Below are 72,089 nucleotides of genomic sequence, written 5' to 3' on the forward strand. Positions count from 1 at the left end.
AATTGAATTCAAGCTCAAGGTTCAACTGTAGCATCTATTTACTTTAGTTCTAGCATGCATAATTAGTGGGTTAAATGGTAGACCACATCAAACCAAATGGTCAAATACCAGCAGTAATTGCAACTTTCAATGCAAACTCAGCAACACTACAAAATATGTTGTTATCATTCACACTGACATACACAGATAAGCACAATTTTCAATTGTACATATCTACCAGACTGCAAAACAATGGTTGTTATACCATAAATTGACATCTCTAGGGGGTCGCAATGGGTCGGGTTTGCGATGGGGTGCCTTTGTGTCAACCAGCCCTAAGATAAAGCCCTCTCCCCAAACCAACTCGCACTTGTGTTAGGACAGGGGTTCTAAACCAAATGTAATTGTGGCAGGGTAGATATTCCACCAAGTTTAGAAAGTCTGAAAATGATTTCAAAATGAATGAAATCATACATTTCTCAAAGTGTCAAAATTGTAATGTTTCAACTCTCTTGCCTTAATTAAATAAAAATTTAACTACTAGGCCAGTTAAAGCAAAATTTTGAGAAAGCCTTTCTTCTATAAAATGTGGGGATGTAATTTTTAAGCAGGACCAAGTGGGTTAGCATGACCTCTGATAGAGATACCACGTGGCGAAACACGAACCGCACAGGTGAGGACAATGGTCAAAGTGTAGTCAAAATATGATACCAAGGATGTGCAATCTTAGTGTGAGAAGGAACCAACTAATTGGATAAGGAAATGTTACCTTAAGAAGTAGAACCTAATCTACTTAGGAAGGTGTCCTTGCTAGGCAAGTGTGTTCCTAGATGGAAAAGAAAATTTGTAAAAGTGGAATGACACTCCTATATAAAGGCTACACCCCCAAGCGTTGAGGTATGAGTTTCTAGTTAAGAGCATTAGAGCATTCTTAAGCATTTTGGTGTTCTTCGAGGAGTTGTTGACTTGAACATCGAAGTGTCCTCTGGCCGACAAAAAGCAAAATTTTGAGAAAGCCTTTTTTCTATAAAATGTGGTGATGTATTTTTTAAGCAGGACCAAGTGGGTTCAAGGTCGAATGATGCAGCATGACCTCTGATAGAGATACCACGTGGCGAAACATGAACCGCACAAGTGAGGGTAGTGGTCAAAGCCTAGTCAAAATATGATACCAAGGATGTGTAATCTTAGTGTGAGAAGGAACCAACTAATTGGATAAGGAAATGTTACCTTAAGAAGTAGAACCTAATCTACTTAGGAAGGTGTCCTTGCTAGGCAAGTGTATTCCTAGATGGAAAAGAAAATTTGTAAAAGTGGAATGACACTCCTATATAAAGGCTACACCCCCAAGCGTTGAGGTTTGAGTTTCTAGTTAAGAGCATTAGAGCATTCTTGAGCATTTTGGTGTTCTTCGAGCAGTTGTTGACTTGAGCATCGAAGTGTCCTCTGGCCGACGAAAAGCAAAATTTTGAGAAAGCCTTTCTTCTATAAAATGTGGGGATGTATTTTTTAAGCAGGACCAAGTGGGTTCAAGGTTGGATGATGCAGCATGACCTCTAATAGAGATACCACGTGGCGAAACACGAACCGCACAGGTGAGGGCAGTTGTCAAAGCCTAGTCAAAATATGATACCAAGAATGTGTAATCTTAGTGTGAGAAGGAACCAACTAATTGGATAAGGAAATGTTACCTTGAGAAGTAGAACCTAATCTACGTAGGAAGGTGTCCTTGCTAGGCAAGTGTATTCCTAGATGGAAAAGAAAATTTGTAAAAGCGGAATGACACTCCTATATAAAGGCTACACCCCCGAGCGTTGAGGTTTGAGTTTCTAGTTAAGAGCATTAGAGCATTCTTGAGCATTTTGGTGTTCTTCGAGGAGTTATTGACTTGAGCATCGAAGTGTCCTCTGGCCGACGAAAAGATTGAACGAGTGCTTACCTCAATTTTGCAGATGTAGAGTTCAGGAGTATTAATTCACACCATCAACCATGTGGTCCAATTTTTACCCACAATTTGGCACTATTTGTGAGAAACGAGGACAAGATGTACCAAAGCTCAACACGAAGGCATAGGCGAAGAGGACGCGAAGGACAATAGAATCGGTCACAACGTGGAACAAATTCACAAGTGAAGGCCAATGGGGCTAAGAATGGAAAGTAGCTATCACAGATGCAAGAAGTGCCACACCACAACCATGCCCTCGAAGCCCTCACTGGATAGGTGGTGAAGCTCGAGAAGATAAGTCTCCACGCTCAAGAAAAGCAAAGCTCATCCGAGCAAAACTCACCCGAAGAATACCCAAGATTGCCATATCTAAGGTCAAGTTCACTGAAACCCATTGTAAAAAGAGAAAAGTCGCAGCATGAGAGCAATGAGAATATATTGTAATGACGATTAACGAAGTTCGAGCATATAGGCTCAATAATTTAGAAGGCAATTGTTTGTGTAAATTGTTGTCTTGGGGCAAGGCCCCGAAGTAATGGCATTCTCAGTCGAGAAAGGTGAGGAGAAAAAGCCCAGTTCGGGAAAGAACACATGTTTGGGTGCACTTCCAAGGCTCAATTGGTGTGAGTGCAGGTTGTGGTCAACTTGAATGTATTAAAGCAATGTCCCTTGCAAAGGCAAGAAGCTGATAAAAAGCTTAGTCGAGGTTAGTAGGACCACAAACAAGGTTCGCTCAAGGTATCCATAATAGCTTTTAGAGTGAAGTACTAAGTAACTTGAGGTCTGGGACACAGCCGACAACAATGCTCACAGTGGTGGGCATAAAGTAATCCAGCGGAGGTGATATGCTCTCACATTAGTGGGCTAAGTTGAAGTTAGTATACGAAAAAGGGGAAGGAAAAAAAAGAAACCACAGCGGTGTCCTCATGGTTGATGGCAACCTCTGAGTCGCCACAATCTAATTAGAAAAGTATCTCGGATAGGGAATACTTGCTGGGCAAGTGTATTCCTAAATGGAAAAGGAAACATTTAGAAGTAGGATAGCATTCCTATATAAAGGCTACACCTCCAAGGGTCAGAGGTATGAGATTTTTGGTTTTGATCATTAGAGCATTGCTGACCATTTTGGTTGAGCAACAGAGTGCCCTCTGGTCAACAACACAATCAGGCAGGAACTAACCTCGATTTACAGGTGCAGAACTTAGGAGTACTCATTCACGTTAGCAAGCTCATTTCTCAAACCTCAGGAAGCAATTTTTCCTTCATCAACCATGTGGTCTATTTTTTTACCCACACATCAAGGATTCCCTCAACTTCATTCCAATTTCAATTTGGGACTTCATGTCCCCTACTGTAGTCTTCTCCCTACAAGAACATGGTACATAGCATTTGCTCCAATTTACATGAACATAACACATAAAACACAATCTCAAATCAGAGGTGCATCACACCAACTAATTTATAATACTCAATATTGTGCATTTGACGAAATCTTCATGGCGTGACATACACCTAAGGGTATAGGCGACTCAAACTTATTTGAGACCCCCAAGGTGAAAAATCTAATTGGGGCCCTTCATAAATTTTTGTACAATTTTTTTATTTTTTAATACTAGTTTTTATTTTCTAATACAATAATTTTTTATTTAAAAATCATGGCAATATCTCTAACCTTCATAATCAAAATAATTTTTAGAAGCAAGTCTTTTTGTCTTGAATGAGATGACGAAAAAAGTGTAAATGTGAAGATGAGACTCTTTTTGAATCCAATGAGAGGTTTTGGTCAATATGCAATATGCAACCCCCATATTGTCTCCATTAAATATACGAACAAAATACAATGACAATACTAATTTTGTTGTTTAAATGCCAAAAGTGCCCTTGATATCATTGTAACCAAACACACCCATCTCATAACTTCAAACCACAATCAAACACCCAATACCCCCTCTGGCCCGACTGCCTCTTCCCTCTCCATTACTCTTCTCCTCTAAACTACGACTACCCAACCTCATAAATCTCTTCTTCCTTTTTTTCCCCGCTAACATGCATTGAATCTTTCTCCTCTCTCTCAAATGCATTTTCTCTCTCTCAAATTGATCTCACGTATTCAACATCAAATTACTTATATATACATGTATATTGCTACTATATATATAAATATATTTACACTTACATTTACATATAGATAGATTAGCACAGATGCATAGAACTGTTGCTTTTGATTCAATTAACAGAAAAGTTTCTTTGCGAAATTCACAATAGCTCTGGTGCAAAGTTACAATCACCGCAACCATTGCAATTCCCGGTTCCCGCAACCTTCTCTGCGAAATCCTAGCATCGCCACCACCCCAACGCTTACCTATCACTATATCACCATCACAAATGCCACTGTAACAACAAATAAACCACACACTCACCAAACCCAATATCCATTCTTCTTCACCGATCACTCATGCCTCAATAATAAAAGGCCTATCATGGTTTTAGTAAATAGAACAATAATCCATAAGGAGAGATATAGAGAGAGGGAAAAGAGGGTTTATATATGTACATGTGTGGTGGTCACAACGGTGGGAGGCTAGAGCTTGCAGTGTATAAATGTAATAACCCGACCCTCGTACATGTTCTTTGTTATATTTTCAGATCCTATTTTGTGATTTTGGATGCTTACTGTGTAATTCCATGAGAAATTAGGGATAAGAAAGTGAACTCCATGTTTAAAGCATATGTTTAAGGATGTCTATCTGTTCAACAAGAAAAGTATCTGTTACACTAGAAGGTTTGAATCAGAAATTGGAGGCCGAAAAGGCTTAATTATCTGAAATTGATTTTATACATGTGATTAGCATAATTTTTAGGTAATATTAAGCATTTTTGGAAAATTTCAATTTCGGATGTTTAAACGATTGACTTTTGTCTTATTAGCTCTTATAGCTCTTATAGATATATATGTGTTCTTTGAGCTTTGGACTTAGTTCAACACATTTTATGGAAAAGGATAGTGAGAGTAAGAGTAGAGAGAAATGAGAAGGGAGTTTCAATAAAGGCTAGAGATTTGATAACCTAAAGAGACTTTGGGAGATCTCAACTCAAGGTAAGTTTGTCTAACTTTTATAATTCCTCTCTTGAATTTGAGGGTGATACAACCATGATAATTGAACCCAAGGTATAATTGGATCATGTTTTATCCATTGGATGAGTTTGAACTAAGTTGCTTATGTATGTATATGGAGAAATTAGCTTTGATTTCTTACTTTCTCATGAAAGATCATGAAGAACTTACCTTATATATATGTGTGTTGGTATATGTGATGTTGATGCAAAAAGGAAATTTGATTATAGTTAAGAATTCAAGAACTAGTGTTTATCTAGTTTAATGCATGTATTTGAAGCCTTTGTAACATGAATTTTAGACTATGTTTTGTCAACTAAAAATGTTAAAATGAGCCTTGTGAGGATGCACCAAAAGATTGGGATTTTGTAAGAATTTTCGGACAATTTTGGGCAGAATCGCCGCACGTGCGGGGGTCATGGCCGCACGTGCGGGAAATGGTGAAAAACAGGGGCTTGGCCACTGTCTAAAAGGCACGTGCGGGGCATTTTGCCGCACGTGCGGGAGAGCTTGCCGCACGTGCGGGGCTCACAGCCGCACGTGCGGCCCATGCTGAAAAACGTGGATCGCTCCGTTTTGCGTGTAGAACCCTCTAATGTTGTCGGAATATGTATTTGATGCCTTTTAATATATATAAATTCCTTCGAAGTAAAACGAAACAGAAAGTAATTTGATATGAAAAGGAAACTAAATTGTAAAGGTTGAATGTGTGCAGGGCACACTCCGGGAGGAACAAGCACATCATTACAACACTGTGAGTAGTAGTATCATTATCTGCTTTACATATGGCTAATGACTTTCCTTAGCATTTCGTTTACGCAACTAGTTAATGTTTCAAGTACGCAACTATGTTAATGTTTCAAGTATGTATGTTAATGTTCAAGTATGTTCCAAGTATGTAAGAAAGAAAGGGGAAAGATAAAATACCTTCATTCTATAAGACTCTGGGCCTACGGCCATTCAATATAAGTTATTATGATACGAAACAAAGTGCTACACGGAACTAAGTGCTACGACGTGAGCCACCTCTAGAATCCGTGTGAGACACCTCTTGAGTTCGTATAAGTATATTCACGGGCTTAGTGCCAAATTATTTAAGGGCATCATGCCACCATGTTTAAGGGCCTTGTGCCACCATGTTTAAGGGCTTTGTGCCACTATGTTTAAGGGCATCATGCCACCATGTTCAAGGGCATTATGCCACCATGTTCAAGGGCTTCAAGCCATTATGATTTAAGAATGTGATATGTCAAGCTGTTACGTTCAAGATTGGGCCTAAGGCCATTATAAGATGAATACAGAATCAGGCTAACTTTGTGATCTCTGCTTTTCCATATGTATTGATATATGTCATGTTTCAAGTTGAGCATTGTTTCATTCATGTATTACTATTCACTGAGCCCGACTCACTATTTGTTATGTCTGTTTCTGTAGGCAACCAACCAGGTGGTCAATCCTAACCCATGACGCCCGGTCTCTTTTGTCAATCTTCATGTATCCAGGCACTTACGAGGCCACTTATTTTGTGAAGTTTATTAAGATAATTAGCTTACTTCTTGGCTATCCTTCCAAGGTTGAATGCATATAACTTCAACAGTTTTTTTTGTTACATGCCCGACTATAGGGCTGGGTCTGTATATGTGTTTGGATATATATACTGCTAAGGAATATTTTTAGACCCTATCAACCTTTTATGGTGCATGTAATGTAGGAGATCCTGGCATGTTAGAAATAGCTCAATGGAGTTTGTTTGATTTGGTATTCTTCTAATATTTTGTGCTTCCGTCAAGGCCCCATATGCTATATATATATACCAGGTTTTATGTCTGTTTCTGAATAGGTCATGCCCAAACTTTTAGGGGCGAGTTTGGAGTGTGACAATAAAATCCAATTCACACATCAACCGTGGCTTGCGGTGGTGGTGCACCGCATCCAATTTTCGCCAACTATAGGAAGTGGTAGTGGTGGGTTATCGATAGCAGTTGTAAATGTCCCCGAACGTTCCGGGGGGAGATCCCCCCGTTTTGTTCATTTGGGATCACCACAGTTCGGACTCAAAGTCACGGTCCTGTATCTAATCTCGCGGAGTGCAATGCAAGACCGATGAATCATCAAAGAGTCCAAATCCGATAAATCATTTTTGAAAACAGATTTTTTGAAAGAAGTGCCAAACATGGACTGCTTTGCCAGATACAGAGTCGCCACCTAAATATTTTATTTTAGAAAATTTAGGAAACCCTGACTCGTTGCCTAAGGCCACGTGTCCGTCATCACCAAAGTTGCCTCGGCTCGGGAACTTGGGTACGATTGGGGAAGGTCACTTCGTGAGCACCCCCGCTCGCCCGATCAAAGATCGGCCTTTACTAACCATGATATCGAGTTTTGAAAACATTATGTGCTCTTATTCTGGTTCTTAGCCTAGATTTACTACGTGATACGCACAGTATGCAAATATAGACCGGATCGCTTGAATTGGGACAAAGCATCTCATGTTTGTTTTTTAAAGCGGTTTGCTACTCGTAAGTAGGCTAAAATGTGGATTTGCCACCCTTAGGTGGGCTTAGAAAACATGATTTTGCCACTCTCAAGTGGGCTTAAAACTCGCAGTTGATGCATTATTCCAATTCAGATAATCCAACCTTCACCCACAGGCATTCAGGCAGATATATCACATAAGCAGTTAGCCTCATGGTAAGTATGCTATCATGGAAGACACTCACACACATGCAAGGATGCTAAAACATAAACACCCACTGAGTACTCCGAGCCAAAGAAAGAAGCTAATTAGAAATCATGCATGAATCCTAACTATGCTAAAATGCCTAATGCAACACATACAGGAATGCAACTAAGATAGGCTCAGCTATTCTAAGATGACATATGATGATGCTACAGCTAACACGTATTCAATTTGGAATTGAAATACAAATGCAGTTAGTATGATGCGCCGAGCCCGGTACATGCAATACAAATGAATGATGCAAACATGCTATCATAAGTATGCTAATTGAAACATGCCCTAATCTAACCATCATAAGCTGGTAAATAAAAGGGAGAAAGACGTGGGGTTGGAAGACATACATCACACACACGCACACTTATTACAATTGTGCCCTCGCTCGGAGGGTCCGAATAAATAATACAGTTCGAATAAATAATTACAGTCCAAATAAATACAAAATCCTAATTAATTAACAAATTAACTAGGAAAGCGGATAAATTAGCATGCAAATCCATGGACTGCCTCAGCTCTGTTCCAAATGATGAAAGATGCATGCTCGAGTTGCCTTGCGCGGAAATCCATTGCGATGCCCCGATTCGCCTCTGTTTGCAATTAATCCCGGAATGTTGTGCAAGGCTTTAGAAAGTTGCTGATTTTTGGTTTGCTGCAACAAAGAGCAAGAAAGGGGCATGGCAAAGTATTTTCACATATGTATACATGACTACTCTTCAAGGAGTGTAGTCCTCGATCCTTGTGCCACCAATCACGCATCTCGATGCATGATGGCCGAGGAGTCGATTTGCACGACTCGATGTGAAATGAATGCACATGAAAACACAACAAGACCTAGACTCCATCATGGTTAATCCGAAGTGTCGGCGACCGAGAATTGAGACACGTTCCGTCACTTGGAGTACGAAACGTCCCTCGTTTCCCGTGCTTGGGCTAACTCTTATCCCAAACACAATACAAATGAGATGGCGTACACAACGCGACTCACATGTAACCTAGCATACGCAATGCTATGGGCTAAAATGGCATACACAATGCACGTGATGTAACATGGCATACACAATGCTCTAACATGCAACCTAGCATACGCAATGCTATGGACTAAAATGGTATATGGACTTACACCAATATGAGTGGACCTCAGCCACACCCACATCAGTGGCCATGTGATGGAAATAAGACAACCGAAACACATGCAAACATGCACGATGCAAGGGACCGGTCCTAAGGCATCAAGTGCCACTCTACCAAAGCATGGCAAGAGATGAAAGATGGCATACAAACATGCAATTTCCAACTCTGAAATAATATGCTCAATGGTCCCGAATCATGGAAACATGTCACCCAATGCATGAAATAGGCCTTGAAACTCAAAACTAGGCAAATGCATTGAACCACAAGTATGCAAAGCAAGCATTATTTGATCATGAGGCATGAAAATAGAGCCAAGGCAGTTCTAAACATGCACCAAATCAGTTTTAAGCATGGCCAAAAAGTGCTAACATGAAGGGCTAAAACAACATGCGACATAGGCTAGTAAGCATGGTTTACATGGCATGTATGTGAAGCACAAGAGAGGTCACCAAACCAGCCACAAATAGGAACATGGTATGTTAAAATATGCCCAGATAACCACTGAAATGTATCCAATGCATGCAAAAATGATGGGCTTCTTTGGAGGGCCATGAGGTGGATTACTCAACACATACAAGATAGACATGTAAAAATGGAAAAACCAACTCTGGAAATTAGTTATGACAGCCCTAAAACTTACAAAAAAAGCCCTGAAATGGGTCAATGAAACATGCAATGAAAAGTCCCCTTGAAAGGCCTTGAGGAGGATTGCTCCACACATGTATGAGGGACACAAAATATGGCCAAAAGGGCTCCGGACAGAGCTAAGGCAGACCTCAAAAGTCACATAATAGGGCCTGAAACAAGACTTCAAAGCATGCAAGATGGAGCCCCTTTGGAAGGCCAAAAGGGCCAACAAACATGACAAGGAGAGAGGGGGTCACCCCCCTTTGATTTTGGCTCTCAAAATAGTGTGTGAGCCACTGAAAATCTGCTGGATTTCAGTGGCTAGAAGGCCAAACAAAGCATGCAACAAAGGCCTAGATGCATGGCTCAAAACAAGAGGCAAACAAGCATAAAAGGAAGTAAATGGCCTCAAACATAAAAGGAAGTAAATGACCTCAAACAGAAAAATGTCCTTAATCAAACATCAAGAGGGGCTCAAAATAAGACTCTTTTCAGTTTATGAAAAATCTCGAAAATGCTCATAAGTGGGGCTAATATATGAAGCAAAATAAGCCTACAAAGAGGGATAGAGCAAACAAGGAGGTATATGACCTCAAACAGAAAAGTGTCCTTAATAAAACTTCAAGAGGAGCTCAAAATAAGATACTTTTCAGTTTATAACAAAACCCAGAAATTCTTGCAAATAGGGCTAAGTTATGAAGCAAAATAATGCAACAAAAAGGGGGAAATGAGGACTTACCCTTGTAGCAAAGCAATGCAGCAAGTTCTGGACCAAGAAGGTGAGTCTTCAACCTCTGAAAAACAGCTCCAAGATGATTGAATGGATGGTGGAGGTGGTAGGCTATGAGGTGTGGTGTAATGGCCAAGAACAATTGGGTATTTGAGCTTGGATGAGAGAGATATAGAGGGTGGAGTGTATATGCCTTGGCTGGTTTTTCTAACCCTTGCAAATAGAGGGGGAGTGTTGGTTTTATAGAGGAGAAGAGCCAAGACTTCTTGGAGAAGCCTTAAGAGAGGGTCAAAGCTTCTCAAAGAAGCTTAACCAAAAGGGTCAAGCTTCTCTAAGAAGCTAAGCAAAAGGGTCAAAACCAACTTAAAAAGACCAACAAAAGGCTCAAAATCTCGGAGGAAGGGTTAAGTGCTTCACAGCTGGCACAGTTGTGTTGCACTTGAGAAGGCCAAAAAGGAGGTGGTTGGCCAACCAGTTCAAGTGGTCGGCTGACCACATGCCTTGGTCGGCCGACTAGGGTTCAAAAGGGTCAAGCTGAAATTCTGGTCGGCCATACCAGAAAGGTGGCCTCCCAGATGAGGAGAATACAGTTGTATGGTGGGAGAATAGAAAATGTGGTCCAGGAGTGAGAAAAACCAGCTTTCTAGCAAGGTTCAAAAGGGTCAGGAAGAAAAGCTGGTCGGCCTACCCATATTGGTGGCCTCCCAGGTGAGTACAACACAATGGTGGTATGGGAGACCAGAAATTGTGATCCAAAAGTAGGAAAAAACCAGCTTTCTGTCAAGAAAATCGGCTGGAGGAGAGAGAAAATGGTTTTCAAAATAATTTCTGGTCTCCCACTATACTACCACCTTCCTAACAATGAAAATAGGGTCCATGCCAAAAATGAACCCTAATCGATGCAAAACGAGGGTTCGGGGGCCAAAACGAGCGGCCTGGGGCCCCGAAAATAGGCTGTTAGGCACCAGAGGTGGCGTATGACCACAAAGGTGGTCTCTCGGGCCACAGTGTCCCTCTAGGGAGAGGAAACAAGGTGTGTGCCAAAAATCGGAGCAAACAGACGTAGTTAAGCGGTCCCGAACCGAGGCGCACGCTCGACGGCTCCGAAAACCAGTAACTGGTCTCCAAACGGGAAAAATAGCCTACGACCACAAAACGTAGCCTACGGCCACTGAGAGATGGTCTACGAGACCTCTCCCTCCCTTCGGAAAAAGAAAATGGAGAAAACAGGACCTGGTTCGCAAATCGAGACAAAGCACAAAAAACCCCGAAGTCTGGAGGCAAGGCTCGCAGCCGAGACTCTGAAACCTCAGAACGAGCACAATATGCACCATCATCTAGCGCTCAATCGATGACGTCTGAGTCTTAAGGTCGGTCAAAAATGGGGTGTCTATAGCAGTGGGTTGTGATTTTGTGGCGAAATAACTTGATTATGGCAGTGAAGATAGGTGTTAGGGTGCTCGCTGTGCTGGGTGTGGTGGTGGAGATGGAACAAACAAGAAGAGGAAGGGATTGGTAGAGAGACAGTGATTATGGTTGTCGATAGACAATGGTTGTGATAATGAAGGGAGATGAAGAGGGGTTGTGTTGGAGAGGTGGTTGCAACTATGAGAGCGAGAAAAGAGAAAAGGAAACACAGAGACGAAGGAAGAAGAAGACGATGATGTTTGGATGTGTGGGTAGGATGTTTAAGTTAGGTTAACTAACAGGGGTAAATGTGTAAAATCACAACCATTGTCAATAATTGCTTCTTGACAGCTTTGACAATGAGGCCGTGTAATTTCAAAAACTACAAGAGAGGTCATGTAATTGTTAGAAACCTTAAGAGAGGTCTGTGTAATTAGCCCAAAAAAGAAATTGACATTGGCTTCAAAACCAAAATTTTCATGTAGCAAACATTTTCTAGAATTTCTGTTAGACTCGAACCCATAACTTATAATAGAACTAGAATCAATATTTTGTTTCTTACATTTATGCCCAGTAGACAAGGAGTTGGTAAGTCCATTAGCCCTGAATACATAATGAATGGTATAACAGTGGCTGACTCTATCCACCCAAGCCGCACTCGAATGTATGTCCAGTGGACAAGGAGTTGGATTGTTTATTGGCCTTACATGACTGTTTGGAGATTAAGATGGATTTATCCTACAAACCTATCAGTTCTCATTGCTACCTTTTTCCTATACCTACTTTTTTTGACAAAAACCAACAGAAAGTAAAACTCTCAAACAAGTGCCTGCTCTTAGCTCTCTCTCTTTTTTTTTTTTACTAGTTTCAATTTATTATCAGCATATCTCATTCCTTAATGTATTTTCTCACCTTTAGGCACAAGTAAGTGGATCCCATGTGCATTTATTAACGTGGGTCTCATTGCATTCTGTCTAAGAGTGAGAAAATATGATAAGAAATGGGATTGTGTACAGCATTACTCTTAAAAAACACCTGAGCAATTGTAAAAGTGAATACAAGCTCCTACTTGGGTGATGTTTCTTACCAAGACACGCGATTCTGCGCTCCTAAGTAAAAAACCTATAAGAAGCTCACTCCCATCGAGGAAAAAAATCTCTGCTATCTAAAGATAGAACCTCTCAAGCATACAAATCTTTAAAAAAAAAAAAAAAAAGAAAAACCCTAAATCTTATTCTAGCACTTCCTATTTACATAATATTTATTTATACTTAATAAAGACAATTTATAGTAGACATCAATCAATAATTCATATTTTAACAAATATATTACAACTAAACAAAAAACATAATTATTAGAATATATTTATATGTTTAATATATACACACTCCCATAGGCGTTCCCAATCTCAGAAACTTTTATATGCCCTTGCTCCCACTCCTGTCCCCACCACCCCTTCTTGCAACTATAAGATGCACACACATGCACAAATGCACACCAAGAGGGAAGTGAGTTGTTTGAAGTGATACGTAGATATGAAAAATTAAATGGCTAATAAAGACCTACAAGGAACAAAATGGATTTCCAAAGTGAAGACTAACAAAAAAATCTAAAATAAGAACAAAAAAATTGATATATTGATGCAAATGCCTACAAAATCAGTTTTTCCCTTTCCTATTTGAAGTACAATCTTTGAATTCACTATGCAAAAACACATATATAGCACCACTGTGTTAAATCATCACCAGAGACAGATACGCAAGACCCCTAAGGTATTATTTGTCCTTGACCTCGGACTACATGTAATTTGGATGTCAAATTTGCATTGTTTTTTAAAATAATACATTGGTAATAAGGATATATTTTCTATACTTGCATGATTGTACATGTCATTTTAAACATGAAAGTGTTCTCTAACTCTCTTAATAAGATGTTCTCACTGCTACCTAATAAGATGTTTTTAGCATTATATTACCGAACAGACTCAACACAAATTAAACAAACATTGTTTTGGAGAAAATGACTCTGTAAATGTGTAACAATAAAATACTGGAGGGATCTATTGTTTCTGGCAACTGAACACCGGAAAAGTATGGGTGTAAAGAGATGGGTTTTAAGATTTTTTTACCTTAGGGTTTGTTTTGGTAATATATTGGGTGTAATGAGAATCTAATATTTTTTTTAGTGGTGTGATGAGATGGAGGGTGTAAAGAGGTAAAAGAGTGGTGTAAGTAAAATCATCCTTTGACTTTTACTTCAAACCCAAAAAAATGACTAAAAGTAAGTTCCCAAAACACTTCTAAATTGTAACCCATTCAGACGGTATAGAAATAATTTATATAAAAATGCTTGAGATCACTAATTAGTGGTATCACTAATACCCACTGCCACAGTGTTTTTGTACTTTGTTTGTTTTGTTTTGTTTTTTTTTATATATAAGTGGATGCCAACTCATTAGTGGTACTTTATATTAGAGCACCACTTTTAATGGGATATAGCATTGTTGTAATTTACATTTGAACAATGATTCATCCCACTAATTTGAGAGCACTAATAGACCATTAATGAAGTAGAAATTCAAAAAAAATAAAAAAATAAAAAAATATAAGAACAAAATATCCCATCATATAAGACCCACACAACTTTAAAGTTATTAGTATTTTTTTTTTTTAATGATCTCACTAATTTTTTTTTAATGGTCTCACTAATTTTTCTTTACATTTATGCTATGTACCCTCCCACGTAATATGATTTATTGTTTCCCATAAAAGCTAAAGTCTAACCCTAATTCATTCACGCCACTCTGTCTCTAACACTCTCATCTCTCTCGGTGCTCGCTCTCTCTTCTCTTTCTCATCTCAGACTGAGTTATCTCTCTCGGTACTGCCTCTCACACTCTCATCCGTCTCAGATCAGATCGGTGAGCTTCTTCTCTCTCTCTCTCTCTCTCTCTCTCTCTCGGTGACACTGTTTTTCTGTTTCTGAAATGGCTGTGGGTGTGTAAGAGTTTTTATTTATTTATTTTTTTTCTGTTTTTATCTTAAATGGGTGTGTGTATATATATATATATATATATATATATTTTTCTGTTTTTATTTTTTTCTGAAACAGTGATTTCTGTATACAAGGAGAGAACAGTGTATCTTAAATGGGTGTGTGTATATTATATGATTTCTGTTTTTATTTTTTTCTTTGGTTTCTGTGGTGTGGATAATTTTTTTTTCTTTGATTTCTGGTATGATTTCCGTGGTATGGAGAGAAACAGTGCATATTTTTTTGTTTGATTTCTGGTATGATTTCTGTTCTCTAATAATATTAATCCTATTTTGTTTTGATGTGTTTTTTTTTCTTGTTTGATAGATGTCAAGTACTGGAGAGACAAATGGTGTCATCGACCTCTCTCAGTCTGAGCCAGAGTATGACTCTCAGCCTGAAACTCCTTCTGGTTCAAAGGTATATGGTCGCCCCCCCCACCCCCCCCCCCAAAAAAAAAACCAGTTTATCTCTGTTTGTTTGCTTAGAATTTGTGGAAAGGGAAATGTCTACTACTGCTGAATTTGTTTGTTGTTGTCTACTACTGTCGCTGTTTGTTTGCTTGGAATTTTGTTACATAAGATGCATTTTGGAGAATTGGTGATACTGTTTTAATGGGTTTTTGTTATTTTATATGTTGTGTTTTTGTTGATCAGTTCACACATGATGCTGTTTGCTTTTGTTTCCTTTAAATGTTCTATATATTTTTTTGTTATTTAATTATGTGGACCATTTTGTTATTTAATTATGTGAACTCGTGGTCCTAAATCGATCCAAGCTATGTTTAAACGGATTGGTTCCATGATTTAAACGGATTGGATTGGTTCTAATTTCTCAAGAATTGTAGATAACGGATTGGTCCTAGTTTTACCCAATCCGGACCAAACAGAAGCCAAAGTGGCATAGATTGGTCTTTTTCCCAGCAGAATTATTGAGGGATTATGTTCCTAGGAGATAACCGAGACAAAAGTAGCATTAGCAGAGTTAGCATATCTATACTTATATTCATGTATGGTCATCTTATAACGTATAGTATCTCTATTTAGTATAGCCATTAAAGCGTTTACTTTCTAACAATGGTGAAATATCTTGTTATCTGTTGTTGTATTAGGCAAGTTTCATTGCCAAGGAATGAACCACCTCCCTTTGGGCCAATTTTGATGACCCGAATCATTCAATTTTTAGGATACATTTAGGGCTGGTTTGGCAAGTTTTAAAAAAGTCAAAAAATCACATCAACTTATTTAAGTCACATCACCTCTCTAACACATCACTTCAAATCCAACCCAACTCAAATCCAACCCATATTTCATAAAAAGTAAAAAAGTGCACTTATTTAGATTATCCCAAACAACCCCTTAGTATAATATGCCTGTAAAAGAAATCAAGTTGATTGGACATCGATAGTCCTTTCATCAAATTACATTCGTATCTAAAAAAATAAATGGTAAATGTGAATTAAAGTGTAAAATTGAATACAAATGTCATTCCATAAAAGGGTTAATGATGTCTGATCAACTTGATTTTTTATAGATATATTCCACATGATGTACTCTAAAAATTGAACGGTTCGGATCATCAAAATAGGTCCCAAATTGGGCCCAAACGGTTGCATAACAGTGGTTGCTATGCCTTTCGAAAAATATCTCCATTATGTATAAATACTACAGTTTTAGGAGCCCAAATGCGTAAATAATTATTTTAATCTCCAAAATATTGACAAAATAATTAAACTCAATATTTTAACATAAAAGAAATTATCTACCGGGCGTATCTCTCAAATCTCAAATTGAAATGGAAGACCATTCTTGCAAACCGATAAACTAATTCGTGTAGAAAAATTAAACAATTAGCATTATAATTATGCATAAATAAAATTATCTAGGCCTTGATTATATTAAATTAAAATTTGAATTGGCTTGATCCTTACAATTGAAAACCTCAATCAACTGTTCCGATTGCTACAACTCAGCCCATTCATCTCAGCAAAAATCTAAATGGTATCTCATTGCTTTGAATATATATATATATATATATAATTAGAAGTATTTGACACACTATTTATGTGAAACAGCTGCTCGAGGCAGTTACCGATACCCGGTTTCATCTACATTAATTATCCTGTTATCTTTAAAATATGGAATAGAGAATAGATAGATAATGTTCCTAGCTTTATTTGGGCCCAAAAATACCATCACAAAGTAGAAGCCCAGAAGCCCCACTGTCATGTATCATTCACAAAAAATAATGGGCCACCAACGGAAAAGCATAAGCACCCAAAAACTTGTCCCTTTGACCCCTACTGGGCCTAGCAAGCAACTGCCCAGTCCATTGACCAAAAATAAAATAAATAAAAATAAAAAATAAAAATTCCCTACATGATCAAGTTGAACACAATTGTGAAAGGCGCGCACACTTCTCTGTCCCTCGCCTACACATGCGATGAAATTGAAAACAGAGCATAGAAAAAGGTTTGTAATCTCAATGGATGGGTCATCCACGTATTAGTTGGACAAGAAATTGAGAAAATAATTACATGTCTGCTAGTACTATAGTAGTAAATACTTTTAAGATTACAATATGTGGATGACCCATGTTTCTAATAATTTTCTCACTTCCTTGTCCAACCAATACACCCATCCATTGAGATTACAAACCTTTTTCTACCGCACTTAGAAACCTTGTTCCAGCCCCTGCAGGCTGTTTAGCAGCACAAAACTAAACTTCTTAATAAGTGTTCCCTCTCTTATTTTGTTTGTTCTTTTTTTAGAATTGTCTTTTTTCGAATCAAGAAAAAACTGTTCTTTTGATTGTGCAAAATATATATATATTCACAAAAATGCCCTTTTTTCTTGATCTGAATAAAGGCACAATTTCCAAAAAAGGACAAACAAAATGCAACAGAGAGTGTATTTATTATTATTTTTAATTTAATAATAATATAATTATTTTTCTAATTAGGTTAGATTTTAAGATTTCTTTTTATTATAAATACACATAGACTTATTATTTAGGTTATTCATTTAAACATAATTTTCTTCTGTCTTCTATAGTTGATGTCAAGCACACAATTTCAATGGTCAAGCCAAAAGGCTTGGCAAAGCTAAAAAATGAATAGACCTCACAAAAATCCTTCCAATGCCAATATTATTGCCAAAAAATTGGTTTTAAACTACAAGTTTGGCAAAGTTATTTTATGCAACATCAGAACTCAAATCTAAAAATTCTAAAATTAGAAAATTCTACAAATTGAAAAAACTCAAAAATATTAAAAATTATAATTATTAAAGTTTAATAACACCAAATCACAATTTATTCAAACAATAAGAAATCACAAAATCAAAAACTTGATATTCATCTAGATCAACGAGATAATAGGATAATTGATAGGATAATGGTGATGTGAACCTAATTGTGCCAAAATGATAAATCACCATTATTTATAGAAGGTGGGATAACTAATGCTTCGTTGCCTTCACGATGTGGGATAATGTTATATAGTAATAGAGTGCGTTAATTTCACTTTTATTCCCCAAACTATCACCATTTATTCCATTTCATCCCTAAACTATTAATTTTGTCTATTTAGTCCAAAAGTTTTTAATTTTTGTTCATGTAGTCCAATTGGAGATGATTCTACAAATCATTAATCGTTGAAGTTTAATTTAATTGAAAAAAAATAAATGCTGGGAAAATTACAAAAAAAAACCCCAAGGTTTGACTCTAGTAACAGAGCAAACCCCGAGGTTTTATTTTTTTCAATTTCAACCTTGAGTTTTTTATTTGATCCCAATTTCATACATCAGTCCATCTTCGTTAAGTAAAATAAATAGAAAATGGTCTTTTAGTCATTTACTTTCATTGTTTCTTTCCACATCCACTCTTTCCTCTCTCTCACCCACCCTCAACATTCAACAATGCTTTTCTTCCCTTAGATGCAACCACCATTGCCTTGATCCACCACTCTCACTCTTCCTTCTATTGTTCTTTGACAACAACCCAATTTATTCTTTCTCCTTCCCCAACACTACATTCATCATCTACCGTTCTCGATCGAGATCTAAACAAAATCAAGCAGCAAAATTGCAGGCATTTATGGGGATTGACATATGAAAATCTTTAAAATTTGTAGTCTAAATTCTGCATTTGTCTCACATCTTTAATATGGGTATGAATTTGGCGAGGGAGGCACTGGTTGTATATGAAAAGGGAAAGAGGGAATGGGGATCAATAGGCATGGGGAATGTAGATCAAGAAGTATAATAATAGTGATCGATGAGAATGAGTGATGGGAACGAACGGAGAAGGGGAGACGGTGGTGGTAGTCATTGGTGGAGAAGAAAAAGCAAGTGGCGGTTGTTGTGGAAAAGGAAGAAGTGGTAATTGTTGGTGGAAAAAGGGAAGTGCGTGGCGTTCGTAGGTGGAAAGTAAGAGGAGGTGGTGTCGCCATTGGGAAAAAAAAGAAGTGGTAGTCGCCAGTGGAAGGGAATGAAGGATGTGGTTGTCGTTGATGGAAAGGGAGGGAAGTGGTGGTGATTAAAGATGAATGAGAGGAAGATATAGCAAAAACAATGGCAATTGAGGTAGGGGCACTGGCAGTGGGAGGAGTGGAAGGAGGTAGTGAATTGGGGGATAGTGATAGATGGTTGCGGGCAAAGGCAAAGGCAAAGGGAGACTGGCGATGGCTATGGCGGAATGTGAAGTTGAACAGGAAGGGTTGGATCACGATAGGGTATGGGCAAGGAGAAGGAGTGGAAGAGGATAATCAAGTATAGTGGGATGTATAATAAGGTTGTGATGGAAGGTTATGATGATTGGTAAAGATGGTTATGATGATTGGTAAAGATGGTTGTGATTATGTGTCGTTTAGGTGAAATTGTAATTGACTTAAAGTTGGAAGAGTGAATAATATAATGCTACGTGTTTCAAAATAATTTTTTTTGTTAATGGTTTTAAATAGATATGGACGGATGGTTCAAATTGAATTTATTGCAAAAACTTACGGTTGGAATTGAAGAATTAAAAATCTCAGGGTTTGATATTTCCCTAAGGGCAAACCTTGGGTTTTATTTATTTATAATTTCTTCAAATTTTATATCAAATTTTAAACAACTTAAATCATTTAACAAAATACTTATTTTTCTTATTATTTTGAACAAACGACACCTCAACCAATTTAATGAGTGTTTGGTTGTATAATTTAAGTTGTTTCAAATAAAAACAATACCTCGTTGCCCATTAATTAGGGTTCAACGATTAATAAGTTGTAGAATCGTCTCCAATGAAATCGCATGAACATAAATAAAAAAAAGTAGACTAAATTAATAATTTGGGTATGAAATAGGGAAATTGGTGATAATTTATATCTCTCACACACGCACTCGAACGAAGCTTCTGTCATGCAGATCTCGATGTCTCTCTAATGTTGTTCACCCCCTCAGACTCATCCAACCACTGGCGTCCGCTACATCAACCGGTCACTCCAGTGTTGCCTCCCCACATGCCCACACTTTTGCAAGTCTGCAACCCTTGCTTTCAAGCACCCTTTGGACCTCATTTACAGAAAACCCCCCACTTTTGTGTTTTTTTTCCAATTAAAAATAAAGATTTGCTTTTTCTTTTCTTCTCTATATAGACTCTGTTTTTTGTTTCAATTTTTTCTTGTATTGATGTATACGATGTTCATTTATTTTTTAACTAATATGTTTTTTTGATAATTTTTATATTTCTATTTTTGTTGTTTGTATTTTGTTTACAATTATGATTATTGAAAGTTGCTTGCATTCTGAGGATGTATATGAAGCTTTTGTTTTTTAATTTTCTTTTCCTTGGTCGGCGTTGAGGATTTTAATAATGTCAAAAAGAAAAAAAAAGTCCAGATTTTGGATTCCAGATTTAATCACACTCAACCTGCCTAATCCGCCAAATTCAAATCGCTTAAAGAATTCAACTCACTGGTCAGTCTGATTTGGATGTGGGTGATGAAAATTTCAAACTACCAAGGCCGGTTAAGTCGAAAAAAATTACTGTTGAACGCTGCATTGAATAAAAATTTATGGAGACGGCACTGGTTGCCCCCCCTCAGTGTAAAATCCTGTCTCCGTTCGTGGTCCTACCATCGGATCTTTTGGACTGGACTAGACTCATAGGTCTTTAGTAAAAAAATTTATGTGTTTGCCTTTCGTTTTGATAATGAGAATTTTTTTAGACTTTATAGATGTATATTTTATATTTTACGTTTGTGGAATAATCATTTGGTACTGGTAATGATAGTGAAAAATTTATAAAAGTGATAAATGATTGGGACATTTTGGTCTTGGTTTTTGTTTGTCAGTTTTGATTTATTTTTAATCGTTGAAAGTTTGAGCAGGCTTTATTGGTAAATAAGTCCGGTTCATAGGATTGGTCCGTAACTGCCCCCATAGTATAAGCATGACCCTACTTTGCAGATTTCTATACGGGATAAGTGTTAACTGCTGCCTTATTATAGGAGAAAATGCAAGTTATTATGTCCTAATTTTTGGACAATATATTGAAGTCTTGATATTGAAAATGATCCAACCAAATTACCGTTGAGAGTTAGAAATTTTATATGAGAAATACTATCTTCGACTTTATTCTATTTCCATTAAAATAATAACAAATAGTTTATCTCTGTCTGTAAATGGTCAGACAATTTGAACAAGTTAATGAGACCAATTTACAATACATTCCCTATCTGTCTCATGGAAGAGCATTACTAGGTCAAACTACAACCCCAACAGTGTGTATTGTCAATGCTTCATGAGAAAAACACATATGATTTACACTACAATGCCAATTAGTTTCGCAAATCAAGCAGTTTTTGTTAGAGCTTGCACTGCATATTGGTTGAAAGTTGAAACCGTCAACAACGACGTAGATAAGTGTTAAAATGTTTATATTGATGTTGCAAAGAGATCCAAAGGGAGGTGGTTAATGATCTTTCATTCCTTGGCAATGAAACTTGCCTAATACAACAATAGATAACAGTATATTTCACCATTGTTGGAAAGTAAACGCTTTAATGACTATACTGTATAGAGATGCTATACGTTATAAGATGACCATGCATGAATATAAGTGTAGATATGCTAACACTGCTAATGCTACTTTTGTCTCAGCTTTCGCCTAGGACTGTAATCCCTTAATAATTCTTCTGGGAAAAAGACCAATCTATGCCACTTTGGCTTTTGTATGGTGGTTAGAAATTGTGAAAATACTTGTGCCCATTAAAGTAATTTATTATTTGCTAATATACATGTTCTTTGGTTGAAATATGTTAGGGCAATGACCTCAAACCCATTGATCGTCTTACTGAAATGCCAGATGACATTCTCTCTTGCATTCTCTCGTTTTTGAGTATTAGAGATTCTGTCAAGGCAAGGATACTGTCTAGAAGATGGAGATATATCTGTCCATTCATGTTGAATCTTGATTTTGATCTTCATACCGTGCTCGGAATCAACTACAAAGCAAGGTACTCAAATGGAGATTCAGATATCTCATGGGAGGATAAGAGTAAGTTTGTAAGTGGAGTTGATCAATTTTTGGAGCTATACAATGGTCAAAAGCTAGACTCTCTCAGGATCTGTTTTTGTCTTGGTAACGAGTACACTGGTTATGTTGATAGGTGGATTAGATTTGCAATTATAATGAAAACTGAAAAGCTTGATCTTGACTTTTCCGCTAGTCCTGAAAGTCAAAGTAATAACTTATATGATTTTCCCTGTCAGCTTCTTCCTCAAGGTGATTCATCTCAATTAAAGTATTTGTGCCTAAAATCATGCAACCTAGGGCCAACCCCTAATCTCGTAAGCAGGCTCAACTCCCTAAAATCCCTTGATTTAGAACACGTGCCTCTAAATCAAAGTTGTGCTAACAGTATCCTTTCTAGTTGTTTAAACCTTGAATGGTTGAGGCTAAAGAACAGTATTCTACCTGAAACTTTATGCATTCATGGTCCATCCCTCCATTTGAAGATTTTGATTGTGCATGAATGCTATGGAGTAGAGAAGTTTGAGATTTCTTCTATTGGTCTTACCACATTTGAATATATTGGTAAAGTGAAAAACTTCTCTTTTCTTGACGTTCCTCGGCTGGAAAAAGTGCATATCAGGTTCATGGTTGCATATGAGAGGGGCACACAATATATGTTCAATGGAATTGCAAATGATCTTCCTCGGCTTCAAACCCTATCACTAGTTTTGACAACAGATGAGGTGAGGAAAAAAAGAGAGAATTATTACTCTTTATTGTGTACTTTTTCATTTTGTGTATGAAGATGGGATATTTTTCTATGTAAAACTTTTTTCTGCTTTTCTCTTCAGGTCCTCCCAATACCTGCAAGGATAACTAGATTCAACTCTCTCAAACAATTGGAGTTGTTTGTTATGGTATCATCAGACTTTAACCTTCTCTCTCTTACTTCGCTCTTAAATGCTTCTCCTCTTCTGCAGAAGCTCCATTTGTCGGTGAGTCACCAGAATCATTCTTATGAGGATAAAATTTGATATTGTTATGGTGTAGTGAATTGAATGCAAAAATTCCTACAATTGCAATGCTAGTTTCACATTTTTTTTAGCAATTTCCTATAAATCATGTTACCTTTTATATACTGTTCATTTCCTTATTGGTTCATTTATCCTAGTAAAATGCAACATATTTACTTGTTTTTTTACTGTAACTTGTGCTCCGTTTGTTTTAAACAAAAAACATTTTTCAATGGAAAAATTTTCTACGAAAACATTTTTAGAAAAAATGTCTCCCTATGTTTGGTTGGGTTCTTGAAACTAATGTACTAATGATTGCATTAGTGGTTGTGGGGTGGTGATAGTGGAGGCGGAGGTGGAGTGGTGGTGGTGGGGTGGAGGTAGTGGTGGTGTTGGTGTTGAGGGGAGGGTGGTGGTGGTAGTGTGGTTGCATTGGTAATACTTAAGTCCGGAAAACGTTTTCCTCCTTTTAAAAGTGGAAATCATCTTCCTCTCATATAGGCTTGTTTTCTGTTGATCACGGAAAAAGTGTTTGTTGACTTTTGTTTTTCATTGTACCAAACACTAGAAAACGCAGAAAACAATTTTCCGACCAAACAAATGGAGCATTAGTTTTATTGATTAGGGTGGTGGTTGGTTGGTTTATCTACATACTGTTCTTGTTGACATAGTTATTTTGGTTTTGTTGATCATTATGCTGCCATTAGTTGAATTTGGTAATTTGTTGAGGGTTCCATAATTTCTTTGTTTATTATTTCTCTTAGGCAAAACACAGATTTAAAAGCATTGGCATGCTTCTGTTCAACATAATTGAGAGCATCTCCATCAATCTAGCTATTTTTATTTTTTAGCTAAAATAAAATAGTGAGTAAATCCCCAAAATTTAAAATTAACAATCAAATTAGCTATTTTAGTTTTGGTGATTTTGGTTAGTCAAACATTAAAAAAATATTATTTGTGATATTTTGGAGTTAGTTGTGTTGAGTTTATCAAAAATATTTTTACATTAAAATTGTTGGAGTTTTTTATATTGTTTCATTATTGAAATCCTAGCCTCGTCTTTCCATCTCTTTGTTCTCTCATTCTTTGTTTTTTGGATCAACAACAAAAGGAAAATTTTATAGATTAATAAGTACATAATGAGGACAAGGAGTCCTCTCAAAATGAATATACACAATAAGAAGCTTAACCAAAGATAAACAGACTATACATCACAAATAGGTGTGCAATCCCTTGATATCAATAAACGTGGAATCCCTTTAAACACTAGTGAAATGGAGGGCCCATAATGAAGCCGAGTAACACACTCTATCCCACAATGACTCCGTGTCTTCAAACTTGTCCTCAAAGATCCTTGTGTTCCTTTCCAACCAAATGACCCAAAAGATTGACAATGCCATAAAATCACGATACTTTTGCTCTTTTTTTACTTTGAAATCCACAAAAATCAGTTAAAATCAATTGAACACAAGTGCATGGCTCAACCCAAAGTATCAACCAAACAAAAGAGTTGGTGCCAAAGATCAAAGGCCATGTGACAGTGCAAGAACAAATGCTCAAAGAATTCCCCACTTTGCCTACACATGATACACCATTGAGGACAAAGATAGCGATTAAGCCTCTTTTTTTGAAAGGTATCATTAGTCATGATTCTACCATGAGCCAAAGACTACATAAAAATCCTCACTTTAAGAGGCACTGCTGCTTTCTAGATTCTTTTGTGAGGAGGAACCTTAGGTTTATCACTGATTTTGTCAAAGAAAGATTTGCTTAAAAAGTCACCAGAGTGAATTGACCAAACCCTTATCAGACACATTTGGAGACAATGAGACTTCATGAGGTAAGGACAATAATGATGCCAACTCAACAATTTCTCGATCATTAAGATTTCTTATGAAATTGAAATTCCACGAAATCGATGCCAAACTAGAGCAAACTAAAGAAGCGATGGAAGCATTATGAGGACGAGCCACACGAAATAAATGTGGAAATGTCCCATCAAAAGAGGAATTACCCACCCAAACATCCTCCCTGAATCTGAAACTCTCTCCATTACCCACTTTTAGAGAAAAAAAATCTGGATACAAGTGGAAGCAACTGGGAGATAGATTTCTGATGGATCGTTTTGCACACCAAAAATAAATAATAAAATATTGAACCGAGCTTAAACCCCAATACAAATAGAATAACGGTTCGATTTCGAATGTTGATCCTCAGGGACAAAAGGCTGAGTTGTTTTAAATCTTGGAAATCTCTTTTTAAATTAATTCGAGAGAATGAGGTTTTATGAAGTGATAGATGAAAACTAATTAAAAATAAAAGTTAAATGGGTGATTCAATATAAGAAGACTCGGGGGTTTGAATCCACCTCTAGCTTCACAACGATAATCATTTTATCAATTTCGGGAATTGATTGCTTAATACAACAGTGACCTGTCGTGGCTGCCAGCCGTAACGGTATGAATTTAAGAATCAGGTATAACTCATCTTAGATTGGCAAGAAACGTCTACACTAAACTAGGGTGTAGCACGTCTCGTCTTCTCTAGGCATGAATTATCTCAACTCTTAAATACATGCACAAAGATTACTATTGTATTAACTATGTATTTAAAATCACAGAAATTAAATATATCAAACAAGATTGGAAGAATAAATTCAATTGAGTAGAAAATTGTCTCAAAATTATACAATCATTGTATTAATAATCAATCCCAAAAAAAGTGTTAGAATTTACCAATTTACTCCTCCACCTACCATCTCCACTAGCACCCACTTCACCTACCACCTCCACTATCTCCACTAGCACCCACTTCACCTACCACCTCCACTACACTACACCTACTACCACCTTCTCTTCTATATATAGGAGTTGTAATACATAACACAATATCAATCAATCTTGTAATACATCAATATATCAATCAATAATAATACATACAATTTATTCTCTCTCTTTCTCTATACATTATTTCTTACATGGTATCAGAGCTGGTTTAAAACCTAGTATTTTCGCTTCCCCGGCGGGCGGCAACCTCACCTTAGCCGCCCGCCGGACCTCAACCTATTCCGCTGATAAAATCAACAAAGATTTGTGCAACTGTAGTCATGTGTGAGGCTGATGGAGAAGAATTCTTCACCTCATATGACGAGACAGTCTGGAACTGGAAACACTGCAACATTCTGCTCTGGAATTCTGCAGCAGCTAGATTATAGCTTGGTTGAGTGCCAAGCTTTGGTTCTTCCACCCACTCTTGAACTTGCCCAGCAAAGTGTGAAGGTTCATGCTTGTGTTGGAGGGACTAGTGTGCGCGAAGATCAGCGCATTCTCTCCAGTGGGGTTCATGTTGTTGTTGGTACTCCTGGTCGTGTGTTTGACATGTTGCGGAGACAATCACTTCGCCCTGTTTACATCAAAATGTTTGTCTTGGATGAAGCTGATGAAATGCTGTCACAAGGTTTTTAAAAATCAGATCTATGATATTTTCCAGTTGCTGCCACCCAAAATCCAGGTTGGGGTGTTCTCAGTTGCTGCCACCCAAAATCCAGGTTGGGGTGTTCTCTGCCACAATGCCACCAGAGGCTCTTGAAATCACCAGGAAATTCATGAATAAGCCTGGAAAGAGAAAAAGCTCATGCTAGGATTTGCGAAGTGATTCGCTGCAGGAATTTTGGCTTTGGATGAAACCCTTACCATACTCCACTCATTCTCTCCAACTGTTCTAACTTTTTATTTTTATTATTATTATTATTATATCAAATAATCAATGCACTCATGTTCCCCACTAACAGTGTCCACTTTTGACCCAAACCATTTTCAATCCATCATTTCTCCTTCACCTTTTGCACCCCACTCACCGACTCTCTCTCCACTTTATCACATGGGTTTGTCCCTCTCTCTCCTCCATTTGATTTCAAAAATCACTTATTTTTATTTATTTTTTCCAAGTCACTTTTCCTCTTTTTTAAATACCCCACTTTATTTTGAAACAATCGCACTGATATTTTTCATATAATCCATCTATAAATATTTTTTATCTATTTTCTTTCTCCCTTGTTTTCTTTCATTTTATTTTTATTTTTTCAACAAAACACTCCCAAAAAAAAAAAAAAAAAAAAAAAAAAAAAAAAAACAACAACAACAACATTTTACAAACTTGTCATTTCTTCATGCCAGGGATCAACCCCGATCAGCATTTTACACCATAAAAAAATAAAAAAAATAAAAAAAATAAAAATAAAAAAACACAAAACAAAACAAAACACAACCAACACAAATCGGAACAGTGGGATTTTTCTTCTCGCCTATTCTGCCGGTCTTTTCTTCTTGCCACCGTCTTGGGCGGCCCTTGCCGGTGTTACCTCCGTGTTTCCCACTCCACTGGGCATGATCACTCCCCCATACTCCTCCACTGCCGCATATGGCGGCCCTCCAAATCGGAACATCACGGTGGCCTTCCGCTTCAGCTCCTTGTTTTCTGCCCTTAGCACGCTTATCTCTGCTCGCGCATCCTTATACATGCGTTGGAGCAGAGCCAGCTGGGAGTTTACATGCTGCACCTCATTTGTCCTACTCTGCAGCCGGTTCGACAAATTTGTGACCGCCGTCATGCTTTCCACACATGCCTTCAGAGTATACTGATTGGCCTCCACATCTGACAGCACCGCCATTTTTTGCTCCACCGACCGCATCGGAAAATTCAACGGAGCAAACTCCGGGGCACTTGGTTGCGGTTCACTGGCCACCGCACCAGTTATTTCTCTTGTGGGCTCGTTCAGTTCTGGAAAGAGCGTGAGCAGGTTCTGGGTAGCTGGACGGGAAGAAGAGGCCATGTTTTTGGGTTGCTAAGTGTTTCGGAAGGGTTGGTGACAGAATGGCAACAAAGTGTTCCACAGTTTCTCTCTCCGCAGAGGCAGAGTTTTTTTCAGCGAAGGGTTGGTTTCAGAGGTTTCAGAATGGTATGCCTCAGCCTCAGCCTTCGTCTTGGATAAATAGCCGAGGCAGCCACGCGTATCGCGCGCCTCTTGCCGCCCGACAAACTGGCACGCCTTTTCATGGCACATCTTTTGACAAAGTGGACACGCCTTTTGATGGCACGCCTTTTGACAAAATTGGGCACACCTTTTGAGGGTGCAACTTTTCAAGGGTCCGATAAGACTCTGTAAACTGTCCCGACATTGATTCCGGTTAGCTCCTTTATGGGTCCGACAAGACTCTGTAAACTGTCCCGACATAGATTCCGGTTAGTTTCTACAAGGGTCCGACAAGACTCTGTAAACTGTCCCGACATTGATTCCGGTTAGTTTCTACAAGGGTCCAGCAAGACCCCATAAAACTGTCTTCTACAACGGTCCGACATGACCCCATAAACTGTCTTCTACAAACGGTCCGACATGACCCCATAAACTGTCTTCTACAACGGTCCGACATGACCCCATAAACTGTCTTCTACAACGGTCCGACATGACCCCATAAACTGTCTTCTACATCGGTCTGACACCCCCATACAGTGTCTTCACCAACGGTCTGACACGACCATACAGTGTCTCCTATCCTTTTTTCTTTTTATGTATTTTCTTGTTTTGTTCCTCTCTTCAAACTCAAGTTGGTTAGTTTCTATCCTCCTTGAGTTTGCGGGGGGCTGTTAGAATTTACCAATTTACTCCTCCACCTACCATCTCCACTAGCACCCACTTCACCTACCACCTCCACTATCTCCACTAGCACCCACTTCACCTACCACCTCCACTACACTACACCTACTACCACCTTCTCTTCTATATATAGGAGTTGTAATACATAACACAATATCAATCAATCTTGTAATACATCAATATATCAATCAATAATAATACATACAATTTATTCTCTCTCTTTCTCTATACCACCTCCACTATCTCCACTAGCACCCACTTCACCTACCACCTCCACTACACTACACCTACTACCACCTTCTCTTCTATATATAGGAGTTGTAATACATAACACAATATCAATCAATCTTGTAATACATCAATATATCAATCAATAATAATACATACAATTTATTCTCTCTCTTTCTCTATACATTATTTCTTACAAAAAGCAAACACACAAAATAAGGTTACTTGGCTAGGGTTTCATCTACACCCTATGGAAGAAGATTAGTTGCCCATGGAGAAGGTGAAGAACGCCATGGATGTGGAGAACTCCATCCTTGGAACCTTGGGTTGCCTCCCTCTTGCCTATTGTGCCGTCTTTCAATATGTGAAGAACTCCATTTTTTTAACCCTAAGTCATCCTTCTATAGTTCCCTCTTAATTAGGGTTGGATTGGGCTCAAAACAAGCATGAGAATTATATTTTTTGGACTTCCTACGCGTCGTGCGACAGGCTCACCGCAACCTACACTCAGGCTCACTTGGACAGTAGCTTCACTCATGTGCGCCCGAGCTCACCACGACTTGCGCTCGGGCTCACTCGGATAGTACTCAGCTTCTTGTGTGCCTGGGCTCAAGGCACATTACAACTTGAGCGTGGGCTCACCTCAACATTGAGCTCTTTCCATCTTGCTTTGCTTGGCCTCACCTTGTGGTCCTTTAATATTACCATTTCTTCTCATTTCATCAAAAGAGCCCAATTAACCTACACAACACACAAATCCATTAGAATAAGGAAAAAATAACAATTATGGTCATAACAAGCGTAGTTTAGGGGGTCTAAATTACCCCTACTAACTATAGGAGTGTCTTTACCGTATTTTGGTGATACACTATTTGCTGTTATTCTTTTTTAGTGGGAATAGGGGGTCCATGCTAATGCTTCTCAGATAACATACCTAGTCTTTGCCATAATTTTAGTTGGGTCATCTGGGAACTCTTTCATTATCAAGACTGATATATTGTCATAAAAACCACAAAAATAACTCGCATGTTTAATAGGTAGCAGCAAGAACATCTTATTAAGAGAGTTTGAGAACACTTTCATGTTTAAAATGACCTGTACAATCATGCAAGTATAGAAAATATCCTTATTACCAATGTATTATTTTTTAAAAAAATGGAAATTTGACCTCCAAATTAAATGCAGTCCGAGTTCAAGGACAAATAATACCTTAGGGGTCTTGCGTATCTGTCTCTGGTGGTGATTTAACACAGTGGTACTATATGTGTTTTGCATAGTGAATTCAAAGATTATACTTCAAATAGGAAAGGGGAAAATTGATTTTGTAGGCATTTTCATCAATATATCAAATTTTTCGTTCTTATTTTAGATTTTTTTTGTTCTTATTTTAGATTTTTTTGCTAGCCCTCACTCTGGAAATCCATTTTGTTCCTTTTAGGTTTTTATTAGCCATTCAATTTTTCATATCTATGTATCTGTTCAAACAATTCACTTCCCTCCCTTGTGTGCATTTGTGCATATGTGTGCATCTTAGTTGTAAGAAGCAGGGGTGGGGACAGGAGTGGGAGCATGGGTATATAGAAGTTTCCAAGGTTGGGAGCGCCTATGGGAGCGTGTATATATTAAATATATAAATATATTCTTGTACTTATGTTTATTGTTATATTTGTTAAAATATGAAATATTATTGAAGATTGATGTCTACTATAAATTGTCTTTGTTAAGTATAAATAAATATTATGTAAATAGGAAGTATTAGAATAAGTTTTATTATTATTATTATTATTATTATTATTTTATTTTATTTTTTAAGATTTGTATGCTTGAGAGGTTCTATCTTAGATGGGAGCAATTTTTTTCCTTGATGGGTGAGAGTTCTTATAGGTTTCTTAATTGGGAGCGCAGAATCGTGTGTCTTAGTAAGAAACGTCACCCAAGTAGGAGTTTCCTGCAATTAAGGTGTGCATTCACTTTTACAATTGCTATGGTGTTTTTTAAGAGTAATGCTGTACATAATCCCATTTCTTATCCTATTGTCTCACTCTTAGACACAATGCAATGGCACCCACGTTAATAAATGTACATGGGATCTACTCACCTGTGCCTAAAGGTGAGAAAATACATTAAGAAATGAGATATGCTGATAATAAATTGAAACTAGTCAAAAAAAAAAAAAGCTGAGAGCAGGCACTTGTTTGAGAGTTTTACTTTCTATTGGTTTTTGTCAAAGAAAGTAGGTTTGGGAAAAGGGTAGGAATGAGAACTGATAGGTTTGTAGGATAAATCTATCTAAAGCACCAAACAGTCATGTAAGGCCAATAAACAATCCAACTCCTTGTCCACTAGGCATACATTCGAGTGCGGCTTGGGTGGATGGAGTCGGCCACTATTATACCATCCGTTATGTATCTAGGTCCAATGGACTCACCAACTCCTTGTTTATTGGGCATAAATGTAAGAAACAAAATATTGATTGTAGTTCTACCATAAGCTATGGGTTAGAATCTAACAGAAATTCTAGAGAATGTTTGTTACATGAAAATTTTGTTTTTGAAGCCAACTTTAATTTCTTTTTTGGGTTAATTACACAAACCTCCCTTAAGGTTTCTAACAATTACATGGACCTCTCTTGTAGTTTTTGAAATTACACTGCCTCCCTTGTCAGAGTTGTCAAGAAACAATTATTGACAATGGTTGTGATTTTATACATTTACCCTTGTTAGTTAACCTATTTTTTAATCCTTATAACCAACACTTCTAACTTAAACATCCTACCCACACATCCAAACATCATCCACACATCCAAACATCATCATCTTCTTCTTCCTTCGTCTCTGTGTTTCCTTTTCTCTTTTCTTGCTCTCACAGTTGCAGTCACCCCTCCAACGCAACCCCTCTTCATCTCCGTCCATCGTCACAACCATTGTCTATCGACAACCATAGTCACTGTCTCTCTACCAATCCCTTCCTCTTCTTGTCTATCCCCTCCCCTCCACACCCAGCACAGCGGGCACCCTAACACCTCTTTACACTGCCATAATCAAGTTATTTTGCCACAAAATCACAACCCACTGCTATCAAGAACCCACCACTACCATTTCCTATAGTTGGCGAAAATTGGATGTGGTGCACCACCACCGCAAGCCCAAAACTAGCCCCACCATCACGGTTGATGTGTGAATTGGATTTTATACACCGCGAGCTATAGCCTCTCACCGTTGTGACCACCACACATGTACGTATACAAACCCTCTTTTCCCTCGCTCTATATCTCTCCTTATGGATTATTGGTCTATTTATTAAAACCATGATAGGCCTTTTATTATTGAGGCATGAGTGATCGGTGGAGAGGTTTGGTGAATGGGTGGTTTATTTGTTTTTACAGTGGCATCTGTGATGCGGATTTAGTGATAGGTAAGCCTTGGGGTGGTGGTGGTGTTAGGATTTCGCGGAGAAGGTTGTGGGAACTGGGAATTGCAATGGTTGCAGTGATTGAAACTTGCATCTGTGCTAATCTATCTATATACAAATGTAAGTAGGTAAGCCTTGGGGTGGTGGTGGTGTTAGGATTTCGCGGAGAAGGTTGTGGGAACTGGGAATTGCAATGGTTGCGGTGATTGAAACTTGCATCTGTGCTAATCTATCTATATACAAATGTAAGTGTAAATATATTTATATATATAGTAGCAATATACATGTATATATAAGTAATTTGATGTTGAATCTGTGAGAACAATTTGAGAGATGGAAAATGCATTTGAGAGAGAGGAGAAAGATTCAATGCATTTTAGAGGAAAAAAATAAAGAAGAGTTTACGAGGTTGGGTGGTTGCAGTTTAGAGGGGAAGAGTAATGGAGAGGGAAGAGGCAGTGGGGCCAGAGGGGGTATTGGGTGTTTGATTGTGGTGTGAAGTTATGAGATGGGTCTGTTTGGTTACAATGATATCAAGGGCACTTTTGGCATTTAAACAACAAAATTACTTTCGTCATTGTATTTTGTTCGTATATTTAGTGGAGACAATATGGGGGTTGCATATTGCATATTGACCAAAACCTTTCATTGGATTCAAAAAGAGTCTCACATTACATTTACACTTTTTTCGTCATCTCATTCAAGACAAAAAGACTTCCTTCTAAAAATTATTTTGATTATGAAGGTTAGAGATATTGGTATGACTTTTAGATAAAAAATTATTGTATTAGAAAATAAAAACTGGTATTAAAAAATAAAAAAACTGTACAAAAATTTATGTAGGGCCCCAATTAGATTTTTCGCCTTGGGGGTCTCAAATAAGTTTGAGTCGCCTTTGCCCTCAGGTATATGTCACACCATGAATATTCCCTTAGATGCAAACTATTTGAGTATTATAAATTAGTTGGTGTGATGTACCTCTGATTTGAGATTGTGTTTTATGTGTTAAGTTCATGTAAATTGGAGCAAATACTATGTACCATGTTCTTGTAGGGAGAAGACTACAGTAGCGGACCTGAAGTCCCAAATTGAAATTGGAATGAAGTTGAGGGAATCCTTGATGAGTGCGTAAAAGAATAGATCACATGGTTGATGAAGGAAAAATTGCTTCTTGAGGTTTGAGAAACGAGCTTGCTAATGTGAATGAGTACTCCTAAGTTCTGCACCTGCAACTCGAGGTACCTGCCTGATTGTGTTGTTGACCAGAGGGCACTCTGTTGCTCAACCAAAATGGTCAACAATGCTCTAATGATCATAACCAAAAACCTCATGTCTTGATCCTTGGATGTGTAGCCTTTATATAGGAATGCCATCCTGCTTCTAAATGTTTCCGTTTCCATTTAGGAATACACTTGCCCAGCAAGTATTCCCTATCCAAGATACTTTTCTAATTAGATTGTGGCGACTCAGAGGTTGCTATCAACCACGAGGACACCACTGTGGTTTTTTTTTTCCTTCCCCTTTTTCATAAACTAACTTCAACTTAGTCCACTAATGTGAGAGCATATCACCTCGGCTGGATTACTTTATGCCCACCACTGTGAGCATTGTTCTCGGCTGTGTCCCAGACCTCAAGTCACTTAGCTTATGTGAGTACTTCACTCTAAAAGCTATTATGAATACCTTGAGCGAACCTTGTTTGTGGTCCTTCTAATCTCTGCTAGACTTTTTATCAGCTTCTTGCCTTTGCAAGGGACATTTCTTTAATACATTCAAGTTGACAACAACCTGCCCTCACACCACTTGAGCCCTGGAAGTGCACCCAAACATGTGTTCTTTCCCGAACTGGGCTTTTTCTTCTCACCTATCTCGACTGAGAATACCATTACTTTGGGGCCTTGCCCCAAGACAACAATTTACACAAACAATTGCCTTCCAAATTATTGAGCCTATATGCTCCAACTTCTGTAATCGTCGTTACTCTATTCTCATTGCTCTCGTGCTGCAGCTTTTCTCTTTTTACAATAGATTTCAGTGAACTTGACCTTAGATATGGCAATCTTGGGTATTCTTCTAGTGAGTATTGCTCGGATGAGCTTTGCTCTTCTTGAGCATGGAGACTTATCTTCTCGAGCTTCACCACCTATCCAGTGAGGACCTTGAGGGCACGGTCATGGTGCGGCACTTCTTGCATCTGTGATAGCTACTTTCCATTCTTAGCCCCATTGGCCTTCACTTGTGAATTTGTTCCACGTTGTGACCGATTCTATTGTCCTTCGTGTCCTCTTCGCCTATGCCTTTGTGTTGAGCTTTGGTACATCTTGTCCTCGTTTCTCACAAATGGTGCCAAATTGTGGGTAAAAATTGGACCACATGGTTGATGATGTGAACTAATACTCCTAAGCTCTACATCTGCAAAATTGGGGTGAGCACTTGTTCGATCTTTTCGTCGGCTAGAGGACACTTGGATGCTTAAGTCAACAACTCCTTGAAGAACACCAAAATACTCAAGATTGCTCTGATGCTCTTAACTAGAAACTCATACCTCGACTTGGGGGTGTAGCCTTTATATAGGAGTGTCATTCCACTTTTACAAATTTTCTTTTCCATCTAGGAATACACTTGCCTAGCAAGGACACCTTCTTAAGTAGATTAGGTTCTACTTCTTAAGGTAACATTTCCTTATCCAATTAGTTGGTTCCTTCTCACACTAAGATTACACATCTAGGTATCATTTTTTGACTAGGCTTTGACCACTGCCCTGACCTGTGTGGTTCGTGTTTCGCCACGTGGTATCTCTATCAGAGGTCATGGTGCATCATCCAACCTTGAACCCACTTGGTCCTGGTCAAAAAATCCATCCCCACATTTTATAGAAGAACGGCTTTCTCAAAATTTTGCTTTAACTGGCCTAGTTGTTAAATTTTTATTTAATTAAGGCAAGAGGGTTGAAACATCCCACATTTTATAGAAGAAAGGCTTTCTCAAAATTTTGCTTTAACTGGCCTAGTAGTTAAATTTTTATTTAATCAAGGCAAGTGGGTTGAAACATTACAATTTTTACACTTTGTATGATTTCATTCATTTTAAAATCATTTTCCGACTTTCTTGGTGTGTTGTTTTGGTTAGCATGGACATGTTTTGGCCAATGATCAAATTTCGTTTTTGGTGTGTTGTTTTGGTTAGCATGGACTTGTTTTGGAAACAACAGATGAAATGAGAAACGAATTTGGAAACATATGGAAATATTTAGAAACACAAACTAAAACCTGTCGAGGTCTGTGCGTATCTTTACATAAGGGCCACAACTATGCAATCCTGAAGTAAATGCTATCCAAGAATTGTTATACAATCTGGATATATAAGAAGGGGCATAATTCAGGATTGCATAGTTGTAACAAAGAAATATTTTTAAGTGATTAAACATGCTTGTTTATCTTCTCCTCTCTCTCCTTTCCTACTTCCTAATAAATTTAAGAATTTTCTTTGTTTTTAAATGCCTTTCTATTAACAAAATGCGGCAAATAGAGATAATTATTGTTGGATATTCATAGTAGGTGGTGAAAGGACTCATTGTTTCATTGCCTATCAATGGAAACACAGGAATTTCGGTATTGCACTAGTTTTTTGTGTTGGTTTCTTGGAAAAGGAGCCGTTTCAACCACTTGATGGAAAGAACACAAAGTTTTGTTCCGTGCTTGTGTCTGATTTTCAAAATGTTTATGAGAAAATGTCATCAGTTAAGATTTCTCTGGGAGCTGTAACAAAGATTTCAAAAATGCTAGACAGTTATGTGATTTTGCAGCTCCATCGCCTGCACCTCGTTAATGTTTTTCATGGTGGATGGTTTTTGGGTTCGTATTGGGGAGTTGTGTTGAGATTTATTTTGCAAATTGTAAGGCCTATATAAATATATATATTTTGAAGTTTTTGCGTGTTCTTATGGCTTTGCATTTTTGGTTGTGGTATGTGTTTTTGTTCTAGACTCTTGGTATGATATAATGAAGTTTTGTTAAGTGAATCATAAAAGAATATAAATATATTTTTGGTTGGTGGCAGTTACACACTGGGAGATCCAGAGGTCGAAGAATAGAGCAGCAGTACTCAAAACATGTACATTGTGAACTGAAAGAGGTTGAAGTACACGGTTTCTTGGGGAGATCGAATGAGATGGAGCTTGCTATTTATTTGCTTAAGAATGCCGTCTCACTCGAGCGAATGATTCTGAGCACCCAAAAGAGATTGTACCATGGAGGTGGAAAGTGGACGAGCTCCCGGTGCCCATGGTTTGAATGGCAGAAAAAGAAGGCCTGTGCCAATGATTTGCTCCAAAAAGAAAAAGTCAATTCACATACAGAACTACTTTTCTTATGACATATTTATGCTACAAAAACTATTTAGCTAGAATCCATGTTTTGTAAAACATAATTTATAGTTTTTCTTTAAAATTTTAGTTTGTAACTATTTATTAGTGTTGACATGAATATGTGGATGTAATTTATTGGTTAAAATGTTTTTACTAATATTGTCATTTCACAGTTAGGGATGCACGTTGAGCAGACTCAACTCAAGTCTAGTTTGATTAATTTTATTTCCACTTTTAAGGGGGAAAAAAAAAAATTATTGGATTTTGAACAACTCTGGGCGGATCCAACCCAGGCAGCATGGTGTACTACTTACATTTCATTCTTTTTATTTTTTTTATTCATTTTTAGTGTTTTCACGAACAACGAAAAATTGCAAAAAATAAAAAAATAAAGTAAAGTTCATTTAATGTGTTTTGTTTCAGTTTTTTAAAATTTGATTTTTTTGTTTTTCGTGTTTTTTGTTTTTAGTATATATTTTTTAAATTTTAAGCAAAATTTTTTTTTAGATGCATCTTAGTTAGATATATCTAAATAGTAAAATATTTGTGAAAAAATATTTTAAAAAATTAATAAATACATAGAAATATGAAAAATGTATTGAATTTTTGTATTTGTATTTTTTGGTATTTAGTGCATTTTTAATTTTTTTTTTATAAATATTATACTTTTTAAGTGTGTTAATATTAGGTGTGTCTAAAAATTAAAAAAAAAATTTAAAATATTAAAAAAATTAATTGAAAACATTCAAATAAGAAAAATAAAAAGGGTTGAATTTTTTGAAAATTATTTTTTGAAAATCAGAACCGAACAAGTTTATTGTTTTCATATTTGTGCAAAAAAATTTGTTGAGAATAATTTTTTGGTATTTTTTAAAAATAAAATGGCCAAACAATAATTTTTTTCAATAAGGCTCTGTTTGTTTTGGCATAAAATAATTTACACAATTTTCATGAACTTTGAAAATAACATTCCTCTGATTTTAGAGTAATAATATTTCAATGATAAGTGATGAAGTTATAAAATGAAATTTAAATTGCTCGAACAAAACATACTAGAAGCAACGAGAACCGCCAAGCCTCAACATCCTACAAATACTCCAATCTAAATGGATACAGCTAAAGCAAAGTATTCACTCCATACCCCCCTTAAGTTGATATAGCTCATTTTTTCTCAAAAATTTCAAACCAAATACTTCAAAAGTTATTGTTCTTGGCCATAATGCCTTACCTAGCATTTCATGTTTTACTAAATAATGGAAAGCTAAGCAAAGAAAAACCTCGTCAAAACTTTCTATCTTTGTTATTTCATCATGCCTACTAGTTACATTCACTACTTGTCTAACGTTTTTCTAAAATTGTTGTGATATTTGACTCATCATTAGTGTCACAACTTCACTTGTGATGTTGTCTTGAGTGGCATGAAGTAACAATTGAGGATTCATAATTGTTTTTAACCTATTTGTATTTGTATTTTGATATACGTCTTTAATGTCATCATTCAAATGTATTCTTTCATACTCCAGTCTAGAGTCCAAATCTATATGAACAATTGATTTTGCAAAATTCCGTCTTTGCTTGATCCTTGCCAAACACTATAGCCATCTCACCGTACATCTTAATTTTCTTGTTAGGATACTTCGTATGAGATGGACGTGTAAGTTTTCAAATAATAGGAGTTATATAAAAAGGAAAAAAAAAAATATAGATTCAAATAATAGTGATCTAAGAATCACACTGAACATATTCTAAGTAGGTTTTTGGGCTCGCTATTACCATCATCATGTTGTTATCCCATCCAAATCCGCTTCTACCTCGAAGTTGATCTATAACAATTCATGTACTTTTACTGTTCTAAGATGATGTTGGACGTGATCTGCTGAGTAGTGCACTTCATATTTCTCTAATATGACATTTGACACTCGAGTGAATGAATTCATCCTAAAAGTGTAATTAAGTCTTTTTTTTTTTTTTTCATTTTTCACCTCATCTGCAAGAACTTCGAACAACATTCACTCCACCCATTGATTTTGTCCACCTAAATTGTTTGCTCTTGCCTTCAACTTTTTTTCTTCTCATTTTTGCCAATGTACCACCTTGCATGATTAAATTCCAAGCATCAAGAAAAAGTAACCCAAGACTCCAATGTTAACAGAAATACACTGACATCATCCAAAACTAGTAAAGTAGTAATGTATATAGTCAAAGAAATGTGTTGTAGCTCCAAACATGACATGTTATTCTCCTTGCTTTGATACATTCATTTAACAAAACAGAGCATGCTATCTTCAAAATAGAGAAAAACTAATTGCAACCACCACAATTGTTACTAACATTACTAATGCTAATAACACTAATGCTGCAATCCGTCATAAGAAACAAAATGGTCTAGAAAGCACCACTACATGCTGCATTCACTTGCAAAAAACCTGAGTATAAAGTCCATTAGCTAATCCAAAAGAGTTTCATCCAACAATCCAAACAGTTTCATCCAAAAGAGTTCTATCCAAGTGCAAAGTTGAGTGCGCCAAAAGCATCCACCAAATCAATCGTAGTTGTCGTCAAGTACTCATGCCCTAGGGCAGCTTCTGCTGTAGTCCTCCTCTCTGGGTCCAAGGATAGAAGTCCCTGAAACACACTCAAATTTAATTGCATTATGAAACCATAAATATCAAATAGAATATTTGTATCCATTTATTACTTTTAATGTAATTAATTTTTAAAAACTAATTCAATTAAATTTGTATAAACTAATAAACTCAGTTCTCCAACGTACCGAAAGTAGATCAAGTCCAGCAGGTTCAAGGTCTTTCAAAACAGCACCAAGATCCTGCAGAGGAAGCAACATGTTTCATAAAATGTCCAGGTGCATGAATACATCGATATAAAATTAATTCAACCAAATTCTAAAAATAATTTACCATAGGAGGTGACTGGATCATGTCATGAGGAAAACCAGGTAGGGAAGTTACTCCTGGCCAGCTATCCACATTGGGAGTGCCCAACAAACTTAATTGCCAAAACACGTAGAAAACAAATCAGTCCCAAACAATACACACAAAGCCAATTGAAAAGGTAATTGTAAGCTACATAATCACATTAATGGAAGTTATAAACCTGAAAATTTCTCGCAGAACATCAATTTCAGACAGGCCATTGAACAAAGGCTCCTTCATTACCATCTCAGCAAATATACATCCCACAGACCACATATCAACAGCAGCAGAGTAATGCTCGGAACTCATTAAAATTTCTGGTGCTCGGTAATTAAGGGTTGCCAGCTAGAAGGACAAAAATCAGAATTATGATACAACTTGCAACAGTTTATTCATGGAAGAGGTGTACTTTGCCCATGTAAACAGCACTTAAATACAATTTGAGTACAAGTTTACACCTTAGGAGTAAGCATCAGGTCAGGGGAAACAAATCCCCTAGCACGTCCAAAATCCGCAATCTTCAGCGTATTTGAACGTGTATCAATTAGGAGATTATCGGGCTTTAGAGCGCGGTGCAGAACTCCGTTGGAGTGGCAGTAAGCTATGCCACAAAGAATCTGCTTCAGAAATTTCTGCAAACAAAAGTTTCAATTTAGTGGTTGCATGCATGTTAAGGAAACAAAAATAAAAAAGAGCGACAAGAATATAAATCACTTAGGACATGGTATTGCAGCAGAACTCTATAAATCGATGAACTAAACTTTCAACAAGATAATTTCTTGTTTCATTTACTCAATTTTCAAATAACCAAATACTAGGACAAAATGTTGAGAATTTTACAAATTAGAACAGACAAGTGGAAAAATCTTAAAACTTATTCAAATGCAACCTTTTATAAGGATAATTTTCCCCCAGATTGCAGCATCATTTTGACATGAGAAACGTGGCCTCATTTTTTACACAATTTTTCCTCAGATTGCACCATAATTTTTCACAGCAATCATATAAGTGAACACTATAGAAATATGTCAGCAAGACTACAAATTTATAAAAAATAGCATCTTTCTCACTTTGATAACAGCTGGATATTTTTCATCATGCCAAGACATGTGCACCCTCAAATCCATAGCAACGTGCTCCAAAACCATATACAAAAACCCTTCTTCGACGAAAACACGCTCCAACCTATCACCCAAAACAGCAAAGGTTGTTAAGCAGTGCATACTAATATGATTACTATTAAGGGGTTATGTCATAGAGTGTTAAAAAAATGTCATGCTTACCTCACGATATTTTGGTGATGTAAATCAAACAGCAATGAAGCTTCACGGATAGCACTGCGAGGTATCTCATCATCAGGCAAAAAGATCTTCTTCAATGCCATTTTATTGTTGGTCAACCTGTCAATGGCCATCAAAACAATGGCTTGACTTCCCGGCAGAGATTCGTCAAAAATGTCATACTGCCAAGTTCAACAACCAACTCAAGAATAAGTCCAACAGAAATTCATAGAATGTCAAACAACTAGAACAAAATGACTATACGCACCCTATCCATCTTCAGAAACACAAGAAAAATCTAACAACTAGAAAGGAAAAGCAATCAGAAAAGATGAAAATATTTGAAAGAAAGAAAACATTCATGTCTACAAAATAGTCAAAAACAAAATTTACTTTGTTCATGATAATTCACAAATTATCCAACTGATGATAGGGAAGGGGGGGAGGGGTGATAAAATGAGTGTTCGAAGAGCAATGCAATATATCATAATAAGTCAATTAAGAAGAATTACAAAAGAAAGAACAAGCAAAATACAATCACAGGCTCAACATCACCTAGAAAAGCCCACAGTTGAAATGCATATATTTGATATTAAGTTTCTTAGGGCACTCTTTGGTATTTGAGTCAGCCAAAGTAACATTTAATACATGTTTAGCCTGAATGATACAAATTTTTAGAGAGCAAGAGAAACAAAATATGAAAACTTATGGAGAAGGGGCGCAGGGTGACTGGCTTTGCCTCTTTTGTGACCCAACATAAAATTAAGAATCCTTACTAAGGATCAATGATTAAAACAAGAAAGCCTTAGGCAAGGCATTCTAGATTCAAACCTTGGTGAGGCAAATCATGAACCTCAAGGTCTTGAAGCATAAGCTTTACAGTTTTTGCAATTTTATATTTACAAAACATGTAATATATATTTAAAATTAGTATAAATAAGTCCAAGAAAAAAGGTGCCTAACAGTAGATAAATTGACTAAAATAAATTTCGAGGGCAACCCAAGTCCATTAATATGGTTCCAAGGTTTTAAAAACCAGACTGGACCGGCCGGTTGAACCGGTGACCAGACCTAGTTCCGATCCGGATGACCCTCCAATAAATGTTTCTATGAAGCCCTAACACTCTAAAACATGTGCCGTAGGACACGAGAACACGACAAGGACACGTTAATTAGCTTTTTAAAGAGACACACCAACTAGTTTTTTAATTAATAGATTATTGATAAAAAATAACTAAATGAACGACAAGCTAAGAAGCATGGACACAGACACGCTGACACAATAATTATCAAAAAACACATGACATAACACGTAGAGAACACACAAAATATATAGTTTTATGTATTTATTATATGTCATATATATATATGATATTGAAACACAATAAAAAATGCAACTTAATACTAATTTTTGTAGATGTACATTATTTTTGTTTTATCTTTTGTACCCTAGATAATTTTGTGTATGTAACTCATGGACGTGTGTATCCCCCAAGTGTCTGAAGAGTGTCCAATTCTAAAAAAAAAAATTAAAAAATAATAGGACATATTTGAACGAGTGTCCGACACGTGTCGGGAAGTGTTTGAAAAGTGTCGGTGTCTAGCGCGGACATGTCACCTTAGAAGTGTCCGTGTTTTATAGATGACAAGAGTTAACTTAAGAGTGGTCATTCCTTTTTTTTTTTTTTAAAAAAATTTATTCTTAGTTTTTATTAATTTTGATTGTTTATAAATGTAATATTAATCTACTAACAAATAAAAATATAATATATATATATATATATATATATTTTGTCGAGTCTGTATCTCTTCTTTTTTTTTTTGAAAATATGTCCATAGTTAGATATGGTTTGATCATCCATATAACATAATTATTGATCTACAAATAATGATCATGCTTTTTTGTTTCCTTGCCTCTCTCTTCTTTTCCACGACCCTATCTTTTTCATAAAATAAAAAAATTGAAAAAAGCTAATCACAGATCTGACCGCATTCATTACTAAAATCTAACCGCATCAATTGTTGGAAACATTTACAGAAAAATAAAACAAAATCAATGACAGAAAAAATTGCAAGAACGTGGATAGGTAGATATATAATCGAATGACCATGTGTCTCGATATAGAGAGCGAGCTATATATATCTATATTCATAGAAAAGCACGGACACAAAATCAATCACTCAAAAACAGAAAGAGAAACTCAAAATCAATCGCTCGAAATTGAAAAGAACGAGAGACATTATACCAATCACCATTCGTCGATATATATGTATGTATGTATGTATATATATATATATATATTCACAGACAAGCACAGAAACAAAATCAATTACACGAAAACAGAAACGCAAAATCAATCGCTTGAAAATTGGGATGAATGAGAGATATTAAACAAAAATATATATATATATATATATATAGCACTCACAAAAACAGAAAATCAATCGCTTTGAAATTGGAAAGAACGAGAGATATTAGACGAATCACAGAAAACGTAAATGCAAATCTTGAAACCTAGGCAAAAACTAAAAATGCAACATAAGAGAGATGAAAACCTTGATTCATTCATTGGAAACAAAAGTTGATGAAAAATGTGGAGTTACCGAGCCGGATTATGGTGACGAAAGTGAAAGGTATTAGTAGAGAGAAGTGAAGTACTGTTTGTATATATATACAGGGAGGGAAACAATTTTAGGCTGTGTTTTCAGTTTCATCCCAGGTGAGCTTTCACAATTGCGTGACGTGATCCTGTAGTGAATTCTAATTTTAATTTTAATTTATTTTATTTTTGGTCAATGGACTGGGCAGTTGCTTGCTAGGGCCAATAGGGGTGGAAGGGACAAGTAAGTTTTTGGGTGCTTACACTTTTCCGTGGGTTTCCCATTATTTCGGTGAATGACACATGACAGGTGGGCCTTCTGGGCTTCAAATACTTCTAGTTATATATATATATATATATATTCAAAGCAATGAGATAGATACCATTTAATTTTTTGTTGCTATGTATGGGCTGAGTTGTAGCAATCGGTACAGTTGATTGAGGTTTTCAATTGCAAGGATCGAGCCAATTCAAATTTTAATTTAATATAATGAAGGCCTAGATAATTTTCTTTATGTATAATTATATTGTTTAATTTTTTACGCGAATTAGTTTATCGGTTCGCGAGAATGGTCTTCCATTTCAATTTGAGATTTGAGAGATACGCCTTGTAGATAATTGCTTTTATTTTAAAATATTGAGTTTAATTATTTTGTTAATATTTTGGAGATTAGAATAATTATTTACGCATTTGGGCTCCTAAAACTGTAATATTTATACGTAATGGAGATATTTTTGAGAAGGCATAGCAACCACTATTATGCGACCTTCTCCGCTTCAATTTTACACTTAAATTCACATTTACCATTTATTTTTTTAGATACAAAAATGTGATTTGATGAAAGGACTATCAATGTCCGATCAACTTGATTTTTTTTTTTTTTACAGGCATATTCTACTAAATGTATTCTAAAAATTTAACAATTCACATTATCAAAATTGGCCCACATGGCCTCACAACAATGATTGTTATTCCTCTTACACAACAGTCACCCCTTTTCCTATTGCGATATATTTGGACTCGAAATAGCAATGTGCTATAAACATTAACCGATAATTGAGACGGAATACATGCACTTGGATTTAATCACTTCATATGGGATCGACTTAAGGTCGTGTTTAGTTGATATGTTTGCTAGTATTTTAATATTATTATTTCAAAAATAAATTAATTTTGGTTCTTGCTATAACATTAGAGTAATGATATATACAAACAAATTTTTTATACAAAATTTCTATAAAAACAATTTCACATCTTGTGATTCTTTCATTTACAATCAAAACTCCAACAAGTATCATCATAATTTCAAATCTGCCATTAACATATTATTTTGAACGTGTTTTTAATATAATCATTTCGTATGCAAATCATTTTTCATAAGACTATTCTCCAAAAAATAAAGCTTTTAACTCTTTAACTATAACTATGCTAAAATCTAATCAAGATCATAAAAAAGAAAATTCAATAATATCAATTTAAAAAGGAAAAATTACTAATTAATTTTATTTCCATTTATTAGTAATAGTATATTTTATTTCCATTTTACCATTCTCCTAAAAACATGAATAAAAATGGAAAAATTTGGAAAAAGTCCCTCTACAAGTTTGTGTAAGAGTTTAAGGACATAAATAATTTTCTTCATAGTTAAAGTCCCTAGAATCTCAAATTATAAAATAATAAGGACAAATTTTAATATAAATAGACCAAACTACCCTCCTTTCTTTATCTCAGTTAGTCTTTCTCCTCTCTGTTTCTTGTCTCTATCTCTCTGTCTCTTGTCTGTCTCTTTCCTCTCTCTCTCTCTCTCGTTCTCTCGTCACTCATCTCCGGCAGATCCTCATTTTTGGCAAATTTGTGGCCCTCATCGTCTCTTTCCTCATCTTCTCCATTGCCAATGGCCATAATATCATAGCTCTCCTCTCCGGCTTCCTGAACTGCAGCCACTTCATCGCGAAGTCCGTCGTCAAAGAGATCGTCGTCGTTCGTTCAGATCCAAGCGGACCTTCGCTACAACGACTCTCCGGTGTCGCCGTCTATTTCCTACTGGTCTTCATCATTTTTTCTAGAGAGAGACAGATTTTTAGGAAGCGAACAGAGAGAGAGAGAGATCGACGGTGGTGTTGGATCAAATGAAGATCAGATGAAGACCGGATCTTCTTCTTCGGCACTATTATTGCGAAATCCTTCGGTTTATACGTGTGAGTCTCGGATTAGAGGACACAGTCCGCCGTCAGCCGTCATCATCACCAAGTTTGCTGTCGCAGAGATCGTTGCCGGAGAGATCTCTGTTCGTTCAAATCCAAGCGAAGAAGGTTACTACCGACAAGGTATGATCGATCGAAGCCTCCCTTTCTGCGTCATGTCTGACCGGAGGTATGAATTTCTGTCGAAGAGGTACGGCGTTCTGGTGGCTACCCTATCGAGCCCTAGCTCAACGAAGAGAAAGTAACCGCCAATGGTTTTGCTCTGGTAAGTTCCTAGTGATGGTTTTGCTGGTATGTGGGTTTGAAAACCCTTTGACAAAAATGTTCAACACAGATGTCAAGGTCAACACATATGTGAGTTTGTGGAAAGCCCTTTGCTGGTATGTGAGTTTGGTGAAGATGTCAAGGTCAACATAGATGTGTATCTCAGAGAAATTTTACTAACTCACTCAGTAAAATTTTACTAATTGACTGTAAGACATATAAGAAACATTGTGGAATTTCTCTCTCCCTCTCTCTCCACTGATTTAAAACTCAGTGAAGTTTAACTGAGTAAAATTGGTGAAGTCATATGTGTATATATATATGTATATATTTATACTGTTTGTTTGTTTGTTTGGTACACTCAATGAAATTTCAATGAAATTTTACTGAGACAGTGAAATTAATTAATCAATTAAATTGGGTATCAAGTAATAAATCATCAGAACTCTCTCTCTTTCTCTCTCTCTTTCTCTTCTTAGCTTGTCTTTCTCTCTCTCTCTCCACTGATTTGCTTTAATTTTACTGAGGCAAAATTACTCAGTGAAAATTTTACTAAGTGACAAAAGAACTCAGTAAAAATTTACTGAGACACTTAGGGTGTGTTTGGTAACGTTTACGTTTTCAGTTTATATTTACAAAAATTTTATAAACTGATTTTTGTTTATTTTTTGTTTATTTTTAGAAAAACATAAACTACAAACGCGTTTGGTAATTGACAAAATGTTTAAAAAACATTTAAAATATAAAAAAGAGTGAGAAATTGCAAGTGGCGGCTGAAAGTGGTGACGGTGGGTGATGGGTAGCTGGTGGTGGGGGTGGGTGAGTGGGTGACGGTGGCGGGTGGTGGGTGGTAGCGAGTGGGCGGTGGCGGTGGCGGTGGCGGTGGCGGTGGCGGGTAGTGGGTGGTGGTGGCAGACAGGTGGTGGCGGGTAAGTGGCGGGTGATGGTGGATGGGTGGGTGACAGTAGCGAGTGGTGGGTGGTAGCGAGTGGGTGGTGGTGGTAGTGGTGGCAAGTGGGTGGTGGATGGCGGGTGGTGGCGGGTGGTGATGGTGGGTTGATGGGTGACGGTGACGAGTGGTAGGTGATAGTGAGTGGGTGGTGGCGGTGGCGGGTGGTGGTGGCAGGTAGGTGGCAGATGGCGGGTGGTGGTGGTGGTAGTGGTGGTGGGTGGGTGGGTGACGGTGGCAGGTGGTACGTGGTAGCGAGTGGGTGGTGGTGGCGGGGGGTAGTGGGTAATAGTGGTGGTGGGTGGGTGACAGGTGGCTGGTGGTGGTGGGTGGCTGGTGGTGGATGGTGGTGGCAGGTGGCTGGTGAGTAGCGGTGGGAAGTAGGTGGCGGGTGGTGAATGGTAGTGGCGGGTGGATGGTGGGTGGTGGTGGTGGCGGCGGCGAGGGATGTGTGGTGGTAGCGAGTGGATGGCAGGTGGGTGGTGGCGGGTGGTGGTGGCAGGTGGTGGTGAGTGGTGGTGGTAAGTGGTAGTGGTGGGAGGTGGGTGGTGGTAGCGGAAGATGGCGGTGGAAAATGGTGGCGGGTGGTGGCTAGTATTGGGTGGTAAAAAAAAAAAAAACTGAAAACTCAAAATGAAAACACATTTTTTGTGTTTTCGTTTTTTGGCCAAATTTATAAACTGAGACCACTGATTTATAAATCAAAAATTTTACCAAACAAGTTTTTATTTGAGTTTTTTAAATTTTTGTAAATATAAACAGAAAACTGAAAACGTAAGTGTTACCAAACGGCACCAAGGTGAAATTTTATTGAGATAATGAAATTAATTAATCAATTAAATTGGGAATCAAGTAATAAATCATCAGAACTCTCTCTCTCTTCTAGCCAATGCCTCCTCAGCCTGTCTCTTTCTCTCCACTGATTTGGTTTAATTTTACTGAGGCAATCACTCAGTGAAATTTTACTGAGACAGTGAAATTAATTAATCAATTAAATTGGATATCAAGTAACAAATCATCAGAACTCTCTCTGCCTCTTAGCCAGTGCCTCCTCTTCTACACTTCCACCACGCAGACTCAGTGAAATTTTACTGAGTCAGTCAGTAAAATTTCTCCGAGTCTGAGAATTTTTTTGATTTAATTCCATTAATTAATTATTCAATTAAATGGATATCAATTAGTTAATCATTAGAACTCTCTCTCTCTCTCTCTCTCCTAGCCAGTGATATTTTAGTTTGCCGGAGAGTCATTGGAAATGTCTCCAGCAAAGTGAAATTCCATTGTATTAAGTCAGTAAAATTTTATATTGCCAGAGATTTGCCGGAATGATCGCTAGAAAATTGTTGTTGGTGACCAGAAGTGATCGCTGGAAAATTGTTACCGGTGACTGGAAGTGATCACCGGTCACCGATAGTCATCGGTAGCCGGAGGTGGGTGTCGGTGGCTGGTGATAGTTGTCAGTTGTCTAGGTGGTGGGGGTAATAAAATTATATTAAGGGTAATATTGTCCATAAAAAATTATTATCCTTAAACTAGTAACTATATTTTAGTTGTCCTTAAACTAATAAAATATTTAAACTAGGGACCTAAACTAAAGAGCCCATAAAAAATTTCATAAACAATTTTAATTTATTTAAATTTTAGTAATAACAATAATTTTAATTGTTGAATTTTTTTTTTTAAAAAAAAAGCATCTTAAACAAAAGTATAAATACAAGATTAATTAATTATCTCACGTAATAAGAAATATATGAATTCACCCCAGTATTATTTTCCATATCTCTATTGATGGAATTTTAATAAAATTTTACATTTTTAGATTGTTTACCATTAAAAAAGATTCATAGTTTGAAGCAGCAGAAAAATGATGAAATTTACGCCGTAGTTTTTTGGATCCAATTGTTATTTATGATTTTTTAAATCTAATATTTATAATTTGTACAATTAAAAATTAAAAATTTAAGTAAGTTAATATTATTTAAGAAATTGTTGTTTATATTGAATGAGGAGGACAAAATTGGGATATAATTCACAGTTATGAAGAATTGAAATTTTTGAAAATATTTTATAAAAAATAAGATTTAGTTTATAACGAACCTTGACAGGACTCAATGGTAATTTTTAAGCAAATTGGGACTTACTGGTAATTTTTTCAATTTAAAAAATGAAAGGTGATATATAAATAAAAAATTTGGTACGAATAAAAGTGTACATAAAATTAATACAAAATAATATGATAAATTTTGATTTTATTATTTTAAAGTAAGACCCATCAAGTAACTTATATTTAAAAAAAAATCAATGTCATGTCATCCTTATCTAAAAAATTGTTTCAAATGTCTATATGAACATTATTTTTATTTGAAAATTTATGTAGGCTTTTGTAAATGATAATATCGTTTAATATACTCCTTTCATTTTGAAACAATCATAAAAATAAATTTTATTTAGAAAAAAAATCACTATCACATTATTCTTAAAGTTTTAGTAAGAATCTAATTTTTCTATTGTGGCCATCTCTTTTAAGTGCCAAATTATAATATGTCTATCTCACTGTTAAGCAACTTATAATTAAGACAACTCCATGTTGTCTTCTAGAATGTAACAAGGATAGACCTTGGATTTTGACATTGGGGGTGAATATATATACTAACAAATTTATTTTATTTTATTTTTAAAATATGGACCATAACATAAATTTCTACCAATATAAAAAAGTAAAAATTACATGAAATAAAAACAAATACAAATAAGTTTTTTTTTTTTTTTGTTGGGTATTCACGTTAAGTTACAAAATATCGCAACTATAGGATAACCTATCTACTAAAGTGAGGAATTTTTGAATTGTGCTCGACAATATTACATGTTATTAAAGGCATCTACGATAAAATTAATATTAAATTTTTGAACAATATTTTCTCAATAAATGTGACCAATTAACTTATTAGATCGGACTCCACTTTATTCTCTTCCTGCAGACTAACGCTTGTAATTGACATTGGCTATGAGAAACCAAATTATTTTGTTATAATTTGTCCAAAATTTTTAATTTCATTCGACACCTAGATTTAGAGGAGTGACCATTTAACTTTTTTTCAAAACCTTAAAAGGTGAAACCACTTATTTATTTATTTATTTTTTAAAAAAGGGAACGGGAGAATCTATATAATTTGGAGACAATTATAAACTACTATTAATATAATAAAGGAATTTTTTGAAATCATAAGGGGGCAATCGCCCTCTTTTGTCCCTCTCTAGATCCGATATTGGAATATAAGATATTTAAAACAAAATGACAACATTACAGAAAACAAAAAATAAGAGGTAATATAATAATGCGGTTTTTTTTTTTGAAATCGTAGGGAGGACGATTCTCCTTTGTCCCTCTTCCATATGTAAGTTTTGTTGGAAAATTTATAAAGAGATAGTTGTGAATTGAAATAGACTCAATTTGAATGAAAGGATGCAAACCTTTCATGGTGTCTCTTTATTTTAAAGGAAGAGTTATGTCCCTTCTTCATACCTTTTCTATTCAAATTGAATAGGTGCCAACAAAGCCTATATAAAGGCAGCCCCATTTCAATTTTGATTGATTCCGAAAATTCATTTTCCTTGCCTTCATTTTGCTCTCCTGCGTCCATTATTCTTCATATTAGATTTAGAATAAAATTCAGAGAGTTATAGAATACAAGGTTCTACTTCGCCAGACAAATTTGTTTGAAGTGCTACGACAAATTTGTGAAGATCATTGTATCCTGGGAGATAGACGCCACATAACCGTAAGCACCGTAGCGGGGCGAATCTGTCTTAAGGACAGAGTATCACACACTCGACTTGGTCTTTAATTATTTATTCGGTTCAACAAAATAAATTCTGTAAGTTTTATTTTATTTTGTTTGAATTAGTTTCAATTTATTTTATTACACAGAAGATTGTTCCAATAATCTTAAGACAGATTCGAATTTATTCTGTTTACAGAATTTTTTCGTTTGTTTCCTTTTCTCTTTCTTCTTTTAAGAAAAATTATTTTCTGTGGATTTACAAAATAATATTCTGGTTGAAAAAATAAATAGTAATTATATGCTATTTGACAGATAGTAGTAATATACTGTCTATTTTCTTTGACAACCAGTAGTACGATACTGGTGTCATTAACAATTCAAAATATATTTTTGTGAAATTTTTTCAGAAATTAATTTTGGGTTTTAGAAATTATTTTCTGAGTTTTCATTACTTAAAATTCTGTTTTAGTATTTTAATTATTGAAGTGTTACAGAAATTAATTTCCTGTGTGGAATTAATTTGATTGAATAAAATTTTATTTTATTTCCATATTAATTGAAAAATAAAAGTTATTTTCTTATTTCTTTTATTTTGCAGAATTTAATTTCCTGTGTGGAATTAATTTGGTTGAATAAAATTTTATTTTATTTCCAAATTAATTGAAAAATAAAAGTTATTTTCTTATTTCTTTTATTTTATAGAATTTAATTTCCTGTGTGTAATTAATTTGGTTAAATAAAATTTTATTTTATTTTCAAATTAATTAAAAAATAAAAGTTATTTTCTTATTTCTTTTTTACAGAATTTAATTTCTTGTGTGAAATTAATTTGATTGAATAAAATTTTATTTTATTTCCAAATTAATTGAAAAATAAAAGTTATTTTCTTATTTCTTTTATTTTACAGAATTTAATTTCTTGTGTGGAATTAATTTGGTTGAATAAAATTTTATTTTATTTCCAAATTAATTGGAAATTAAAAGTTACATTCTTGTTTCTTTTATTTTTACAGAATTTAATTATGTGAATTTGGTTTAATTTTCTGTGTACTGTAAATTCTAATTCTAATTTTGTTTATAAATTAGAATTGATGGCTACTGAAACTAATGCCTAAACAAGTACGACTGTGGTGGCTGCAATTGCACCAACCCCCTCTCCTGTGATGACAGTACCAATAAATCACGGAGAGAAGCCAGTAAAGTTCTCAGGAACTGACTTTAAAAGATGGCAACAGAAAATGTTGTTCTATCTTACAACTCTGAACCTGGCTCGTTTCCTCTGTGAAGATGCTCCTATCCTGAAAGAGGATGAAACCGATCAACAAGTGGTTGCTGCGGTAGATGCCTGGAAACATGCCGATTTTCTTTGTCGGAACTACATCTTGAACGGACTTGACAACACATTATACAACGTCTACAGTCCAATCAAGACAGCAAAAGAACTTTGGGAATCGTTGGAGAAAAAGTACAAAACGGAAGATGCCGGCTCAAAAAAATTTGTAGTTGGCAGATTCCTGGATTTTGTAATGGTTGATTCAAAAACTGTGATCAGCTAAGCTCAAGATTTCCAACTCATTTTGTATGACATTCACGTAGAAGACATGTCTCTCAGTGAATCCTTCCAAGTTGCAGCCTTAATTGAAAAATTACCAAAAGGCTGGAAGGAATTCAAGAACTACCTCAAACACAAGCGCAAAGAAATTTCTATGGAAGAATTAATTGTGCGTTTGAGGATTGAGGAGGACAATCGCAATTCTGAAAAGTGGGCTAGTAAGCATCCTATGGAGTCTTAGGCAAATGTGGTGGAACATGCTTTAAAAATCAAGAAACGAAAGTCTTTTAGAGAAAGTTCATCACAAGGCTTTAAAGGGGGGGGGGAATAATAAAAAGTACAAGTTTAATGGCAAATGTTACATCTGTGACAAAGAGGGACATCGGGCCAAAGATTGCCGTAGCAAAGGTAAAAGCAAAAGAAGAACAAGCAAGAAGCCTGCTCAAGCCCATATGACCGAAGTGGATAAGATTTCCAATGGTGTAGATGACATCAATCTTTCTGCAGTTGTTTCCGAGGTAAATCTTGTCGGAAATCCTAAAGAATGGTGAGTGGACACTGGTGCTACTCGCCATATCTGTGCCGACAAAAAGATGTTCACATCTTATTCTACAGTGGATAATGGTGAACAACTTGTTATGGGCAACTCCTCAACTTCCAAAGTTGAAGGACAATGAAAGATTGTACTTAAGATGACATCTGGAAAGGAACTCACTCTTAACAATGTGCTGCATGTACCGGACATTCGCAAGAATTTAGTTTCCGGATCTTTGTTGAGTAAGAATGGGTTTAGGCTAGTTTTTGAAAGTGACAAGTTTGTACTTACCAAAAACGGGATGTATGTAGGAAAATGTTACATGTCTGATGGCCTTTTCAAGTTAAATGTAATGACCGTTGTACCCTCAGTTATTAATAATAATACATCTTCTTCTTACTTGCTTGAGTCTTCAAATTTATGGCATGGTAGACTAGGACATGTTAATTATGGATCTTTACGTAGATTAATTAATATGGAATGTTTACCTAAATTTGATATTGATTCAAATCATAAATGTGAAATTTGTGTTGAGGCAAAATTATCTAAAACTCCTTTTCATTCAATTGAAAGAAGTACGAAACCACTTGAATTAATTCATAGTGACATTTGTGATTTTAAATCAATTCAAACCAGAGGTGGGAAAAAGTATGTTATCACTTTTATAGATGACTATACTAGATATAGTTATGTTTATTTAATTCGAACCAAGGATGAAGCTTTGGAAACTTTCATTCAATATAAGGATGAAGTTGAAAATCAACTTGGTAAGAAAATCAAGAAATTTAGAAGTGAGATGTGGTGAGCATGAATCACCTTTTGGTGAATTTTGTAAAGAACATGGAATAATTCATCAAACCACCGCTCCTTATTCACCTCAGCAAAATGGAATTACTGAAAGGAAAAATAGGACTTTAAAAGAAATGATGAATGCCGTGTTAATAAGTTCTGGATTACCTCAGAACTTGTGGGGGGAAGCAATACTTTCTGCTAATTATATACTTAATAAAGTACCTCGAAAGAAAGTGAATCAAATACCTTATGAATTGTGGCATGGAAGAGTACCATCCTACAAATACTTAAAAGTGTGGGGGTGTTTGGCTAAAGTGGCTATTCCTAGTCCTAAAAAGACTAAGATAGGTCCTAAGACCATTGATTGCATTTTCATTGGTTATGCCAAGAATAGTAGTGCATATCGGTTTTTGATTCATAAATCAGAACATTTCGAAATGCATGTAAATACTATTATTAAATCTCGAAATGCATATTTCTTTGAACATGTATTTCCAAATAAGACTGGACAAGAGATTAGTAACAATAAAAGATCTCATGATCAAGAACATGACCAAGAACAAGAGTTAGATCAAAATGAGGAAGAGGAACCTAGGTGTAGTAAACGTGCTAGAACCTCAAAATCTTTTGGTTCAGATTTTCTAACATATTTGTTAGAAAATGAGCCTTTAACTTATAAAGAGGCTATGTCCAGTCCTGAGGCTCTTTTATGGAAAGAAGTTGTCAATAGTGAAGTTGAATCCATCTTGCAAAATCACACTTGGGAATTGGTGGATTTGCTATCAGGTTGTAAACCTCTTGGGTACAAGTGAATTTTCAAAAGAAAATTGAAAGCAGATGGATCAATTGACAAATACAAGGCAAGACTTGTGGTCAAAGGATTTAGACAAAAAGAAGGTCTTTATTACTTTGACACATACTCACCGGTTACTAGAATAACATCCATTAGAATGCTAATTGCCATTGCATCTCTATACAATCTAGAAATTCATCAAATGGATGTGAAAACCGCTTTCTTAAATGGTGAGTTAAATGAAGAAATTTACATGGAACAACCAGAAGGTTTTTCTGTTCTAGGAAAAGAAAAGAAAGTGTGTAAATTGGTTAAATCATTATATGGTTTAAAACAAGCACCAAAGCAATGGTATGAGAAATTTGACAAAGCAATGATGTCAAGTGGATTTAAAATTAATGAGTGTGACAAATGTGTTTATATTAAAAACACAGACAAATGTTATGTCATTGTATGTCTTTATGTAGACGATATGCTCATCATTGGTAGTAATAATGGCATGATTAAAACTACCAATAAAATGTTGAATAAACATTTTGATACGAAGGACATGGGCATTGCTGATGTAATTCTTGGTATGAAAATTACCAAAGCATCAGAAGGTTATGCTTTGTCACAGTCTCATTACATTAAGAAAATGCTTGACAAATTCAGCAAAGATGATGATCATCTTGCTAGAACACCTGTAGATGTTAATTTGTATCTTTTTAAGAATATACAGGAAAGTATTTCTCAATTATAGTATGCCCAAATTATTGGAAGCTTAATGTACTTGATGAACTGCACTCGCCCAGATATAGCTTATGCAGTAAGTAAATTAAGTAGATATACGAGTAACCCAGGAGTAGAACACTGGAAAACAATTATAAGGGTTCTAAGATATCTTTGATTTACTCGTAACATTGGGCTGAATTTTACTAGATATCCAGCAGTATTTGAAGGATACTGTGATGGAAATTGGATATCGGATACTAAAGACTCGAAGTCCACCAGTGGGTATGTCTTTACTCTTGGTGGTGCGGCTGTATCTTAGAAATCTTTCAAATAGACTTGTATTGCTAGGTCTACTATAGAATCAGAATTCATAGCTTTAGACAAAGTAGGGGAAGAAGTAGAATGGCTTCGCCACTTCCTTGAAGATATTTCAATATGGCGAAAATCGGTGCCTGCTATATGCATACATTGCGATAGTCAATCTGCAATAGGTAGAGCACAGAGTCATATGTATAACGGTGAGTCTCGACATATTCGCTGTCGACATAATACCATAAGACAACTATTCTCTAATGGAATTATTTCCATTGATTATGTGAAGTCTAAAGACAACATAGTGGATCCACTAACCAAAGGGTTAGCAAGAGAGTTAGTTGAGAATTCATCGAGGGGAATGAGACTAAAGCCTATTAAATAAGAGTTACCACAACGGCAACCCAACCTAGTTGACTGGAGATCCCAAGATCTAGGTTCAAAGGGACAACCGAGTTGTGAATGACTTAGAAGGATCACTGGGGAGTCTAACTCCTACCCATTTCTATGATGAAATAGTGATGTCTGCAGCGTTTTAGGTTAAGTAAAACTTTTAATGATTCTTATATCTAGGTAAACCTAGTGGAGTATGGCAGGATACTCTTCATAAGAATCACCTATGTGCGTGTGAACTAGGCCGGTTCTATAAAATTTGTGAAGGGCTACTAGTCTTTAGAGCACTCATGAAAGACCTGGTTTTTCAGGGCCAAAATGAACACAATAGTGAGAACTAAACTGTGTCTGGAGATATACTGTGTGAGTTCTATTGTGTCTTGGTTTACATAAACGGCTGAACAGTTCAAGACATCATGTTCACTGGTTAGCTAGTAAATCCGATAGTGTCTCACAAGGGAAGGTTCAAAGCCAAAAGCTACCTATCATTTGCAGAATATTTCCAATTTCTGTACTCTCTGCATTTATATCATGTTGTTGCATTTTCTCTCTGTCAATTTCATTCATGTGGGGGATTGTTGGAAAATTTATAAAGAGGTAGTTGTGAATTGAAATAGACTACATTTGAATGAAAGGGTATAAACCTTTCATGGTGTCTCTTTATTTTAAAGGAAGGGTTATGTCCCTTCTTCATACCTTTTCTATTCAAATTGAATAGGTGCCAACAAAGCCTATATAAAAGCAGCCCCATTCCAATTTTGATTGATTTTGAAAATTCATTTTCCTTGCCTTCATTTTGCTCTCCTGCGTCCATTATTCTTCATATTAGATTTAGAATAAAATTCAGAGAGTTATAGAATACAAGGTTCTAGTTCGCTGGAAAAATTTGTTTGAAGTGCTACTACAAATTTGTGAAGATCATTGTATCCTGGGAGATAGACGCCACATAACTGCAAGCACCGTAGCGGGCGAATCTGTCTTAAGGACAGAGTGTCACACACTCGACTTGGTCTTTAATTATTTATTCGGTTCAACAAAATAAATTCTGTAAGTTTTATTTTATTTTGTTTGAATTAGTTTCAATTTATTTTATTACACAGAAGATTGTTCCAACAAGTTTATTACTGATTAATAATACCACGTTTCAATGATAATGTGATATTGAATTTTTACAAGCATAACACCATATGCCTAAAAAATAAAATTTGATAAATCACCTAACAAACTCACAGGGGAATGGACAACAACAGTTGTCGCTGGTTTTAGTAAGTGTGTGTTTGGAAGCAACTAAAAAAGTGACTTTTTTTTGTTTTTTAGTTGCTTGAGAAAGCGGACTTTTCAGGAAGAATCTTGAAATGGACAGTAGAGTTAGGGCAATATGATATCAAGTTTCAACCAAGAACAACAATCAAGGCATAGGCCCTAGTAGACTTTGTGGCGGAATTTGCCCCCCCACTCGCCCAGTCTGCCCAATAGATTTAGCATGCGAGACTGAGCAAGATAAAGTGGCTAGTGCGGACTTAGCACAACCAACAGTCTCGATCCAACTAGAAGAGGGTGGGGTACACACAATAGAAAGACAAGACAATAGTGGGCAGGCCATTGAAAGAATGGCCGAACTGCTGAGCAAAGACATAGAAATGCAAGAAGATAAGTCGCACACGGAGACCGCCCAAACTTCATTGTTAAAAAACTCACAAAATCCATTTGACTTTTAGATGTTGTTCATTGGTGAGATATGGAAACTCTTTGTTGATGGGGCTTCAAACAAGCATGGCACAGGGCTAGGGGTAGTGTTAATTTCGCCAGACGGACTGACCATTGAGCATGCCGTCAGATTGGGGTTCCCAGCATTAAACAATGAAGTAGAGTATGAAGCTCTCCTTGCTGACCTAAAAAGTGCTCTATGGATGAACACAACCGAGCTATGGGTGTTTAACAAATTTAAGGTTGTTATTAACCAAGTATTTGGCGAATACGAGGCCAAAGATGACAGAATGACCAAGTACCGGCTGGAATGAGGGACCAGTACGCAAGGGCATGGGCCACTTCTCGTTTCCAGATCCTTCTTGAGGGCCCAGTTTGCCGGGCGTGGTTCCTGAGTGAGCGGTTCATCTGTTAAACCGTGGGCTTGCCGGATCCGATCGTTCCGATGCCACCTCCAGAGTCTATGAGATTAGCAAACAGCTTATCCATTGATGCAGTCACTTAGTTCATGGTGGGCTTGGATGCTAATTACTTCAGGGCAGAGGGCGACTATGCGACCTTTATTCGGACCCATCTCATGCCACCTCTGATAGGCGCTCGTAGAGGTGAGGGGGCGAGGGCTTCTGCAGTGAGAGAGGCGACTAGGGCGACCAGGACTCATGCTAGAGGGGTTCCCTTGGCAGAGTAGAGCACCCATTGACCAGTGCTCCCCACCACGCTTATATGCTGGCGGCATACCGGGGTGACTTACCATATCCCAATCAAGCCTGTAAAGGCTGGACACGAGTTAGTCAGAGTTCGGGGTTCATCTCAGATATGAACCATACTTCACTATTTGCACCCCGCATTTCATTTTAGATATGTTTATTGCGAACACTGATCATTCAAATGCACTTGTAGGCATCCATAGAGTATACGGGGAGCGCTCTCGAGCTGATAGCTTCCTTGATGGGCATGGTACAGAGAAGGGAGACGCTGCTCAGTCTCTACGGTATCTAGGTAATTTCCTTTAGTTTGCGTTTCATTCTATCAAATTTCCACTGATACACTGGCATTTCAACTGTAGTCTTTCCCAAACCACACTGATACACTACATTGGCACATTTTACTCACACACTGCACTCATACGCTGCACTCATACACTGTATCTGATTGTGCATACCACTCATCTTGCACACTATGCTTGCATCTGATACATACAGTGTAGCTAATATGTTGACAACTGTCTTCTTTAGATCCCATCTATACCGATTGCACCGGCGGCAACAGTAGTGCCAGCACCAGCAGTACCTCCTTCAACAGCAGAGAGGAGAGGCATAGATAGGGGTACCTGAGGCCAGGGCAATCTTCTAGAGCCCAACTTGAGTGATGATGATACTGAGACGAGCGACTCTGAGGAGGCAGTAAGTCAGCATTCTGAGTCATCCGAGAGTGGAGATGATGCTGGCTTGAGGGCAGAGAGCAGAGGTGACACCGAGGTGAGCTCTGAGGCGGAGAGCGGAGATGACATCGGCTCGGGTTCTGGTTCAGATTGAGACAATGGTGCTGATGAAGATAGTGCCCCCGAGTCCCCCCCTCCGAGGAAAAGGACGAAGAGGGCCTCTCAAGCATGAGGCGATTGGCGCTGATTTTTTTTTTTTTATATTTTTGCTTAGTTTCTTTTTGTTTGGTAGCACTAGCTCATGTATAGCTTCATATAGGTTTTATTTTTCTTTGAAACTTGTACTGTGTTTTTGTAAAAACTATGATTGGAATAAAAACTTGTAGTTTTTATGAAAAATGTTGTCATTTTTGCATAATGAGCACCATATTTGCATGAAAATGGACATGGGATCAAATTGGCCAATAGAGCACTTGATTGAAACAAATTTCTTAATCGGGTAATAAGCCGACCAACAAACAAAATACAAAATACAAAATACATCTCGATAAACAAAACAAAAACAACTCAAATTCAAATAAACAAACTTGCTAAAACCAAAAGGACTCAAAACAAGACTTTAAAACGCACAAAGATCAAAACGAAACGCATGCTTCTAGCATTGTCCAGCATATAGGTGGACATGAGACTTGAAAAGAAGGCTGCAGCAAGAGAGAGTGGCCTGCCGGCCATCAAATGTAAGAATCGCCAGATTGTTGACAGGTTTCCACTCACAGCCTTATCTTCTACAAAAGGTTCAGCTTCGTGATTTCTCCTTCTGAACTTCATTGTAGCTGCAATTTCTTCACAAATGGAGCCATTTTTCGCCGAAAAGCTCTCGGATTGGATTGCGACTTTAGACGACACGGAAAAGGTAAATTTTTAGGGTTTCGGCACAAATGCACTTTTTCTGTTGAGCCGTATTCCACTTTGTTTTCCGTTCCTTCATGCTGCGGCTCATTGTTGGGACCCGATTACATATGTCTTTAGCTTTGGGGGACAACAAATATGCCCGACAATTGAAGAATTTCAAGCACTAATTGTCACGACCCCAAACCGCCCCTAGTAGTTTGGTGCCGTGATGGCCAGTAATCCGTGATTACCGAAGGCCAACTTCCAAAATTCACACACAATCAGAGTATAGATGTAGGGGGACTCACAAGTGCGGAAGTAATAATCTAAAATACAAGTGGTCCATAAGAGCAGTGCATAAGTCAAATGAAATGGCATACATCTTTACAGAGCTTTACAACTTGAATACAAATAGAAATGAAGTACAAAAATACATATTACATCTTGGCAAAAGGCTTCTCAAGCCGACATGTTCGAAATACATAAGCATCAAAATTGCCGACATAAACATAATACATGAAATACAAATCAAGAATACATAATCTTCAGGATTGCCGACATCCTCAAAGCCGACATAACATGCATACAAAACACACATCTCGGCGTAGCCGACTTCTTGCTTGTTACCTACATATATACATAGGGAGGGTGAGCTTGAATACTCAGTGAACAGTATAAATAATAAAAGGGTTAAATGAATGATTCCCGAGGTCTTTCAAAACAATACATAATATATCTTCGTCAAAACCATACTTATCATAGCTTGTACAAAACATGAGATAAATCTTGTTCATCAAACTTGATCTTGCAAAACTTACAAACTTCACATGCGTCAAATCTTATAACATAACCTCGGTATAACCTTGGTCCTTCAAAACTTACTTACTTACTTACAAGACCCACGCGGTAAACCGCCAGTGGCAAAACAAGACCAAACAAGAGCCCGTAGCCCCTTAACACTTGGGTGCTGCTCAAATTTAGAGTCCTCCAGCACAAGGGACCTATGTTACAAGAGCCCGTAGCCCTTTAACACTTGGGTGCTGCTCAAATTTAGAGTCCTCCAGCACATGGGACCTATGTTACAAGAGCCCGTAGCCCTTTAACACTTGGGTGCTGCTCAAATTTAGAGTCCTCCAGCACAAGGGACCTATGTTACAAGAGCCCGTAGCCCTTAACACTTGGGTGCTGCTCAAGTTTAGAGCCCTCCAGCACAAGGGACCTATGTTACAAGAGCCCGTAGCCCTTTAACACTTGGGTGCTGCTCAAGTTTAGAGTCCTCCAGCACAAGGGACTTTCCGAGAATGTCGTCAAAGCAAAGCTTACTTGATACATTGCCATTCAAAACGAAGCTTATACTTGATACATAAAATAGGGATATCATTCATGCTTAACAAATACTTTTATCAAAATGAGGCAAAGCTTTATCAAAACCTTAAGAACATAACTTTATTAAAAATACCACTCACATAGTTCTTGGGACGTCGGGGTCAAGGCAAGGGTCCAAGTCCTACAAACACATGGCAAAGCATACTGAATATACTTCTCAAAACAGGTCTCACATGCATTCAAATGATCTCGGGAAAACATGCTGGAAGTCAAAACACTTCTTTACATGTCAGGAAGACATGCTGGGTACCAACCAGGTCTTTGCTGAGGTCCCACACCTCCTGGCCGAGGTGTGGCTACCTAGGCATCGGTATGCGGCTGCACGCCGAGGTGCGCACAAGACAAACTAAAGGTGTAAGTGATCGTGCAAGGTAGGCCAAGGTGAGACACGATGCCTGGCCTAAGTGTGAGGTTTAGGTGAGAGTGATCTCGGCGACCACACCTCGGGAAGTGAGGTCTGGAGATCTGGGTTTCCAACCGTGAAGAACAGGGAGAACATGAACATGAAGATCATGAAGAATCATGAATGCTAAAATCATAACTTCTTTATTACGAAAATCTGAGATTTCATGCTATGAGCTCGAAAACATGGACCTGGGTACCCATGCTTGAAAATCATATGAAAACAAACACAAAAGCATGGATCTTGGCATGAACTTTCGGATCAAAACATAACTTTTCGCGAAGAACACATGAATGCCATTTTCTCTTTCTAAAACCGAACTTCAAAGCAATGCATGGCTTATAAATCATATTCAATCATGCAATGCAATAACATGAACATAAAGAACAACATGGGAAGATCAAGAATCTAACCTTAGAACACGGATCTAACGGTTCGATCTCTAGGGATCAAGCTTAGAAATCCACTCTCTCTCAAGAACTCTTCTTCCTGTCCTAGAGCTTCTCTCTCCTCTTCAAAACAAGATACAACAAATGATGGGTTTCTCTCTCTGCCGGCTGACTTAACTCTCAGCTCGGACACGTGGCAGCGGCCGATTGGTTCTCTTAAAAAAGGTGATAGATTGACAAGATAAGGCAATGACAAAGCGTATCTAACAAGCTACTCGGTAAGGCACTCCGGCAAGTGATGACATCGGCTAACAACAAGACTTCTATAGCGATCCCAGGTTTACCCTTGTTGTACAGTGATCCAGACATGTGTCCGTGGATGTTGGTAGTTGTTTATTATCTGGTTTGCATCCTTTTTACTTTGCATATTGAGTTATAGGATGTGTTGAGCAGGTTTGTTACAGGTTGGTTGTGTTTGGGAGCCTAGCGTTGCTGCCCAGAATTTTGGACCTTCGCTCGAGCGAGGAGTTGGTCGCTCGAGCGAGATTGAGGTTCGTGTCTGGTGGGTCGAGCCAGGGTGGCTTCGCTCGAGCGAGTGTTGCGTCTGGTTCTGGACCTGAGAGTTGCCATTCTTGGCTCGAGCGAGCTTCTTTCGCTCGAGCGGTTTGGGTTTTTCTTTGCTCGATCGAGAACATCTTGGCTCGAGCGAGAGTTTTCTGTGTCTGGTCGCTCGAGCGAGCGTATTTTATATCAGCGGACAGTAGCATTTTTGAACATCACTTTTTCACCTTTTTCTTCTTTCAAACCCTTGATCCGAGACCCTCTCACTCTAAACTTACACTCTCTCTAAGATTTGATCTCCCTAGGGTGTGAAACCAGCCTAGGGCCTTTGTTAAAAAGATAGAGGGCGTTGAGAGCTTTGATTTAATCTTAAAAAGTTTGGATTTGGAGCAAGTTGATCTTCGAGTCTTCATCTCCTTTGTGGCTCAAACTTCGAGGTAGGGATATCCTACTCCTCTCTATGGGTTTTGTCTTTAAATTTTGGTATTTTGAGATGTTGGGCTTGGTTTGGTAATTTGGTGAAAGTTTTGGGCTTTTGTGTAATTTTACAAAAGTTGGGGTTTTATTCATAATAAACCTAGATGCATGTTTGGCATAGAGAAATGGAATTAATGTTGAATCATTGATGAAAATGGGACCTAAGGGTTGAAAAGGTAATTATGGAAAATGGCCTAATTACATTGTTTAATTAATTTGGGATAATTAATTGGGAGAAATGAGAAAATGAAATGTTGATTGAATATCCATTTGTGCATTTATTTTCTGTTTAGAAATAACTGCTTTGGGCTATCGGTGGAGGATAGTCGTGATTGTTGTAGACAATGCATGATGATTAGGCAAACGGAAACTAATCAATGGAATGTGTCATGGAATCTGACTGTTGATAGAATACATTAACTGTATGTATTGAGTGAATGTATATAGAACCAATGTGTTTGTATACGTTATGTGTAGAGGAGGAGATAGGGGATGTACTCCGCTGTTTAGGGGAAGATAGGGGATGTACCTCTAAACCGGATAGTGTTGGGAGAAGATAGGGGATGAACTCCGTAGATACAACTCATATGCTTGTCTAGAGAAGTGAAGATAGAGCTCATATGCTTATCTTTGTGAAATGTGGATATAGCTTATATGCTTATCTGAATGTGGGATAATGTTGTTATACATATCTGTTGTGAAATGTGGATATAGCTCATATGCTTATCTGAATGTGGGATATAGTTTTTATACTTATCTGTTGAAATGATGATAGAGCTGACATGCTTATCTGTTGAAAAGGGGAAAATGAAAAGTAACTTGGACTCTTAAGTCGTATGACATAAAATGTGATTTATGTGAATGTATCAGTGTTAGCCATCTATCAATTGCTAATATTTTAGTCATTGTCCATGGTTGGTTTAGTGTATTTCCACTGGGCTGTGGCTCACCCTATATGGGAACATCATTTTCAGGTACAGGTAGCATGCCACCTCCAAGGACATAGCTTGGGAGGCTAGCGGCGGACATACTTTTGTCGTTTTACTTTTGATGTATTACATGTAACTTCAAGCCAAGGGCTTAATGTGTAAACGAGTTAGTACTCTTTTGTTGTAACCAAGTGTTAACTTGGAAAGCTGTAAGCTCGTAGGGCATTTTGTTTTGATGTTAACATGTAATACTTATGTAATGAAACTCTAATGAATAAAAGAATGTGACTAGTTTATATGTCAATGCATGTCTTATTTGATGGGTTTAATGTTATTATTTTGAGGGCGTTACAACTTGGTATCAGAGCTTACTAGGTTCGAATACTTTGGGTACGTGGGAAGTGATTGGTATCACAATGGGTTTGTCTCGCTTGATAGAGACTTAGATGTAGTATCATATGCTATGTGCTTAATTGATAACATGCTTATGTGACTATGTGGGTATGGGATTTAATTTCTAGGATGTTGATTGGATCCTTGAGTTGCTGGGAGTCTTGTTGGAAAAGCACTTGATCAATGCTGTTTCTAACCGGAACTCTAGTAACGTCTCGGGACTATCATTATCCGGAAATGAAATTCGTAAGTGCTTATGTGTTTATGTGCTTATGTGGAGTGAATTACAGTTGTCCATGCATTAGGACGTGAGTGTTTTGTTTCGGCACATTTATGAATGTGCTAACGTTTTGTGTTTCCCTTATTAGGATGTCAGGACGAGGAAGAGGAGCTAGGCGTGGTAGACCTGCGAGGCAGGAGGTACCGTTACCGGAGGAAGTTCCGGCAGTGCAGGAGGGAGTTGGGCAGGCCAATGTGGCCGAGCCAGTGGGTCAGCAGGATATGGGTGCCTTGGCCAGAGAGATAGCAGGAGCTTTGGGTATTCTTAGAGCTGGGAATCAGGCATCTGAGACAGGGCCTTCTTTCTTGAAGAGGGAGTTTTTCCGGTCTAATCCGGATGAGTTTATCGGGGATCCGAAGGAGCCACTGAAGGCTGATGAGTGGTTAGAGCAAATGAGTAAGACGTTCGAGATGCTTGGCATCGAGGACGGAGCACTGAAAGTGACCTTGGCATCCTTCCAGCTGAAGGGAGATGCGGGTCAATGGTGGAAGTATGAGAAGGCTCGTGTTGGTGGTACCTGGGAGGCGTTTGTGAATGCTTTTCAGGAGAGGTTTTTGTCTGCAGCAGCTAGGGAGAAGCTGAGGGATCAGTTCAGCCGGCTTAAACAGCAGGGCTTGTCAGTGGCCGAGTTTGAGGCTACTTTTACCAGTCTGTCCAGGTTTGCACCGGAACTGGTGGCGTCCGAGGAACGCCGTTGCTATGAGTTTGAGCGGAAGTTGAGGCAGGGCCTCAAGTTGAGAGTTGGTGGGTCTTACATCCGAGAGTATAGACACCTGGTAGATGCCGCTGCTCATATGGAAATTATGATGCAGGAAGAGGAGGAAGAACAGAGGGGCTCCAAGAGGAGCCAGGATAGTCAGAGTGATGGCAGGAGGCAGAAGGGTTATAACCCTCAGCAGTCTCAGGGTGCAGTCTCTAGATCGACCTTTCCAGTGCCGAGTGCAGGCTCGGGGAGAGGCAGTCAGGGAGAGTTTACTTGTTATAAGTGTGGCCAGCTGGGTCACAAGGTTTCAGTTTGCCCGCAGAAGGGTGGGGGTCAGAAAGCTGTTTCTTCTTCAGCTAAACCGCAGAGTCAGAGTTTGGGCAGGGGGCAGCCCTTGACTTGTTATCAGTGTGGACAGCCTGGGCACCTGAAAAGGTTTTGCCCGCAGTTGAGTGTCACTTCGGGAGCGTCTGGTTCTAGGCAGACGCAGGGTTTTCAGCCAGCTCAGTCTGTGCAGGCCTCGAGGGCCAATCCGGGAGTTTCGTCATCCCAGTCTGTGCAGCAGTCTTTTGCTCCGAGAGGTGAGCAGGTAGACCAGGGGCCTACGGGACGCGTGTATGCTGTTACCGCGCAGGATTTAGTACCGACTCCATCAATAGTGAGAGGTACTTTTCTGTTTTGCAACTCGGTTGCTAATGTGTTGATAGACACGGGTGCATCTCATTCTTTTGTATCTGCTGCATTTGCATCTGTTTTGGAATTGGAGTTAGCACAGTTAGCATCTCCTATTTGTGTGGTATCGCCTTTGGGTGGTGAGTTGATTCTGAAACAAGGTGTTAGAGGCTGTGATATAGAGGTCGCCGACTATAGGCTTCCTTTTCCGTTTGTTGTCATGCCCATGAAGGGTTTTGATGTTATTTTGGGTATGGACTGGCTATCATCATACCGGGCTGTTATTGATTGCTACCGCCAGAGGGTCACGTTATGTACCTTGAGCGGGGAGTGGTTCCATTTCTTGGGAGACCGGGTTGGTAGTGTTTTGCCACCGGGGTATGATTCGCGAGGGCGAAGTGAGCTTAGTGGTCTACTTGCTAGCTTTGAGAGTGGTGAGTATAGTGAGACCCAGATTGTGTTGCCGAGGGTGGTTTGTGAGTATTCGGTTGTCTTTCCCGAAGATCTTGTTAGTTTGCCACCTCATCAAGAGATAGAGTTCTCTATTGATCTAGTGCCTGGTACGGCGCCGATTTCTATGGCACCTTACCGTTTTACTCCAGCAGAGTTGGTTGAGTTGAAAGTTCAGCTCCAGGAATTGCTAGATAAGGGCTTTGTTCGCCCTAGTGTTTCGCCGTGGGGAGCGCCGGCCCTCTTTGTTAAAAAGAAAGATGGTGCCTTGAGATTGTGTATTGACTACCGGAAGTTGAATCGGGCTACGGTTAAGAATAAGTACCCTATGCCCCGTATAGATGACCTGTTTGACCAGTTGAAGGGTTCCCGTTGTTTCTCTAAGATAGACTTGAGATCGGGTTACCACCAGTTGAGGGTCAGGGAGGAGGATATTCCTAAGACGGCATTCCGTACGCGGTATGGCCATTATGAGTTTCTGGTGATGCCATTCGGGCTTACCAATGCACCGGCAGTCTTTATGGACTTGATGAACCGGATTTTCCAGGAGTTCTTAGACCGGTTTGTGGTCATCTTTGTGGACGACATCCTTATCTATTCGCCTTATGAGGAGGAGCACGAGAAACACTTGAGAGTGGTGCTTGAGTTACTTAGAGCCCATAGGCTGTATGCCAAGTTTGGGAAGTGTGAGTTCTGGCTGAGGGAAGTCAAATTCTTAGGCCACGTGGTATCCGGGGAAGGGGTGTCAGTTGATACATCCAAGGTTGAGGCAGTGCAAGATTGGGCACAGCCTAAGAGTGTGTTTGAGATCCGCAGTTTTCTGGGATTGGCTGGGTATTACCGTCGGTTTGTGAAAGATTTCTCCAGGTTAGCATCATCGTTGACTAGACTGACTCGGAAGGGAGTCAAGTTTGTGTGGAGTGAGACTTGTAAAAAGTCGTTCCAAGAGCTGAAAGTTAGATTGACCACCACTCCGGTGTTGATTATTCCGGAGAGAGGGTTGGGTTACGCGGTTTATTGTGATGCCTCACGAGAGGGTTTGGGTTGTGTGTTGATGCAAGAGGGGAAAGTGGTAGCTTATGGCTCACGTCAGTTGAAAATACACGAGAAGAATTACCCCACACATGACCTAGAGTTAGCAGCAGTGATCTTTGCCTTGAAAATCTGGAGGCACTACCTTTATGGTGAGAAGTTCGAGGTGTTCTCGGACCACAAGAGTTTGAAGTATCTGTTTACACAGAGAGACTTGAATTTGAGGCAGAGGAGATGGATGGAGTTCATCGAGGATTATGATTTTGAGTTGCATTATCATCCGGGAAAGTCCAATGTTGTGGCCAATGCCCTTAGTAGGAAATCCATTAGTGATGTAGCTAGTATAGCTATCCGGGAATGGGAGATGTTGGGAGTACTTGACGAGTTTGATGTGCTACTGGGCGAATCTGTTGAGGCTGCGGCCTTGTTTTCTGTTGTTGCGCAGCCCACGCTTGTGACTAGAGTGTTAGAGGCACAGAGAGGTGACCTTGAGGTAGAATCCCTCCGAGAGAAGATCTCCAGTGGGAAGGTTGAGAAGGGTTTGACGGTGTATCCCGACCTGAGTGTGAGATACCGTGACCGTCTGTTTGTACCGGAGTCTTGCCGAGAGGAGGTACTCCGAGAGTTTCACCATTTGCGCCTTGCGGTGCATCCGGGAGGTACTAAGATGTATCAGGATTTGGGTCGCCAGTTTTGGTGGCGGGGTATGAAGAGAGATGTGGCTGTTTTCGTATCGAAGTGCCTTACTTGCCAGCAAGTGAAGGCCGAGCATCAGAGGCCAGCGGGTTTGTTGCAACCCTTGCCTATTGCCGAGTGGAAGTGGGAGCATGTCACTATGGACTTCGTTGTAGGTCTTCCGAGGACTCAGCGGGGTAGTGATGCTATTTGGGTGGTTGTGAACCGGTTGACTAAGTCGGCGCACTTTATTCCAATGCGCGTAAGAGATTCGGTAGATCATCTTGCCGACTTGTATATTCGGGACGTAGTGAGATTGCACGGGGTCCCAGTGACGATCGTCTCAGATAGAGATCCTCGTTTTACTGTTAGGTTGTGGCAGAGTTTGCAGAGTGCTTTGGGCACTAAGTTGACCTTTAGTACGGCTTACCACCCTCAGACTGACGGTCAGTCCGAGCGTACTATCCAAATCCTCGAGGATATACTTCGGGGTTGTGTCCTGGACTTCAGTGGGACGTGGGAGAGGCACTTGCCATTGGTAGAGTTTGCCTACAACAACAGTTTTCAGTCTAGCATCGGTATGGCACCGTTTGAGGCCTTGTATGGCCGACCGTGTAGGTCTCCAGTTTGTTGGGCCGAGGTGGGTGATGCACCTTTGTTGGGTCCGGAGTTGGTTAGGGAGACGACGGAGAAAGTTGAGCTTATCCGTAGGAGGCTTGTTACAGCCCAGAGTCGACAAAAGAGTTATGTCGACCGTAGGAGGAGGCCTTTGGCGTTTGAGGTAGGTGATCATGTCTTTCTGAAGATATCACCTAGGCGAGGCTTGATGAGGTTTGGGAAGAGCGGGAAGTTATCCCCTCGGTTCATTGGTCCTTTTGAGATCCTTGAGAGGATTGGCGAGGTTGCTTATCGGTTAGCCTTACCGCCGCAGTTGTCCGGAGTGCATGACGTGTTTCATGTGAGTATGCTTCGGAAATATGAGCCAGATCCATCACATGTGTTGGATTGGACCGATTTAGAGGTAGATGAGGATGCCTCGTATGAGGAGAGACCGGTTCGGGTCTTGGATAGGCGGGATCAGGTCCTGCGTGGCAAGACCATTCCTTTGGTGAAAGTCTTGTGAAAACATCACGGAGTGGAGGAAGCCACTTGGGAACGTGAGTTGGAAGTCCGCGAAAAATATCCGGACTTGTTTGTTGATATGTGATCTTGTATTTAGATTTTGAACTATTGTTGAACTTAAGAGCTTTTGTATATGTCTTAAGTTGTGAAACATTGAAAATGTTTTGGGTTATTGGAAGTATGTTTTGGAACTTGCCTCATATGGAAGTTGAATGTAACATTATATGTGTTAAATATATTGTTGAAATTGGAAAGATGGTGCATAATGTTGATGCATGTTGAAAGTACATATGTTGTTTACATATTATGAAATGTCTCTTGTTAAGGGATGGGATGACCGGTAATGGGTCGAATTGTTAAATGTTGAATTGTAACATTGTCTAAAATGGAGGAAAACCTATTTTTGAAAACTTGTGCTTAATTTCGGGGACGAAATTCTTTAAGGGGGGGAGGTTATAGCGATCCCGGGTTTACCCTTGTTGTACAGTGATCCGGACATGTGTCCGTGGATGTTGGTAGTTGTTTATTATCTGGTTTGCATCCTTTTTACTTTGCATATTGAGTTATAGGATGTGTTGAGCAGGTTTGTTACAGGTTGGTTGTGTTTGGGAGCCTAGTGTTGCTGCCCAGAATTTTGGACCTTCGCTCGAGCGAGGAGTTGGTCGCTCGAGCGAGATTGAGGTTCGTGTCTGGTGGGTCGAGCCAGGGTGGCTTCGCTCGAGCGAGTGTTGCGTCTGGTTCTGGACCTGAGAGTTGCCATTCTTGGCTCGAGCGAGCTTCCTTCGCTCGAGCGGTCTGGGTTTTTCTTCGCTCGATCGAGAACATCTTGGCTCGAGCGAGAGTTTTCTGTGTCTGGTCGCTCGAGCGAGCGTGTTTTATATCAGCGGACAGTAGTGTTTTTGAACATCACTTTTTCACCTTTTTCTTCTTTCAAACCCTTGATCCGAGACCCTCTCACTCTAAACTTACACTCTCTCTAAGATTTGATCTCCCTAGGGTGTGAAACCAGCCTAGGGCCTTTGTTAAAAAGATAGAGGGCGTTGAGAGCTTTGATTTAATCTTAAAAAGTTTGGATTTGGAGCAAGTTGATCTTCGAGTCTTCATCTCCTTTGTGGCTCAAACTTCGAGGTAGGGATATCCTACTCCTCTCTATGGGTTTTGTCTTTAAATTTTGGTATTTTGAGATGTTGGGCTTGGTTTGGTAATTTGGTGAAAGTTTTGGGCTTTTGTGTAATTTTACAAAAGTTGGAGTTTTATTCATAATAAACCTAGATGCATGTTTGGCATAGAGAAATGGAATTAATGTTGAATCATTGATGAAAATGGGACCTAAGGGTTGAAAAGGTAATTATGGAAAATGGCCTAATTACATTGTTTAATTAATTTGGGATAATTAATTGGGAGAAATGAGAAAATGAAATGTTGATTGAATATCCATTTGTGCATTTATTTTCTGTTTAGAAATAACTGCTTTGGGCTATCGGTGGAGGATAGTCGTGATTGTTGTAGACAATGCATGATGATTAGGCAAACGGAAACTAATCAATGGAATGTGTTATGGAATCTGACTGTTGATAGAATACATTAACTGTATGTATTGAGTGAATGTATATAGAACCAATGTGTTTGTATACGTTATGTGTAGAGGAGGAGATAGGGGATGTACTCCGCGGTTTAGGGGAAGATAGGGGATGTACCTCTAAACCGGATAGTGTTGGGAGAAGATAGGGGATGAACTCCGTAGATACAGCTCATATGCTTGTCTAGAGAAGTGAAGATAGAGCTCATATGCTTATCTTTGTGAAATGTGGATATAGCTTATATGCTTATCTGAATGTGGGATAATGTTGTTATACATATCTGTTGTGAAATGTGGATATAGCTCATATGCTTATCTGAATGTGGGATATAGTTTTTATACTTATCTGTTGAAATGATGATAGAGCTGACATGCTTATCTGTTGAAAAGGGAAAAATGAAAAGTAACTTGGACTCTTAAGTCGTATGACATAAAATGTGATTTATGTGAATGTATCAGTGTTAGCCATCTATCAATTGCTAATATTTTAGTCATTGTCCATGGTTGGTTTAGTGTATTTCCACTGGGCTGTGGCTCACCCTATATGGGAACATCATTTTTAGGTACAGGTAGCATGCCACCTCCAAGGACATAGCTTGGGAGGCTAGCGGCGGACATACTTTTGTCGTTTTACTTTTGATGTATTACATGTAACTTCAAGCCAAGGGCTTAATGTGTAAACGAGTTAGTACTCTTTTGTTGTAACCAAGTGTTAACTTGGAAAGCTGTAAGCCCGTAGGGCATTTTGTTTTGATGTTAACATGTAATACTTATGTAATGAAACTCTAATGAATAAAAGAATGTGACTAGTTTATATGTCAATGCATGTCTTATTTGATGGGTTTAATGTTATTATTTTGAGGGCGTTACAACTTCGGCAACTAAGGTGACAATGACCTCGGCTAGGAAGGACAACACTTGACTAAGCTGTGCTACACCTTGGCCTAGATGTGCCACACCTCGGTCTAGGTCATACCACTCCAGGACAAGATCGCTCAGGGGCAAAGGTAACATCTCGGCCTAGATAATACACATCTCGACCTTGGTGATTCACACCTCGGCCTAGATAATGACATCTCGGCCA

At 37.9% G+C, this 72,089-nt stretch overlaps 2 protein-coding genes across 3 annotated transcripts; one reads left to right on the top strand and one right to left on the bottom strand.

Annotated features, from left to right (window-relative positions):
• Positions 1 to 14,371: 14,371 nt before the first annotated feature.
• Positions 14,372 to 37,029, top strand: LOC114257843 (putative F-box/LRR-repeat protein At5g54820). 2 transcript variants are annotated; one of them, XR_014349757.1, is made up of 6 exons: positions 14,400 to 14,591; positions 15,032 to 15,124; positions 22,009 to 22,944; positions 23,053 to 23,196; positions 33,560 to 33,744; positions 36,566 to 37,029. XR_014349757.1 is itself a non-coding variant. In XM_028197647.2 (5 exons), the coding sequence occupies exons 2-5, from the start codon at positions 15,032 to 15,034 to the stop codon at positions 36,878 to 36,880; spliced, it is 1,488 nt and encodes a 495-aa protein (XP_028053448.2). In that variant the 5' UTR covers positions 14,372 to 14,591; the 3' UTR covers positions 36,881 to 37,029. The 2 variants fall into 2 exon arrangements, 1 of the variants encoding a protein (XP_028053448.2); XM_028197647.2 differs by lacking the exon at positions 33,560 to 33,744 and having other exon boundaries at positions 14,372 to 14,591.
• A 2,063-nt stretch (positions 37,030 to 39,092) lies between these two features.
• Positions 39,093 to 41,362, bottom strand: LOC114257903 (cell division control protein 2 homolog). Its single transcript, XM_028197727.2, has 8 exons — positions 41,354 to 41,362; positions 41,089 to 41,267; positions 40,876 to 40,990; positions 40,264 to 40,437; positions 39,987 to 40,150; positions 39,791 to 39,878; positions 39,646 to 39,699; positions 39,093 to 39,497 (listed from the first exon to the last, which is right to left on the bottom strand). The coding sequence occupies exons 1-8, from the start codon at positions 41,360 to 41,362 to the stop codon at positions 39,372 to 39,374; spliced, it is 909 nt and encodes a 302-aa protein (XP_028053528.2). The 3' UTR covers positions 39,093 to 39,371.
• Positions 41,363 to 72,089: the final 30,727 nt, after the last annotated feature.

Source organism: Camellia sinensis, chromosome 13 (assembly GCF_055761805.1).
Source record: "Camellia sinensis isolate YWXY chromosome 13, ASM5576180v1, whole genome shotgun sequence".
Classification (NCBI taxonomy): Eukaryota; Viridiplantae; Streptophyta; class Magnoliopsida; order Ericales; family Theaceae; genus Camellia; species Camellia sinensis.

Excerpts from the sequence above, each read along its gene's own strand:
- LOC114257843 (XM_028197647.2), top strand. The coding sequence starts at position 15,032 with ATGTCAAGTACTGGAGAGACAAATGGTGTCATCGACCTCTCTCAGTCT. Across the intron at positions 15,125-22,008 it reads AAACTCCTTCTGGTTCAAAG|GGCAATGACCTCAAACCCAT; the intron begins GTATATGGTCGC and ends GAAATATGTTAG. Across the intron at positions 22,945-23,052 it reads TAGTTTTGACAACAGATGAG|GTCCTCCCAATACCTGCAAG; the intron begins GTGAGGAAAAAA and ends TTTTCTCTTCAG.
- LOC114257903 (XM_028197727.2), bottom strand. Across the intron at positions 40,991-41,088 it reads CATCACCAAAATATCGTGAG|GTTGGAGCGTGTTTTCGTCG; the intron begins GTAAGCATGACA and ends TTTGGGTGATAG. Across the intron at positions 39,498-39,645 it reads CTGGACTTGATCTACTTTCG|GGACTTCTATCCTTGGACCC; the intron begins GTACGTTGGAGA and ends AGTGTGTTTCAG.